This window comes from Lycium ferocissimum, chromosome 7, assembly GCF_029784015.1.
Source record: "Lycium ferocissimum isolate CSIRO_LF1 chromosome 7, AGI_CSIRO_Lferr_CH_V1, whole genome shotgun sequence".
Taxonomy (NCBI): Eukaryota; Viridiplantae; Streptophyta; class Magnoliopsida; order Solanales; family Solanaceae; genus Lycium; species Lycium ferocissimum.
This window is the reverse complement of record NC_081348.1, coordinates 38,473,781-38,545,723: the sequence shown is the minus strand read 5'-3', so window position 1 is coordinate 38,545,723 and position 71,943 is coordinate 38,473,781. Positions and strand designations below refer to the sequence as shown.

Genomic DNA, 71,943 nt, shown 5'->3' with positions numbered 1-71,943 from the left:
AACAAAAAAAAATTCAATTTTTTTTTTTTTTCAAAACAAAATTAGTTTTTTGGCAGGGTGGGTGGGGTGGGCTGGGGGAAGGGGTGGATGGAGTGGGAGTGGGGTGAGGTGGTGCAAAAAACAAAACAAAAAAAATTCAAAACCTTTTTTTTTCAAAACAAAATTAATTTTTTGGGAGGGGGTGGGGCGGGGGTGGGTGGTGGGGTGGTGCAAAAAACCAAAAAAAAAAAAAAAAAAAATTCAAAGCTTTTTTTTTTTTTCAAAAAAAAAATTGATTTTTGGGGGGGGGGGGGGGGTGGGGTGGGGGTGAAAAAAAAAAAATTCAAAACTTTTTTTTCAAAACAAAATTAATTTTTTTTTGGGAGGGGGGTAGGGTGGGTTGGCGCAGGGGTGGAGCAGGAGTGGGGTGGGGTGGTGCAAGAAACAAAAAAAAAATCAAAACTTTTTTTTCAAAACAAAATTAATATTTTTTTGGAGGGGGTTGGGGGTGGGGCGGGGATACGTGGGGTGAGGATGGGGTGGGGTGGGGTTTGATTGCGGGTGGGGGTGGGAGTGGTTGGGGGTGGGTTGGGTGGTTAGTGGAATGCACTTATAGACTTTTTTCCTCTTTTATTAGGAAGTCATTTTCTCATTTTTGAAGCTTGTTTTTTAAAGAAAATGTTTTTCAAAATATTTGACCAAACGAATATGGAAAAATTGGAAAATGTTTTCCTCCATACCGAACACACCCTTAATTTGATTTCTCTTGTATATAAATTTCATGAATGGTATCACTAAAGTCAACTTAATCATATTTTCTAACACAAAAATCACATAACAATCATTTTTTTCCCCAAAGTCACTTAATTATATTTTCTTACACAAAAGTCACATAACTATCACTTTTTTTCACCAAAATCACTTAATTATATTTTCTAATACAAAAGTCACACATACAAAAAAAAAAAAAAAAAAAAAAAAAAAATTCAACTTCCGATGGGTAATATATCTATATTCTTTTTTATTTTAAATCTAATAGATACAAACTCAATTTAAAAGAATCTACGTGGTCCAAAACTCATATGCAGATATTAAAATACCAAAAAGGTAAACAAATTTGAACAAGAAAAATTATCACAAGATTATTACTTCCGATGCAAATAGTAATAACTATTACTCCGTTTAATTCAATTTCATATCATCCAACAACATGTAACACTTTTCAATATACATTGGAAAAAAGGGCCAATAAAATTCATACATTTTTGACTTGAGAGCCTCTAGAGAGAAGGATCGTATATTTGGTGAAGGATTGATTTTGTTTATTTAATATTTTAATATTTGCATCAGGCCGATTCTTTTTGTTGAGTTTGTACTTATTAGATTAAAAATAAAAAAATATTACCCATCGAAAGTTGAATTTTTCTGCACGATTTTTGTGTTAGTAAGCTAAAAAATTTGTGACTTTTGTGTTAAAAAATATAGTCTAGTGACTTTGGTGAAAAAAAGTGATAGTTATGTGGCTTTTGTATTAGAAAACATAATTATGTGATTATAGTAAAAAAATATGATAGTTAAGTGACCATTCATAAAATTTATCCATTTCTCTTGCAACTTACTCTGATCTACTAAACAGAAACGCAGAAAATAAAACTAGTACTACTATATTAGATTTCAAGATCATCATTGACTAGTTCTAAACAATTTTCCGGTTTTCCCTTGCGGATACTAATCTTCTATTGAGTTTTGTTTCCCACTTTATTTGGTTTAAAAAGCTATTTTCTGGTGAACATTTAAAAGTTTCAGCTATTTCCAAAGAAACAACTCAACGGTCAAGATGTTACGATTTGAACTGCAATTTTCATGAATTCAAATCTCACTAATCTCATGAACGTATTTTTTTGATTTCGGTTAATAGAAAATCTTAGAATTTCTGCATCTATTCTGACTTGTTCATCTTGAATTCACCTCTAATTTGATCAGCTTAATAAGTCTGTGCAACAAGTCAACTATACATGTGGTTGAAGCTAGTCCAAAGTTAATTAGTAAACAATTCAAATCCATCACTCTCTCTAACCGCGGCCAGACAGAAAGAAGAAAACACTGGTCTCTAGTTGCACATGAAGACTAGAAAAATAAGCCAAGATCAATCTCATCTAGACATAAAAAAATCTTATAAACTAGAGAAATTTTACTTTTCTTGCACATCACTCATATTCCATCGTCCAAAAAGGTCAGCAATGACAACCCACATACCTTTGATAAGTAAATGCTACATATAGGCATTAATTAATCAGAAATCAGAATCAGATTTGTTAAATCTTGAAGCTTTACAAGTCCTTGTTTGACTATAAAAAACGGATGAACAAAGGCCAGAAATACAACAACTTCTATTTTCTTTCAACTGCTGTTCTTTTTTAGCTAATCAGCTAATAAATCATTCTTTTTAAATCTATCATACTACCATGCTTGAAAAAACTGATCAACTTCATGTATACTTTTTGCCAATGATGGCTCCAGGCCACATGATACCATTAGTAGACATGGCCAGGCAATTTGCTAGGCATGGCGTGAAGGCAACAATTATCACGACTCCTCTCAACGCGTCTAAATTCTCCAAAACAATCCAAAGAGACAGAGAGCTGGGCAGTGATATTAGCATCCGTACGACCGAGTTCCCTTGCAAAGAAGTTGGATTGCCAGAAGGCTGTGAAAACTTAGCTTCTACAACTAGTTCAGAAATGACTCTGAAATTCATCAAAGCCCTTTACTTGTTTCAACAGCCACTTGAACAGTTCCTGGAAGAAGATCATCCAGATTGTCTAATAGCAGGCACTCTCTTCCCATGGGCTGTTGATGTTGCAACCAAGCTGGGCATTCCAAGACTAGTTTTCAATGGCACTGGTTTACTCCCTCTTTGTGCTTATCACAGTGTGATGGAACACAAACCTCATTTGAAGGTTGAATCTGAGACAGAAGAGTTCATCATCCCTGGCCTTCCTGACACAATAAAGATGTCAAGGCAACAGCTTTCAGACCATTTAAAGGATGAAACAGAAACCCCAATGACTGAAGTAGTTAAAGATATTATGAGAGCAGAAATGAGTAGTTATGGAGCTATTGTTAACAGCTTTTATGAGCTGGAACCAAATTATGTAAAGCACTATAGGGAAGTGGTAGGGAGAAAAGCATGGCACATCGGTCCAGTTTCACTCTGCAACAAAGACAATGAAGAGAAAGCACAAAGAGGACAAGACAGCTCCGTTTGTGAGCAACAATGTTTGGATTGGCTCAATTCCAAGGAACCAGAATCGGTCATTTATATATGTTTCGGCAGCATGTCAATTTTTTCGTCACCTCAGTTGCTTGAGATAGCAATGGCTCTTGAAGCATCAGACCAGCAATTTATCTGGGTGGTGAAGCAAAATACAACAAATGAAGAGCAGGATAAGTGGATGCCAGAAGGATTCGAGGAAAAACTGGAAGGACGAGGTCTGATAATAAAAGGATGGGCACCTCAGTTGTTGATCCTTGATCATGCAGCCATTGGAGGTTTTGTGACTCACTGTGGATGGAACTCATTGCTCGAAGGAGTAACTGCTGGAGTGCCAATGGTTACATGGCCACTGTCAGCGGAGCAATTTTTTAATGAAAAGCTGCTGGTGGAGATATTAAAGATTGGAGTTCCAGTAGGTGCTGAGGCCTGGTCTCAAAGAACAGATAGCAGAGTCGCAATAAACAGAGAAAACATACAGAGAGCAGTGACCAAACTGATGGTTGGTCAGGAAGCTGCGGAGATGCGAACCCGTGCAGCTGCCTTAGGAAATTTGGCTAAAATGGCTGTGGAGAAAGGCGGATCCTCTGACAATAGCTTGGTTTCCTTACTAGAAGAATTGAGGAAAAGGAAGAGCAGCTCCAACTGATGGGTATTTGCTTAAATGTAATAAAACTAGACCACTATAAAAATGAGTAGGTGTATCTACCATACATCTTTGTATTTGTGGAAACACAGTTCAGCAGAGTTCACCTTATGAACAGGAAGGAAAGATAAACATCTGAGAAATATTAGCTTTAAAAATCAGTTCTATGATTATATTCTTTCTATAAACTAAATTTTGTGGATCATGCTACTCATTATGCATTTTTTTTCATCTTTATTCATATGGTTGTGTCTTCCATGCGATTGAAACCTGTGAATATTGTAAGAGAAATAGTACTGTTTGACACATTTACAAGAGAGGGGGTAGATTCTATGGTTCTTTTTGTCCATCTTCAAACATATTAAATCTCATTAGAGCCTTGGAAAAAGTATTGTCACATCAATATATGTGTCAAGACAATTTGGACTTTCATCCTACACTTGATATAACTTTGTATTTGTTAGGCTGGACATGGTCCAGCGGCCACATAATATATAGTTTGATTTCCCTTGACAAACAAAAAAGCAGAAAAATAAAACAAGTATGAGATCACAGATTAGTTCTAAACCATTTATTTTGCTCCCTGCGAAGCTGATCTTTAGTTGAGTTCTGTTTCCTACTTTACTCGGTTTTACATTTAAAGCAATGTTCCTGCAAGACAATAAGTCCAGATTTCCAGAAAGAAAATCAATAGAAAAGAGATTACATTTTGAACTGCGATACCAAGTTCAAATAAATTTGAAGTTCAACTCCAATCGATATTTCGTGAACATGTTTTATGTTTTCTCGGGCTAATTAAATTCTTTTGCTTTTCTGGGTTCCATAATAAGAACTTTGAGAACAATGAACTAGGGGTGGGCGTTCGGTTCTTCGGTTCGGTTTTATCAAACTTCGGTTTGGCTATTTCGGTTTCGGTTTTTTGAAGGTGGACACCAAACGCCTTTGATTTCGGTTTTTTAAAGTTTGGTTCGGTTCGGTTTCGGGTTTTTCAATTCGGTTTTTTTTATATGATTTTAGAAGCGATTCCATTTACACTAATTCATATTTTCAAAAGCAATAAAACATAAAACTGATAAATTGAAATCAAAATCAAACAAACAGGATACACAAGAATATAAAACCATAACCATAATATAGGATTACTAGGTGTTATATACATATAGTAAGAATAATTAAGAAAACACATAAAGGACATATATTAATCCTAAAGACACATCCCAGTCACCTTTCTTTGTTAAGATATTTGATTTTCTCAACTGAAGTGGAAAATTAGGGATACAAAAGCAAAAGAGGGCTTGTCACAAATGGGTTTTTTTGGGCTTAAACTTAATGGGCCTGGACTATTTTAATTTTTTTGGGTAATGTATTAAATTTCGGTTCTTCGATTTGATTTCATCAAAGTTCGGTTTCGGTTTTTTGAAGGTGGACACCGAACACCGAATCAAACTAGTTCGGTTCGGTTCTTTCGATTTCGGTTTCTTGAAATTCGGTTTGATTCGGTCCGATTTTTCGATTTTCGCTATTTATGCCCAGCCCTACAATGAACAAAGAAGAAGTGCCAATGATGAACTATTTTCAAAGGTCCTATTATGGCTCATCCTAAACCCGTCGTTCCCAAACAAAGTTTTGTCATGTGATTTGGCTAATAGAAAATGAAACTTTAAGTAATAGAGTTTAAGTTATATGCAGTATGTAAGAAATATTATTCACACTGTGAATTCTCTTATTAGTTAATTACAGCTAAATCTCTTGATAAGCATTAACAGGTAATCTAATAAAATTGATAACTAACCTTCTGTTATAGGCTAAGATTCACCGAATAGTATAAAGAAATCAGTTTATGTAACTCCAATCCTAACTTTTATGTTACTCGGACTCTCCTAAAATATCATCGAGTGCGTGTCGAATCCTTCAAAAGTAGCGTACTTTAGGAGGATCTGACACGGATGCGGCATCACTTTTGAAGAGTCCGAGTAACTTACATCCTAAGTAAATAACCATTTCTTAATTTTATTGAATACCTTGTCAACGCCGTGCTTAATTGTTCTCACTTCTCAGATTTTATTAATTTATAGAAAAGGAAAGTAAGAAGAAACATAAGGAAGCCATACAGAAACTTCATGGCACGAGTCAACATATTTAAAAGATTTCAAAGACTTGCAGAGCAGGTGAAAGAAAGAAAGAAAGATCCACCAATGTATGTGCAGCAAGTCAGCAAATCATGTGGTTAAAAATATGACAATTCAAATCCTAGACATAAATATGATAACCACAGGTCTAATTTTCTTTTCTTGCATCCAATCAAAATTTCCAAAGTACAAAAGGTCAACAACGGCAACTTACATGTGGTTAAAAATATGACAATTCAAATCCTAGACATAAATATGATAACCACAGGTCTAATTTTCTTTTCTTGCATCCAATCAAAATTTCCAAAGTACAAAAGGTCAACAACGGCAACTTACATACCTTTGACGCGTAATGCTCCCGTGCAGAGATCAGCCAAGAGAGCCAAAAATCATCTTTTCTCTATAAAAACATTGACGAGCAAAGCCGACAGATACACACCACCTCTTCAGCTGCTGTTCTTTTTAAGTTCTTCAGCTGATAAAGCCTTTTGTTTTCCTTATCTTTTTCCTTGGCTACCATGGATAGAAAAACTGATAAACTTCACATATACTTTCTGCCTATGATGGCTCCTGGCCACATGATACCACTAGTAGACATAGCTAGACAATTTGCTAGGCATGGGGTGAAGGTAACCGTTATCACGACTCCTCTAAACGCATCTAAATTCTCCAAAACAATCCAAAGAGACAGAGAGCTTGGCAGTGATATTAGCATCCGTACAACAGAGTTCCCTTGCAAAGAAGCTGGATTGCCAGAGGGATGTGAAAACATAGCTTCTACTACTAGCACACTAATGTATCTGAATTTCATCAAGGGCTTATCACTGTTTCAAAAACCAATTGAACAGTTCCTGGAGGAAGACCATCCAGATTGTCTAATAGCAGCCCCTCAATTTTCATGGGCTGTTGATGTTGCAGCCAAGCTGGGGATTCCAAGGCTATTTTTCAACGGCACTGGTTTTTTCCCTCTTTGTGCTTTACACAGTTTGATGGAGCACAAACCTCATTTGAAGGTTGAATCTGAGACGGAAGAGTTCATCATCCCTGGCCTTCCTGACACAATAAAGATGTCAAGACAACAAATTCCAGACCATTTAAAGGATGAAACAGAAAGCGTAATAACTGAAATGGTTAAAGATATTATGGGAGCAGAAATGACTAGTTATGGAGCTATTGTAAACAGCTTTTATGAGCTGGAGCCAAATTATGTAAAACAATACAGGGAAGCAGAAGGGAGAAAAGCATGGCACGTCGGTCCAGTTTCACTCTGCGACAAAGACAATGAAGATAAAGCCCAAAGAGGCCGAGACACCTCCCTTTGTGAGCAACAGTGTTTGGATTGGCTCAATACCAAGGAACCAAAATCAGTCATTTATATATGTTTCGGCAGTATGGCAGTCTTTTCGTCAGCTCAATTGCTTGAGATAGCAATGGCTCTTGAAGCTTCAGACCAGAAGTTTATCTGGGCGGTGACGCAAACTACAATCAATGATGAACAGAATGAGTGGATGCCAGAAGGATTTGAGGAAAAGCTGAAGGGACGAGGTTTGATGATAAAAGGATGGGCACCCCAGGTGTTGATCCTTGATCATGAAGCCATTGGTGGTTTTGTGACTCACTGCGGATGGAACTCATTGCTAGAGGGAGTAACTGCTGGAGTTCCAATGGTTACATGGCCACTGTCAGCGGAGCAATTTTTTAATGAAAAGCTCCCCGCACAGATTCTGAAGATTGGAGTCCCAGTAGGTGCTCAGGCCTGGTCTCACAGAACAGATAGCACTGTCCCAATAAAAAGGGAACAAATCCAGATAGCAGTGACCAAAATGATGGTTGGTCAGGAAGCTGAGGAGATGAGAAGCCGTGCAGCTGCCTTAGGAAAATTTGCTAAAAGGGCTGTGGAGAAAGGTGGATCGTCTGACAACAGTTTGATTTCCTTACTAGAAGAATTGAGGAAGAGGAAAAGCAGCTCCAACTGATGGGAATTTGTATATATGTTACTGAAATAGAGTACTACAGCATTATAAAAATGTTGTCTTATCGCATTTACATCATTCCAATAATAACAAGGGTTTGTTGCTTTTCAATTATATATATCATACTATCATTTTTAAGTATGCAAAAAACGCTTATGCATATATCAGCCTTATGGTTGTTGCAAAATATCATAACAAATGCTAATTGGTGGCATCAAAATATGGAACTGATCTAGAAACAAAAATAAAAATTCAAGACATGCTCAAAAGTCTGATTCTCTTGTATGAGAACACCTTTGGCCTATATTTGATTGAAAGAGCGCAAGTAATCAAGTAACAAGCCACCATCACAACAATACTGTTAAATCTCTTATGGGGCTACTGTCTCATGATATAGCAATTCAATAATATGAGAATATCCTATCTAATAAGTGTTAGTCAAGGCCAGGGGGTGGAAACCTAATGTTTCTGGTTTTACACAGGGAACTTCCATGATGGAAAGGACAATAAACTTAAACTTTATTTAATTTATCTGTGCTGACCAATAAGAGCCCACATTTTAACTCAACTTAGCACATACATTTCCAATTACTTTCATATATGATATTCTCTGGCTTATGATCTGCTGTGAATGGAGACACAAACGATCAGAGTATTCAGATATTTATATGCTAGAGGTGACTTAACAATCAGACCATAACCTGGGATCAGAAGCAAATGCTTGAACTTACTCTATAGGAAGAGAATTAAATGGGATTAAATGGTCTGATTGTTAAATCACCTTGATCATAATATTAAAATGTCTGAGAATTCTGGTCATTCCTATATGCTGTTTACAGCATATACAATTAACCCAACAAGGCCGATTACAAAAGTTTTTTCAAAAAATCAACTACCGATTCAGTCAAGTGAAATAGCACTGGCTATCAAAGACTCAAGACTACAATCTGCATGTGTGGTGACAAATGAGAACATGAGTGGGACAGGAAACGAAGAGTGGTTGCCGGAAGTCTTAGAACGAGAAGTAAATGCAGGGTCTCTATATAGATTGAAGGTTGGCATGAAAGGAATTCCTTTTCCTAAGATTTAAAGTTATTAAGGCAAGAGGAACTTCTGTTACCATAATTTAAAGTTATTAAATTATGCATCAAATGGAAATTGGAAGAGTAAATTAAGATTGGCAATTCAGTAGAGATCATGAAATAAGTCAGCAAAAAGTTGGACCTGAGGATAGCTTAGATAAGAATTGAAAGCAGATTCATTGATAAAACCATACTCTGTTACTCTTTCCAATAGTGAACTAGAATACAAAGCTCAATAGCCCATAGGGTTACCAGGTTTGGACTTAAATTCTTTATGCTCCTAAATTTCATTGAAAGAATTAGAGCAACTTGGGCATACCGTTGTTGTAGGAAAGATCTCAGTTTTCATAACTATCCATCATGAAGCGTCATCTGTAACAAAGGGGAATTGTATTGATACGGAGAAGTGTAATCACATACATTCTAATACGAGTTCATCATAGAAATAAAAGTAAAAATACCAGAATTAGTCTAGAAAGCAACTAAGAAATAGAGAGACAACTTCATAGCATAAGTCCTAATAGATTATTTCCCTCTTCTATATATAGGCATCTTTCCCAGGTGGCCGGTTCCCAAATGTAATTTGGCATCTTCCCACATGGATCCTCCATCTTGGTTACGTTCATAACATCATCACTCTATATTTGCAAACAGTGGTTTTCCTCTGGCACTAGCAATACAGCTCAAGGAATCACAGCTCCCACACCTGCATTCGAACTCCTTCTTAAACAACATCGAATTATGTTCATTGGGGGCTTAGGAAACTTCATCCACAGAGGAATTTCAGTTAAAAATTCCTCTTTAGAGTTGAACTCAGTTGTCCAAGGTCTTAGAATAATGAGTCTATAGCTGATCGTAAAGGGTCCACCAGAATATAGAATTTCATGCATTTCATCAACATGTTGAAACCTGATTACAAAATACCCTTCATCATGTAAGAATATATCAGGAGATGCCACAGTTATCCAGGTTTCTTGAATGTATTTCTTCATCAGCTAATACCCTGGATTCCACCCAACAACACAAGCTATTAAGGCTTTTCTCCATTTCTCTGTCTCCCTTTCAATATCATCCTTATCAAGTTGAACCACAGGTTTTCCATTCACAATCTCAGGTGGAATGTAAGATAGAGCCATACCATTCTTCGCGATTCTATTCCCTGCGAAGACGTTGACCCTTGAGCTACTAGGGTTAGCTTGCTCATTGAAGAGCGTCTGGTCTTGTTTCGTGGCGCTCATTGATGCACCAGTTTTACTAACGTGCTCCGAGAGCAATGGAACAGTATAGACGGAGAAAGCCTTGATATATTAAATTCGCTTACTAGTATATGGTATTAGTAATACAAAAAAGGGAAAACAGTCAAAAATATCCCTCCTTCGTTACAAGTTGGGTTATTTATACCCCTACCGTTACCAAAGTTAAACAAAATTATTCTTTAATTTTATGGAATTCCCAAATCAATCTCAATTTTTCAATTTCACGTAAAATTACCCGATTTCCCCCTTTTAACCCGATCTGACCCACATAATTAAAATAACCCAGGAAATAGTCCCCACAAAAAAGATTCTTTATCTTTTTTTTTGCCATGGCGGCTAATCTGATCAGTGGATTTAAACTCTAATTTGGTATGCTTTTTTCTTAAGAGATGAATTGGAGCTTAAAGGCTGAATCTTTAATTTAGTTTGATTCCTTATTATGTACAGTTTTTAGTAGGGCTTTGGTTAATATTGTTTTTCTTGTTTTATGCCTGCAGGGAAAATAGAGACCTAAGTCAGAAGTTCTGGAGGTAAGCTTTCGTGGATCCATCTTTTTTTTTTTTTTTCTTTTTAAAGTTTGATGCATGGTTTTGTAGTACATGTTTGCTGAATTTGTATGTGTAACAGCACTAAGGATCGAGGCCAGCTACCGTTCTCATTCCAGATTGGCCAAGGCAAAGTTATCAAAGGGTCCTGATTCCTGTGTATCTTTATTTATAATGCTATTTTTCTGATTTTTTCATTAGAAAATGTTGCCTTTTTTATAAGTTAATACCTGAGGATAAGCCTGTCGAAGGAAACAGGACGGGACGGGACGAGAGACAAATAAAAGGGGGACCAAGGGGGTTCCGGTACTAGGGGGCCGAGCCTTGCCGGGATTTTTGTGGGGGCCCGACCCATCCCGAGATATAGGGGTCCGGGTCGGGCCGGGTCAGACAGTTTAAGGTTTTTTTTTTTTTAAATAAATTACAAACTTAATAATTCATTCGAGACTTTTAGTGTTTATATTTTTTAATAACTTATTTAGTTATAACTTAATATTAGAATTTATTTTTTATAACTTATAACTTTAAAGTCTTTAAGTTTATTTATCAACGACTAGTTTTTTGAATTTATAAAGGTTATTTTTTTTAACTTATAACGGCTAGTCTTTAAGTTTATTTATCAACGACTAGCTTTTTGAATTTATAAAGGTTATTTTTTTAAACTTATAACGGCTAGTTGTTTAAACTTATAACGGCTAGTTTTCTGAACTTATTAGTTAACATTAAATATAATTTTTAAGTCTTCATAAATTTATAAATTATATGCCCACTGGGGATAAAGGGTAGTGATAATCTCCTTCTTTTCGAGAAGAGTATGGTTTGATGGCTGAACTCCTAGGGGCGGCTCAATGAAATTGACAGCTTAAAGTCAAATCTTAATAAGAAATCTCAAGTATATTCAATAAAACTAGCTTCTGAGTGTGTCACACGTGCATCTCATATGCCGCACGTGCATCCCGTGCGCTTCACGTGCATCCCGTGCGCTGCACCTTATAAAAAATAAAATAAAAATAAAAGCTACAATTATAAGTATATATACTCTACATTATAAAAAATAAAATAAAAATATACTTACTTTAAAATACTTAATTTTTTCAAAAGTTAATTTATAAACCTATAATAGTGAAAAGATTTTGAGGCCTAAGGCCTTTGCTTTATTAGCTTCACCCTAAAGCCGACACTGTGAACTCCACCATCAACCAAATGCTCAATCAGATTCTTCTTTAGCAACCCCGTATATCGTCGCTTAGAAGTAATTTGTTCATTGGATCGCTTGCTTGATAACATATCCGTGATTTCGCCATTCATCTGTCCTGAAGCCTTCGGTGCCTCTGTCACGGCTAGTTATCAAGTTTTGCCAAACGATTTCGAGATTATGTTTTAAGCCTGGGTTCTGTTCCAACTATATGCAAAGCACAAAAAGAAAATACAATTATATATAAGGAATATAGTACAATAGGTACTTCTCATTACTTTTAAAAAAAAAAAACACACACACACACAGAGCACCTTAGTACCACTTTTTGTACGTGTATTTTTTTGCCGGCAATGGCTGACGGAAAAGGCTTAATTTGTCATGATTTTTTCAGCCCAAGATCCATGACAAATTAAGCTTTTTCCGTCAGCCATTGCCGGCCAAAGGCCTTGGATGTACAATTTTTGCTGAACATCGGTTTTGCACCTGTTTGCAGTGCATAAAAAAAGGTGGATTCTATTTCTATGATATTGTTTCATTTTATCAGTCTCAACTATGTGGTCGAATTTACACGGTAAAACAGGAAAGGAAAAACCAGGAGCTCTTTGATTTAATTTGTCATATTAATGGATGGTTGCGGGTGTGCAATTGTATATAACCTATATGCAATGTACAACTTTTACCTCGGGGCAATGAATATATAGTTTAAATTTGTCCGGTTGCAAAAAAAAACTTATCTTTCCTTCAAATTTAAATTTACTAGACCATTTTTTACCTACTCCAATTTTCAGTTCTTTTTATATTTTACCTTTGTCGGTACTTTGCTTCTTTTTCTCTAGAATAATTTGTAAATTCTAGTTGTATGGATTTTAAAGACATAGAGAGATAAAAATACTTAATCGCGAAGGAAAAAAACCAATGAAGAAACGCAAATCGTTAGAAGGAATTCATTGAGTAAATTACTGCTCATTTCCTCTTTAACGTATTCCCCATTTTATTAGACTTTAATTGTTTTCTATAATTACTACTCTACTATCTGATTTTGGGGTGTCAAATATGGCCCAAAAGTTGATGATCTACCCAACCCGTCTAAAATTTTATGGTTTGGGCTCAAAATAATTTTGTATTTGGCTGATTTTAGCCCAATCCAACATAATCTATTTTAAAGCGATCTCTAATTTAGCTCAGTACTAACAAATTTTTAAAAGTTACTTTATTTTAGGTTTATTGCTTGAGATTTACTTTTTGTTTTCTATATATTCACTTTTATTGTATGATGTATCTTATAAGTTTGGGGTGTGTTTGATATGAAGGAAAATATTCTCCCCGAAAAGTACTGTTGTAATTTGCATGTGGTGAATGTGATCAGATATCTTGTTCTAGCTAGCTATTTATAAGGGATTTCATGCCTACTGTTGCTGAAGGAGAAAAAGATGTTGTTGACAGAGTATTTTCTGTTTCGATACTATATTGTAGAGTATTATTTGTTTATCTCATCTAATAACTTAAACTACTAGAAAGTGTATATTTTCAACAAATTATACTATATTTTGAATAGCTTGTACATTTGAGTTCTGTAAACAACATAAAATAATACTTCAAACGGGCAGACACCCCTTTATTGGAGAAACTAATTTGAGTACTGAATTAATTGTACTCTTGAGTGATGGTACGAAAGAGAGCCACTTTTAACAATCTCATATCTGTTCATCAGCATTCTATTGATTGGAAAACCAAGATGATTACTCAGACTGCCAAAAAGTGCGGTTGTTCTAGTTGTTAGCAGTCTAACTTAAACATCTTCAATATAGGTGTGAATATTGACTGATTACTCTTCAATATAGGTGTGAATATTGACTGTTACGATCCACTTTTAAGCTCGCTAAAATGCATCCTTGGGCTATTTGTGAAAACGGATTTACCACCTAATTATTTTGGAAATTAGAAAATCCTTTTTTTTGGAAATTAGAAAATCTTATTTTTCAAAAATTAGGGAAAAGGTGGGGGTTCTGATGATTTCCGGAGAAAGTTTCTCTGCAATTTTGTTAAGAGAGACGTGGGAAACAAAAAACATAGTCTTATTGATCACATTAACCGTCACTAAAAAGTGAATTCAATTCGTTGGGAATTTACTTCCATCAATACTTTCAAGAATGAACGATCGAGACTAGGAAACAAAACACGGGCTTTGACACCAATGAAGGTAAATAATCAATCAAGATCACAAAGGATTATTCCAAAACCTATTCTATTTGTTTTACTAGTCAATGATGTAATCACATGCAATAATCACGAACTACACCATAACAAACAATGTAAAGGAATCTTTCATTGAAATTCTTCACTAGAAAATAAGAGTCTTTCTACTTAAAAAGAGAGATGTCTTTCTTCTTCGTTTTTGTTTTAGAACAAGAGAACTTACTTCTTTCAAGTTGAGAGTTCCTAACAATATTAGGACTCTTTATATTTCTGAAGTTTTATAAGGGCCTGTTTGGAAAGCCACCCAGGTAATTGGAATTGGGTGTAATTGGGTGTAATTACACAGTTTGTCCTGTTTGTTTGACCAAGTAATTACACAGTTAGGTGGGAATTGGATGTAATTGACAGGGTGTAATTACACTCTCTAATTCTCAAGGGGGGGCTGAGAATTGGGTGTAATTACACCCTGTAATTACAAGGTTACTTTTTAGTTTGTTTATTTTTTTACTTTAATTTATTTTTATTTTTAATTTATTTTATTTATATTATTATTATTATTATTATTTTAATATTTTTTTATTTCTATTATTTTAATTTCTTTTTTATTTTTACTTTTTTATTATTTTTATTTTTTAAAATGTATTTTTCTTTTTATATTATTTATTTTTCATTTTCTTTCTTTTCATTCCCAACCTTTACTTCTTGTGATTACATGTAATTGCTCATATTTTTTATTTTATTCATTTAGCATAAACGTGTTATTATTCTAATATTTGAAACTACACCTCTTAATATTGGAAAGAATGAGTTATTAACAAACTTGACATATAACGGGTGACGTTATTAAAGTAGAATTTCATTGTGAATAGGGTTATAGACTTATATTTTTTCTTTCTTTTGAATTATTTACTTAAGTTACGTTGGAACTTACTTATGTAATGTTGGAATTTGACATAAGAGTATTATGTTGAACTTTTTCTTTTGGATTTTGAATTTAGGTTATATTTTCAATTTTAAGTTATTTGCTTTCACATTGCATGTTGTTTATTTTTCACTTACATTTGATGGATTTTTTGTGTCAAACATTTGAATAATGTTATGGCATTATATTTATTAATATTTTTTTTTTGTCAAACATCCAATCCATGACGTTCTCACAAAAAAGTCTTCTTTTAAGTTTTATAATTAATTAAAATTAAATATTAATTTGAAAAATATATATCAATTATTTTTGTTACAATATTAGTTACAAATATATGATTATTAATTAATATATTTTCAAGAAACAATGTGTTATTAAATAACTAACTTAATATCATTTATAAAGGCAATATTTTTTAAATATTAATTTTAAATTTTTTATAATTAAATTTTATTTTTAAATTAAACTGATCGTGTAATTACACTTGTGCAACCAAACAAGCACGCTTGTAATTCACCGTAATTACGTTATGACAAACAAACAAGTCGTTGTAATTACACTCTTTGTGTAATTACTAGGCTGTGTTATTACTACCCTAGTAATTACACCAATTCCAATTACCAGGTGGCCTTCCAAACAGGCCCTAAATGTCATTCTCCCTTGTATATATACTAGGGATTCCATCCGCGCTTCACTCAACTAATAAGATTTTCTAATGTTGAAATGTTTAAAAAAAAATTGAATTTTCAAGTTTATCGGTTTTGGCCCTGATTTAATAGTGGATGCATACCGAGTATGTATACAAGGCGTCTACAAAGTCGGAATACATAGCCTTAGTGTATCCTCAGGCTCCCATCTTATGGTGTGTAAAACCGCTTTTTGTCGTTAATCCTATTTTCACCTAGATGGGAAGCATGCTGACATATGGTAGTTTTGCCTTGGAACACATACCTCCCTTGTAGTTTGAGATATTACATTTACCTCCTTCTTTTGATATTTCTGTAACGAAAGTTGATTTAAGTGAATTATTTTTATAATATTCCAAAACTACCCTCTTCTCACATACTCTTTGTGCTAGACGTATAAGCAACAGGCAATTTCTTTACATTATAATAAACTTGTAAATATAATCCGCGTTCTTATATTTGATATGGTATTACAAATTTACAATTGTATCAAAGCATACGTTTTTTTTTTTAATTGCCATCGTTTTTTTATCATTTGAAAACTCAAAATATTTCCATTTTGCAGCAGAGCAAAATTTACCATTTGAATCAACTTTCGTTACAAAAAAAAAAAAAAAAAAAAAATCAAAAGAGGGAGGTAAACGTAATATCTCAAACCACAAGGGATGTATGTGTTAAGACGTCAAATGTGGAGGGAGGTCTCTGAGATTATCCCAAACTAATATTAGTATATCCTTAATTAAACTGATCAAGCAAATGTTAAGTTCTACAAGCCCGCTTCTTTTAGCATAATTCCTAGACTTTCTGTTCAAATTAATTGCATATCTATCAATGAAATGTGAAACTTCATCTATTAGGAAAACTAATTTTAGTATATCATTTAATTAAACTGATCAAGCAAATTTTAAGTTCTACAAGCTTCGGTCACTCAAGAAAGTAGAGAAATGGCAACAGCTCTTTTGGCAATAAAAATAATATAATTGGCAAAATTCAATATTTGACAACAACTTAGTTTATTGTTGACATATATGATGAATTAATTTTATTGTTGACATATATGATGAATCTTTTAAAAATGAACTTTTTTTGTTACCAAACAATTTAATTTTGTTGCTATAGTATTTACCGTTGTTGCAAAAAGTATTTTTGGCAACAACAAAAAAATTGTTGCACGTCGTTGCAATAACAGCCGATGGAAAAAGTTTATGCAACAACAAAAAAAAAATTGTTACCAAAAGTACTTTTTGCAACAATAGTAAAATATTTTTGTTGGCAAATGTCTTCTTTCTTGTAGTAGCTTCTTTTAGCATAATTTTCTAGTTTCCAAATAAATGGCAAAAGTTCGTAATTCCACGCCAAACATTCATAATTTCCTAGTTTCCAAGTTGGTAACACTGCTTTGGTAAGAATTCGGCAAATAGTTTCAGCAAAGAGATATCATCACCAGTGGCGGAGTCAGGATTTGCGATAAGGGAGTTTAAAATATGAAGAAGTAAACACACGAAGAAGTCCAAAGGAATTCGACATATACTATCTATACATAAAAAGTAATTTTAACCATGTATAATAAGTGTAATTTTCCGCCGAAAGGGATGAACCCCTTAGCCGTATGTGGCTCCGCCCCCAGTCATCACCGTGATCACTAATGAAGAAGTTGATCCAATATCATACCTATATGATTAGGCGTGTGCGTTATTCACATTAAACCGTAAAATTAAATCGAACTAGACGTTTCTTGTTATATGATTTTGTTTTTCAGTCTTTTTTGGTTTCGGATTTTAAGATTAAGAAATTTTGGGTTCTTGATTTGTTTTGGATTTAAAAAATAAAAACCAAAAAAATCAGGAAAAAAAACAACAAATTATTAAATCTCTCTCTGTGTGTATATATAACACACTTCATTCTTTTTTATTTCATTCCTATTCTCCTTTCTCAGAAAAAGGGCCTTTAACCAAAGTAAAAGATTACTTCGTTCTTGATAGTTATTTACTTACTCAGTGAATAGAAACATACTCTGGATCAGAATCATGGGGAGTACTTCTTGATCATTTCTACGAAAGTAAAGCCCCAATTCGAACCAGTAAATAAATCAACTAGCATTAAATAATTATAATACCTATATTTTGTTTTGATTATGATATCAGGCGCGTGCAAGTTTATTATTGTTGAATTGTTCCATTGGAGTACTTTTATAGGAGAACGTTTGTCTATCTCATCAAATATCTTGTTATCTTATCGATCAGCAGAGCGTCCATCACTTCAATCATGTCAATTGAAATCCGAACTAGAGCAAATTTATTTTGATTGGGATTGAATGTCATTTCTTTAAAAACTAAAAATTGAAAAACCAAATACAACATGACACACATTAATCACTAGAAACAGTCAACCAAGCATAACAGGAAGAAAAAATGATTGTATATGACTTGGAGGGACGCCAGCGAAATAATTAATATGTATATATATATATATATATATATATATATATATATATATATATATATTTTAATACTTACTATTTTAAATCTAACATTAACATATAATATGTATAAGGGATAAGGCACCATTACCCCCCCGAACTATTATCGAATTTCTTACGACACACCTTACCTTTCGGGCCCTATTACCCCCTAAACTTATTTAAAACAGAATAATTACCCCCTAAACGCTGATGTGGCAAAGAGAGTGTGTTTCCACTCTCTTTGAGAGAGTGAGAAAGGGGAAAAGGGGAAAACTTAATTTTTTTTTTCTTAAAAATCTGCATTTTCTTAAAAATTTGAAAATAAATCTAGTCTTCCACATTTAGTTTTAAAAAACGGGTTTTCCACATGTTAAGAAAATAATTAATTTTTTCAAAATTTTATAAAAATTCAGTTTTTTTCACATTTTGGCAAGAAAAACATTTTTCCGGATTTTATTTGAAAAATAAAAGTGTCCTAAGAAAATGAAATCAAAATTTTTTAAGACATTTTAAAAAAATAATCAAGTTTTCCATATTTTTAACAAATCCATTTTTCCATATTTAAAAAAAAAAATCATTTTTCAATTTTTTTTTTCTTTTTCAAAAACGGGTTTTAAAAAAAAAACAAATTTTTCGATTTTTTTTTATTTTTAAAAAGGGTTTTAAAAATCCTTTTTTTTTTAAATTCAGTTTTTTAATCCATGTTTTTAGTTTTTTTTTTTTTTTAAATGGGTTTAAAAAAAATCAAATTTTCAAATTAAAAAAAAAGACGGGTTTTAAAACTCATTTTTTTTTAATGAAAATTCAGTTTTTTATTTTTATTTTTAAAAAAAATTAACACGTAAGTTTAAAAAAATTAAAAAAAAAAAAAAGAAAACAAATAAATACACATGTGGCAAGGAGAGTGTATGTCACTCTCCCATATGAGTGGGCGTCGGCGTTTAGGGGGTAATTATTCCGTTTTAAATAAGTTTAGGGGGTAATAGGACCCAGGAAAGGTAAGGTGTGTCGTATAAAATTCGGGTATAGTTCAGGGGGGTAACGGTGTCTTATCCCTATGTATAACCTAATTATTCAGTACGGTTATAGTTTCATATCAAAACCTAGGTTCAGTTAAAAAAAACCTAAAAATCAATTCGGTACGATTTGATTTGGTCGGTTCGATCGATTTTTAAAATTGTTGACACCCCTAGATAAAAATAAGGATACAAAAACTTAAAAACTAAATAAAGATTAAAAAAAAAATGGAGCTGCCTTGCGAGTTACAGCTCAACCTCTGAATTTTCGATTACACAGTTAAAACAAAACTGAATTTTCGAATTGTCGGAGAAAGTTTAAAATTTTGTTTGTGTTTCTCTGATTTCGTTGGTGAAATTGCTTTTTCGACTCCCGTCGCCTCAGTTCGTTGCTCCACAACAGGTAAACTTTTCTTCTCTGTTTTTGTTATTTCATTATGGTTTAAATCTTAATTTCCGGTTAGCATAGATTAGTTGTTTTTCCCTTATATTTTTCAGTCCCTTTGATGTGTGCTCGTTGAGTTTTAGTTTCCCGTAATATAGATGAATTGTTTGTGCTTTTCTTCTTAAGTTAGTTCTTTGTATGTTCATACATAAGCATGACTATTTACCATTTCGTTTTCCATTTTTTTTGTCGTATGTAGTTCATGTTGCGTGTTTAACTTCCATCTGTTTTCATTCCTATTATTAAGTTAAGTTTGTGCTCTTACGAGTGAGATTTAGATTCCTTTGCGTGTTCATGTTGAGCTAATTGGCCTAAGAATAGTAGTAATGTTGGTTGTTAGTATGTTCTTCTTTTCCCCTGGTTCATTAACATCTTTATACGAAATAGGTGGCATTAGATGTGCCTGTTTAATACTGTTTTGAGAGATAATATGTGTATTCTTTCACAGTTAACACCCTCCCTTTTAACTTTAGATTTTTTGCTATTCCCTCAGTTATGTTCTTGTCCAAAGTTGATATGAATACGTGAGGTTCAAATTAGTAATCTAGGCATAAAATGACTTAAGAGCCTGTTTGCATGGGGTTAAAAAAAGCAGCTTATAGCCTGTTTGGCCAAGCTTATTTTTCCTCCAAAAGTACTTATTTTTTCAATAAGTGCTTATTTGAAAAAAAGTGAGGTGTTTTAGCTTTTGGGAGAAAATAAGTCTTACAGGGAGTAAGAAGCAGTTTTCAGAAGCTAAAAAAATTAGTTTTTACCCAAAAGTACTTTTTTGAAAAGTATTTTTGAGAAAAATACAAATAGAAGCACTTTTTAAAAGCTTTCCAAACACTAATTGTTGCTCAAAAGTGATTTTTTAATTAATTGGCCAAAAACAAACTGCTTTTCACCAAAAGTGCTTTTTTGAAAAGTACTTTTAAAAAAAAATACTTTTTAAAATAAGCTAATTTTAGAAGTTTGGCCAAACAGGCTATTATAAGCTGAAAACAGCTTATAAGCTACTTTAGATAAGCTAATCCAAACAGACCCAATTATTTTTTTGAGCTTATTTTAAGCACAAAATGACTTTAAGCTGGCCAGTCAAACATTCAAAAAAGCTGAAAACAGCAAAACAACTTATAAGCCAATCCAAAAGGGCTCAGTCTCACTCTCACTCTCAGTTCTCTTCTTCTGTTTTTTTAAACAACTTGATTTTGAAATTTAGTTAAAACATCTCTCTGATAAGTACTAGCTTAGCAACTGTGAATGAATTAGCTTAAGTTCCATTATATGTGATAAATTTCCAGTCTAGTCTTTCATTTTCATGTTTACATTTCATCTTTTTCCAGCATGGTCATCTCTCTTATTTTCTTCTGTTGGTATTAAATTGAATGGGTTAATTGGCTTCCTTGTGTGCTTAATCCTATTCTCTTTTTTCTGTTGATGTGTGGTAGTATTTGTTATCTAAGTTAATAACTGCAGATTTTTACAAACTTGTTAATGTCCAATTTTATTCATGTAATGCGATCGCCTTAAGTGTTATGGAATTCTGGAAGGAGCATGAATGGTTTAAGTTTCCTTTTAGTAGATAGAAGTGTGTTTCCTGGTGTATGGTATGCAGCTGTGCTGATGTAGGTGTCGATTTGGTTTCTCTTTGAAGTAGCTTAAAGTAAATTTTGTTCGAGTATGGGTTAAAGCGTCCAAGCATCCCTTTCTGTTTCGTATTGTGTAGCTACCTCTCTTTAGGCCTTCAAGCATGTTTAGTTACTTTGAATCCTTCTATGTTGAAGGAGTCTATAGCTTAATGTCCTTTTCTTGAAATTTGTTAAAGTATTTTTTAGATTTGATTTTGCTTGCTTAAAAGGAGAAACCTGAAAACAGTTTCCACCCATTAATATGTTGAAAGAGATAATTTTGAACTTATAGACAAGGCATGTTGAAGTTGCTATTGTTGAATTTGAGAATGAAGCCCAGTAAAGAATTTCCCGAATGTTTAGAGTAGTCAGGTTTAGTTGAAGTATTTCAAAATCTGAGTTGAAATTTGTGTGACCATAAACTTGTCGAGTTAGCGAAATCTGATTCGAATCTCCCTGTTCAAATACAAACCTATTTTGAAGCTAGGTGAGGCATGCATGACAAGTTTGATCCTTCTAGATTTATGTTAAAGATGAGAACAAGTTTTAAATCTTACCATTAGACAGAGGCTTAATGTTTCAATGGTTTGCCCACTATGTGATTTACTTTGAAAAATAATAAGATGATGTGGTTTCTTTAATCCAAAGTATAACTCTTGAATTTCATCTGCGTGTTTTAGTTTGCGTTTCAATATAGATACTAATTTTTTCTTTCTCTGCTTCGGGGGCATGAACGCGTCTACTGGACTCTCCATTCCCTGCATTGTGTGTTGAACCAAGCCCAACATAACATTCTCTATCGAGTCAACCTCATCAGTCCAGCGGAAGATGCATAGCAGCAGCGGAAATGGGCTAAGACCAATCAGTTATCTCTCATGATTTACCTCATTTTGTTGTGCATTCGTGTTGTAAAATTGACTAACATTTTACCTTTGTTTTAATTTCTTAACCAGATGAGACCCCAATAGAGTGAATGATTATGAGTCGTTTAAGTTGTTGTTAATAAAGGATTCAATTTTAGAAATAGCAAAGGTTGATCTTTTTAAAAAGAAAAACAACACTTTTTTTCATTTTCAATCCTTTTCTTGATCAAAAGCAAAAAAACTCGGAAATTGATTTTAAAAGTATTGAAGAATGGCAAGAGTTATATGTTGTAATTTTTACTTGGCATAGCTTACTATGTTACTTATTTATGGAACATAACTATACTTTTTAATAATTAAGTTTAGTAGCTATAATATTATATTTTTACCACTTATAGCTACCCACTTTTCTACCAATTAACTTACCACTCCCCACACCCCTATTTTTTAGCTTCACACTCTCTCTCTCCCCTTTTCCTAAATATACACGTTTCTAACTCCCCATCTCCCCTAATTTAGTGCTTTTCAAATCAGTTTCTGATTTCTTTCACTTCCTTTTTTTACTCTATATTAACTTCTCATTAATTTCAACATTTTACCCCCAAAATTCAACTCTATTTCCTAAAATATGTAAGATTCTCTGTTATTTTTGCGTTTTAAACGACAAATATATATTTGAATTCATCTGTTGAAATATCAAATTCAAGTTGAGTTCATAATTGAGGTAAATTATACTACAACTTTTTTATTTTTTTTATTTTTCTGAAATTTTGAAAAATATAGTCAAAATATATGAAAAATGTATCTGAAATATAGTCAACAGAAACCATAATAAGTAATATTGAACATATTAATCAAAATATAATTAAAAAAATATAGCCAAAATATAGTCATAATTGAGATAGCAACGTTTTCACCACAACTTTTTTTTTCTGAAATTTTTCTAAATATAGTCAAAATATATGAAAAATATATCTTAAATATAGTCAACAGAAACCATAATAAGTAATATTGAATATAATAATCGAAATACAATTAAAAATATAGCCAAAATATTTATGAAAAACAACTAAAAAGTTCAGAAAAATATAAAAGTTGCAATTACATGGTAAAACGTGTAATTCAGTTGATGAACAAATCAAGCTTTGCATGATTTATGGAACATTAAAAAGAGATTTTTTTAGTTATATTTTGGGAAAAAATATGAAGAGAGTTTTGAATTCAAATTTTATGTGAATGATTAGATGTTGAATGAGATATGTGATTAGATATGGAAGAGAATAAGATTTGCGTGATTTATGGAACATTTGTATTTCTATTTAGTTTGAAAAAGATTTTTTCTCTCCCTTAAATAGAGGCATTATTTGCTCAACAATTCCGTGTATTTAGTCTATATTTTAGCTATATTTATGTGACGCGTCCAGGACCTAAATATAGAAAAAACCAGCTACGAATTGTAAATAATAAACTTATTGTTATAACTTGTTAGAAGTAGGCTTGTTTGTGAAAATTTTACTTATATGTTCGTGTTCAAGTTTTACATGAAATAAGCTGACATTTCAATATCAAAGCCCAATTCAGGTGCAAAAGGTTCACTGGAAATTAATTGAGGCCCAATGCCTCAAGTTTGCTTTAAGTAACTTAAAAAGATAATTCATGTCTTTATAGTTATCAAAGTGAATTCATAGACCTACAAGTTTAAGAAATTGGATTAAATATTTAATTGGAGGTCTGAAACTTAAGTACATTTTTTTTAAAAGAATTAACAAATCATTTTGCAAATTAAAGTGCTAAACAAATGACTTCAAATCAAAATCTTAAACACATTTTCTACAAACAAGTTATACTCTTTTAGACATAAAATGTTAGATCTGTAGGTTAACCGCATTGTGCGGATACTTAATACCGAGGGGCCTAACACCCTCCTTGGGGAATCACCTGAACCCTTAACCGAATTCTGGCACTAAAAAGGCTTTTTTTCCTTCAAAAATACCTTTTAAATTGGTTTCCTAATTTTCATACAATTAATTAGGTGACGACTCTGTTTGTTCACGGGAAAGAGTCAAAGTTATGTGAAGTTTTTACGGGCGAGCGTAAAAGCTGACCGTAACAAGGACCAATTACTATTTGAGGGGGTAAAACACAATAACAAGGGATAATTAGGACCAAGTATAATTTACGGGGATCTAAATAAAACGCACCAAATTTAGGGGATCTTTATGCATTCTGCCTAGGGATGGGCATAGTTTGGGCCAACCCAAAATCCAAACCAAACTCCGAATGCTTTGGATATTTTATTTGGATTTTTGGATTATAGTTGGACTTCGGATTTTAATTTTTTAAATTTTTGGATTGGATTCAGTACTTCGGATTTACGGATATCCGAAAATTCAAAAAAATTTATACCTTATATTTAGCCTTACCCATTATATATGTGCGCAATACTAATTAGTACAGCGTCCAATAGATTAGTACCATACGACCCTACCTTTTATAATTATAAGTCCAATATAGAATTTTCTACCAAATTAAATATAATATAGCTTGCAAAGCTGTAATTTACTTCACTACTTTAAGAATAAGGCAACTTCGAATGAAACAGAAGGAATAATGTAGAACTAAACTATGTGACTTGATACCTTTTGGTTTAGTGGTAACAACTCTTTGCATAATCTACATATTTGATTTCACATTATGGTAAGACATGTAACTTGATAATTGGGGCACATGAATTTCTTTCCTAATAAGCTTTTGCCGTAAAGGCTCAAAAGTCAAAACCGAAAATCCAAAATATCCGAACCGATTAGCCCGCACCCGAACTTCAAATATCCAATCCGATCCAAGCTTATTTGAATTGGATTTGGATTGCAATTCCTTCAATCTGAAAACCGAAAATTCAAACCGAAAATTTCATATCCAATCCGACGGCCCGAATGTCCACCCTTAATTCTGCCTGTTTTTATTGTCATTTGAAAAGTTGTGACACTAGATCCTCAAGAAAACATATTAAATGAGAATTTATAAGGATTGAGTAGTGGTTGACTTGCGTATAAAATTTTAGTAATATGATATATCTAACATGATTTTACTTTATTTTTCCCAGACTCCATCTAGTGGGATTATATTAGATATGTGTTGTTGTTGTTGTTGATTTTACTTTATTAGATTAAGAATTTCATTGATAATGATTTTCATTGCTTGAATCAACATTTTCTCTTGGATGATTGTGGTGGGGATGAGAAAATATTAACACAACTTGATATGAATATTTTATTAGAGTGTTCAATTTTTTAAGAAGAGGAAACTCAACTTAAAGGCTCAAAACCAAAAATCTGAAATAACCAAACCGATTAATTCGAAATCGAACTTAAGAAAAATCGATATAATCCGAAGTTATTTGAATTTTAATTTCTTGAATTCTAAAATAGAAAATCAAAATTGAAATTTTCATATTCAATTCGAATTGCCCGAACGCCTACCCCTAGTTAGAATCCAGCGTCTCTGGTCATAGAATGGATCAAATACACAGCTACCAAAAGAAAAGAAAGATTGAAAAATGATATTCATTTTTTCCCCTTTTCTATTGCTATATAATCTTCTCCAAATCATCCTTTCCAGAGTAACAAATATTTTAAAAATATTAAGGCAACAAAGCAATTAAAGAAACAAAATCTTATGTTGAAAGCAAAATAAGTACTCCCTCCGTCCCAATATAAGTGTTACTTTAGCAAAAAACACTATTCCAAAACATGTGTTGCTATAAAAATTCAAGACAAAAAATAGTAGTAATTATTTCCAACAAAATCTTTATATTAAGGAATTATTTATTCTTAATAGTGCTCAATCCTCAAAAAACATTTAATAAATATGAGTAAGTTAGTAATTAGACCTTGTATTTAGGGTCTGTTTGGAAAGCCACCTGGTAATTGGAATTGGTGTAATTACTAAGATTAGCACTAGTAATTACAAGTAGTATAACTGTGTAATTACACGACCTGTTTGTTTGTTATAACGTAATTACAATGTAATTACGAGTGTCTGTTGTTGCACAAGTGTAATTACACAGTTAGTTTAATTTAAAAATAAAATTTAATTATAAAAAATTTAAAATTAATGTTTAAAAAGTATTTACCTTTATAAATGATGTATTAAATTAGTTATTAATAACACGTTATTTCTTGAAATTATATTAATTAATAATCATATATTTGTAACTAATATTGTAAAAAATAATTGACATATATTTTTCAAATTAATAATATTTAATTTTAAATAATTATAAAAACTTTTTTTGTGAGAAATGGATTGAATGTTTAAAAATAATATTTACAAATATAATGCCATAACATTATTCAAATGTTTGACACAGAAAATCCATCAAATGTAAGTGAAAAAAATAAACAACATGCAATGTGAAAGCAAATAATTTAAAATTGAAAATATAATAAATTAAAATCAAAAGTTTAACATAATATTGTCAAATTCCAAATTACATAAGTAAGATTGTAACAGTAAATAATTTAAAAGAAAGGAAAATATTTCTATAACTTCATTAATAAATTTAATTCACTCGTTATAATAAGTTTATTAAACTCATTATTTTCAATATTAAGAGGTGTAGTTTCAAAAATTAGAATAATAACACGGTTATGCTAAATGAATAAAATAAAAAAGATAAAAAAAATATGAGCAATTATATGGAACCACAAGAAGTAAAGGTTGGGAATGAAAAGCAAGAAAATAAAAAATAAATAATATAAAAAGAAAAATACATTTAAAATAATACAACAACAACAACAACCCAGTGAAATCCCACAACGTGAGGTCTGGGGAGGGTAGAGTGTACGCAGATCGACTCCTACCAAGGTAGGACGGCTGTTTGAAAGACCCCTGCTCAATAGAAAGCATAAAAGCATAAAAATAAAGGTCGATAAGACAAGAGATTCAAAGCAATATGGAAATGCAAACAACTAAAGCGACTAAGCCATGATAATTTTAAAAATATTGATAAAATAAGATAATCAAAGTACAAATAACAAATAGTAGCGAGTTAAACCAAAGCACAAATGTGACTACTAATATGAAAGGATAAACGTTACTATCTACTAGTCTTCTACCCTAATCCGAGTCCTCCATACCCTCCTATCTAAGGTCATGTTAGCTGAATCGCGCTATATCCTGTCTAATCACCTCTCAATACTCTTCGGCCTACCCCTACCTTTCGAAACCATCCATGGCCAACCTCTCACACCTCCGCTTCGGGGGCATCTGTGTCTCTCCTCTTCACATGTCCAAACCAAGTCTCGTTTAATCTTGTCTTCGAAAAGAATTCACTCTTGGTGTGCCCACAAATCCATCAACATTCTCATCTCGGCAACTTTCATCTTTTGAACGGAGAGATCTTAACTGGCCAACACTCCGCCCCATACAACATGGTCTCCTAACCACCACTTTGTAGAACTTCAAGTTGTGGTGGCACTTTCTTATCACATAGCACTCCCGAGCCTCCATTTCATCCACCGCCCCTAATACGATGTGTGACATCATCGTCAATCTCCCACTGTCTTGTATAATAGACCCAAGATACTTGAAACTACTTGTTTTCTGAATGACACAGGTACCAAGCCTACTTCCAAGAGGTTTTAACTTTCAAAGCTTGAATTAGACTCATTTCCGACGCCAACCCTCCAGCTTAGCGTTGACCCGCTAAAGTCTCGTCGATTAAGACTATGTCAAATAAAAAAGCATACAATGGCACCTCGCCTTAAATATGCCGCGTCAATTCATCCATCGCCAAGCAATAAAAATGGACTAAGAGTTGATCCTTGATGCAACCCCATCACAACCGGGTAGGTTCGAGCCTCCTCCTACCGTCTGTACCCCCGGTCTTGCCCCTCATACATGTCCTTGATCACCCTAATGTACGCCACGGGTACACCTTTAGCCTCCAAGCATCTCCAATCTCCCTTGGAACTTTGTAATTTAAAAAAGAAAAATACATGAATAAACCGGTTCTCTTCGAAATAGCTACACCTCTCCTCACCCTCATAACACTTTTAGCTTGAAAAACCTCCATTCTTCGGGCATCATTGCCGTCTTAAAGATGACATTAAACAATATATCCAAAAGAGTCAAACTTCCAAAATACATTTTAAAAGCACCCTTAACCTCCTCAATAAATTACCCAAAATCGCGAGTAAAAATCTCCCAACACAAAAAAGTTTGTGGAAATATGATAATGTGAGCCTCTTCTACCAATACTTTGCCATGCTCGTCCTCGATGCACTTCACTTGATCCAAATCAAACTGAACAATTTCTTAAAGTTCGCATAAAGGCGTTCAAAAGCTCTCGTTTTTGCCAAACCGCCAACTTCGCCAAACCTTCCTTGCCATCTTATAAAATTCTCCACCTCATCCTCGGTTTTCTATAAACTTCGCATACGCCACCTTCTTTGCTTCCACCTTCCTTTCGCACTTCTCCATTCCACCACCAATCCCCTCGATGCCCACCCCGACTACCGTCGAGACCCCCAAAGACTCCCCCCTAGCTACTACTACCCTAATGCAACTAGCCGTTCTATCCCACATACCGGTCGCATCCCCACTATATCCCACGTGCTCAATTTCTCTCCCATCTCCGGGCACTAGTCATGGTCAAACTCCCCCATCCGATCTTAGGCCGAACACCCACGACCCTCTTCTTTTCGTCATCTTGATCCCTAAATCCATCACCAAGAGCTTATGTCGGGTTGTAAATTTGTCGCTCGGGATGACCTTAAGCCTTTTACGTACCTTTGTCAAAGGAGTAGAAAGTCTATCGAGTCTTAGCCACCGAACTAAGGAAGGTTACCAAGTGCTCCTCCTTCTTTGGGAAACTCGAATTGGCTAACACCAACCCAAAAGCTCTTGCGAAATCCAAAAGTGCGACTCCTCCTCCATTCCTGTCCCCGAAGCCAAAACCTCCATGCACATCATCATAATAATTAAAAAGTAAAAATTAAAAAATTAAAATGATAGAAATCAAAAATAAATTAAAAATCAAAAGAAATTAAAATAATATAAATATTAAATAAATTAAAAATAAAAAGAAATTAAAATAAAAAAAAGAAACAAACTAAAAAGTAACCCTGTAATTTCCGATCTGTTAGAGAATTGGAGAGTGTAATTACACCCTCTCAATTACACTCAATTTTCACCTAACTGTGTAATTACTTGATCAAACAAACAGGTCAAATTGTGTAATTACACCCAATTCCAATTACTGGGGTGGCTTTCCAAACAGGCCCTTATTGTTTTTATTAATGAGCGTCAAATGAACTAAAGTGACACTTATTTTGGAACGGAGGGAGTGATACAAGGAGAAATATACTAATAGTATTAACTTGGATAATTACAATTCAACAACAACGTGAACGGTCAAGATTTTCATAATCCCATTTTTGGGAGGATCAGTAGCTCATCTAAAACTTCACCCAATTCACTAATGTACATAGACAACCCCATGTATCCTTTTTCATGTATTTTCTCTTTTATCATTTACCATTCCACCATCTTTTTTCTTTTTATAAAGCAATTTTACCCATTAATTACATTCTTGTTTCAGTTGTTTTCTACTGGTCAACCCAATAAATTTAGTACTATGTTTGATTGTAAATTTAAATCTGATACAACAAATCCATCTGTGTAGCATAGTTGAAAGGGGACTGGTAGCATAGTTGAAAGGGGACTGGATATAAAATTTGGTTATTTTATTTGAAGTTTACTTCCTTATTAGAACACAAATAAAGAGCTCGTCCAAGCCTCCAAATTTCCATCAAATTCAATGGAAGATTCGAACTTGGAAATCCCTATTCTGCCAGCAGAAATCATTACTGAAATCATGTCAAGGCTTCCAGTGAAATCCCTCTTGAAATTCAGGTCTGTTTCAAAATCTTGGCTTTCTTTAATCTCTAGCCCTGAATTTATCAAGACCCATCTCAGCTTATCAGTTAAGAACAAGGAAGACACCCAGCATGTGCTTATTGTGGATGTTTGTGCAGACATGTCGAATTATAAAGAATGTCCTCTTAGATCTTTATTTGTTGACTCTGTTACCGAGGCTCTTGAATTGGATTATCCCTCTGAAAACCCCATTAAACGTTTCTCTTTTTGGGGTTCTTGCAATGGATTGGTGTTTCTTGGCCTTGATGATTCAGTATATTCCCTTCTATGGAATCCAACAACTAGAAAGCACAAGAATTTGCCTGAGTTTACACCTAGATGGAAGAAAAACTGTCCCGTATATGGTTTTGGATATGATGAGTTCCTTGATGATTATAAGGTTGTGTCTTTTATATAATTTTATTATTTCCGGTTCAGATGATGTTGACGTCAAAGTATATAGTCTAAAGAGGGATTATTGGACTAGTATTGATAATTGTGGGGAGACAATCATTACCAAAAGTGATGGTTATTGCGAGACGTTGGACCATGTAGGCTTGTTTGTGGATGGGAAGCTTCATTGGGATACTTTAAATACCGATCCTAATGCGGGTAAAAACAGGAACATTTTTTCTTTTGATTTAGCTAAAGAGAAATGGGGAAAGGTGGAGAAGCCCTCCTATGGAGAAGGAGAGATTGAATGGGTTGTGGGAAAGTTAGGAAGTCTTTCTGTCTATTGTGATTATAAGAGAACTCATTTAGTAAGCGTTTGGCCATAAGAATTATTCACTTTATTTCGGAATTTTTTTTCACTTTTTTCATTTTTCAGCGTTTGGCCATAAGAATTCCGAATACAACTTAAAGTTGTATTCCGGAATTTCAAAAACTTCAAAAACTTGTTTTCAAAAAATTTCACTTTTTTTACAACTACATTTTACCAAAAATTATAATTTAAAACTATGCTAAACATAACTCCAACTCCAACTCCAAAATTCCAATTTTTTTTTTTTTTTTTTTTTGGTTTCTATGGACAAACGCGGCCTTAGTTGCTTGGGTTTTAAAGGAGTATGGGATTAAAGAATCTTGGAAAAAATGTTTACCATCAGGTATCCAAGTAATCTAGACTGGTATGCATCCTTTTTCATGTCAAATAAAGGTGAAGTATTGTCGGTGTACGGACCAACTTTCACGATATACAATGCAAAAGATGACTCATTCAGATATCCAAATGTTACTAACTGTGATGAACTTCAACACACCGAATTGTACATTGAAAGCCTAGTTTGTCCTCTTTCAACCGAAGGGACAGAGAATGCAGCAAAAGAAAGGCAGAAAAAGCTTAGATCAAAACAATCGAGTAACGAATAACTTGTAAGAGTACTTTCTTCTCAAATCTTTCAAATTCTATTTGTTATTTCAAATATAGAACAAGACGTGTATGTGAAAGTTTAACCATATTGCTTGGACTAGTTTTGGGGTTCTCCTTGCTGCTAATAGCTAGATGTATATTTTCTTCAGGACTAAGTCTCTCATTCTCTTACTTTTTGATCATTTCTTTCATTTTGACAGTAACACTGAGATAAGGATGATTGCATTGCAAGGATAAAGAATTTAGCAAGCTAATGTTAGCTGCTTTGATCATGAGGGTGCGTTGGGGATACAAAAGAACAAGAACATAAGAGAAACAGAGTTTGGCATGAACTTCGTTTAAGAGGGTCCTATATATTATAAGTTAGTGTAGATTGAAGTGCTAGCTTTTGTCACCTTTGTTTTTTGATCGGTAAGCTTTTGTCACCTTTGTTATTGTTAAGATCAACAATGATCTGAATTTGCGGAAGAAAACAACTAGGGTTCATCAACCATGTTACAACGAAGAGAGAGAGAGAAGAGGTTCTGGAAAATTCCTTTTCATTTTTCATTAACTGAAAAAGATCAATGTACAATATGCCACTTATATATTTGGGCCAGAATTTACACTACTCAGTACATAAAATTGGGCCTAAACTAAAACTGATACACATAAATAAAAGAAACAACTGGGCTCGGGCCCAATACCGAATTCATGTAATCCCAACATCCCCCCTCAAGTTGGAGGGTGATAGCACATCCAACTTGCCAAGTAAGAAACGATGCTGTCCACCTGTTAAACACTTGGTAAACACATCAGCCAATTGAGAACTAGTGGAAATATGGTGAAGAGAGATAAGACCATCAGCCAATTTTGTGCGGATAAAATGACAGTCAACCTCAATATGCTTTGTTCGCTCATGAAATACTGGATTTTTGGCAATATGGAGAGCAGCCAAATTGTCACAAAATACAGGGACAGGGGAGGACAAACAAAGCCCAAAATCTGCTAACAAACGAATTAACCAAACTAATTCAGCCACCACTTTACTCATAGCACGATATTCTGCTTCGGCCGAAGATAAGGATACAACCGACTGCTTTTTGGACTTCCAACTAATGAGGCTACCCCCCAAAGAAATGCAGAAACCAGAAACAGATCGACGAGAGTCGGGACAGGAGGCCCAATCACTGTCGCAGTAACTCCGGATAGAAAAATCAGGAGTATTATTCAGGAAAATACCAACATGTAAGTACCACGTAAATATCTCAAGATATGCAATGCAGCATCTATGTGGGGAACCCGAGGACATTTAAGGAATAAACAAGGTGTTGAACAGCAAAACACAAATCAGGCTGGGTGTGAGTAAGAAAGTTCATTTACCAACTAAGCTCCGATAAGATTCAGGATTAGGCAACAAGTCTCCATGGTCTGATTTGAGCTTAACACACAACTCAAGAGGGGAGACCACGGGTGACACATCAGAGCACCCAAATTCAACTAGTAAATCTGAAATAAACTTCTTTTGATGTAACAAAACACCATGTGAAACATACAGGATCTCAATGCCCAGAAAATAATTAAGCAATCCTAAATCCTTGATCTTGAATTGGTCATCTAAAAACAGCTTAAGGGCATTAATTTCAGCAGGATCATTACCAGTGAGTATAATATCGTCCACATAGACCGCAAGGAACACAACAGATGATTCAGATTTCTTAATAAAGAGGGAATAATCATTCAATGAGTGAGTGTAACCCCTAAAGCAAAGAGCATGAGAAAGTTTGGCATACCATTGCCTTGAAGCTTGTCGAAGCCCATAAAGAGACTTTTGGAGTTTACACACAAGGGGAGAAGTGGACTGTGAGGAAGTAGAAACCGAGAGCCCTTGAGGGAGTTTCATGTAAACTTCCTCATCCAAATCGCCATGGAGAAAAGCGTTATTAACATCTAGTTGGAATAAAGACCACCCCTGTTTTACAGCAAAGGCGACTAAACACCTAACAGTGCACATCTTAACAACAGGGGAGAAGGTCTCATGGAAATCAATGCCCTCAACTTGTGTATCACCCCTAACAAACAACCTAGCCTTATACCTTTCTACACTACCATCGGCTTTGTATTTAATTTTATAAACCCACTTACATCCAATAGGCTTTTTGCCTTTAGGTAATTCAACAATAGTCCAAGTCCGATTTAATTCTAATGCCTCAAATTCCTTCCTCATAGCCTCTTGCCAGGCAATGCGGGCAGCAGCCTGAGTATAAGAATGAGGCTCAGTTGCAGCTGAATGGGCAGCAGTCAGGGAAGTAGTAGTGGAGCTGGAAAGGGAAGGAGGAAGTTGGACAATAAAATCAGAGAGATGGGAAGGAAGATAGTGTTGTCTATTGCTTCTCCTAGTATCTGGAATAGGTGGAACAGCAGAGGAAGGAGGGACAGAGGAAGAAGAACCCCCAGATGAAGAGGTAGCAGGAGGAGAGGGTGCAGAGACATGGTCAACAGGAAGGGAAAAAGAAGAGTTATCACTAAAAACATGAGTGGGTGAAGAAGATGGTGTGTTGGAGAATTCAGGAAGATGAAAAGGAAATATTGACTCGTGAAATGTGACATCTCTGGAAGTAAAAACAGATTTAGCAGACAGATTATAAAGCTTGTAACCCTTCTTGCCAAAAGGGTAACCAATGAAAACACATGGAACAGATTTCGGATCAAACTTTGTTCTATCACATTTAGGGACAGTGGCATAGCATAGACATCCAAAAGGTTTTAAGTGAGAATAAGAGGGTAATGTGCCATATAGGACCTGGAAAGGAGTTTTATTTTGTAGAACAGTGGAAGGGAACCTATTTATTAAGTAAGTGGCAGTCAAAATGCAATCCCCCCAAAACTTAGTAGGTAATTTAGACTGAAAAAGTAAAGATCTGGCAGTTTCAAGAAGGTGCTTGTGCTTTCTTTCAACAACACCATTTTGTTGTGGTGTGTATGAACAAGTAGTTTGGTGTACAATGCCATTATCTGAGAAAAATTGTAAGGCAGTGGTGGAAAGACCAATTTCTAATGCATTGTCACTCCTAATAGTTTTTACAGGGAGGTTAAAATGGTTCTTGATCATAGAAATGAAAGCTTTTAGTAAAGGAAAAGCATTACTTTTGGAGTGCATCAAATGTGTCCAGGTTGCCCTACTATGATCATCTACAATGGTAAGAAAATATTTTGCCCCAGAATATGTTTGAGTGTGGTAAGGTCCCCAGGTATCTACATGAATGAGTTCAAATAAAGACGTAGAAATTGTGGTGTATGAGCAAAGGCAATCGCCTTGCTTCAGCGGTAAGCAAATGACACACAAGGATCGTTTAGAAGATGATCAGACAGATATAGAAGAAATTGTTTTCATTTTGGTAAAAGGAATGTGGCCTAGTCTATGGTGCCAAAGTACATCATTCTTATTAATGTGGTGCCCATCTTTACAAGGAAGTAAGGGAACAGAATGGAAAGCAGATTTGTGTTGATCACTACCATGCATAGGAGCTACAGTCTTATTAAAAACAGTAGTAGGAACAATGGGTTGGGGAGTGCATGATGGTTGTACAGCCTTTTGAAAAACAGAAACAGGAAAAACAGACTTGGAGGAGCATTGTTGTTCATGAAGGAGTTTGTATAGCCCTTGGTCAAGTCTACCAAGATCCAGAAGCTTCCTCATGGAAAGGTCCTGTATCAGAAGACATGAACAAGAAGTAAACAAAACCATGCAATGATATTGCTGTATCAACTTGTGCACAGAAATCAAGTTGTACTGAAAAGAAGGAATGTATAAGACATGATGGAGAGTCAAGGAGGAATGCACAGAAACAGACCCAATGGATGTGACTTTGGCTTTATAACCATTAGGCAAGGTTACCAAATAAGGGGTAGAGAGAGGGGTAAGGTCGAATAAAATATCCTTATTAGAGGTCATATGGTCAGTAGCTCCACTATCTATAATCCACATAACTCTACTAGTACCAGACAACATACAAGCATGAGAATCATTATTAATATAAACAGGTAAAGACAATACACTTTTTAGTTGGGCCGAGAGCCCATCTCTCTGATTCATAGAAGATGGGAACTAGCCGTAGATCGCACGAGGCAACCAACCCCATCTCTGAAGAGGATCTGGAGACTCAACATCACCACTCACATTTGCAGCCACCTTTCTCCCTTTAAAAAACTTATGGTTTTGTGGATAACCATGGAGTTTATAGCACCTATCAATTGTATGACCAGGTTTTTTGCAATACCGACAAGTGAGGTTAAAGTCGACCTTCTGATTATATTGCCTAGGTGGAATAGGCGGTTGATAGGGAGGCTGTGATGATCTAGTGTTGAAGTTTGGTTTAGTATGGAGATTTGCATTAAAGGAGGCAGAATCAGGATTCAGCATAGGAGTGAAATGCACTTGTCTTTGGTTCTCATCTTGGAGAAGAATATTATAAGCATCATCAAGAGAAGGGAGAGGATGCATCATAAGCAGATTACTTCTAACACCCACGTATACGTCATTCAAACCCATGAGAAATTGGTAAAGTTTATCCTCCTCATCATCTTTTTCAATCCCAGATTTAGCAGCACAAGTGCATTCCTTTCCATGACTCTTACGCATTGCCCCCAGTTCATCCCAAGACTTTTTAAGTTTGTTAAAATAGGAAGCAATGTCAAGAGAACCCTGCTGTATAGAAGCCAATTCCTTTTTTATTTCAAAGATTTTAGTTCCATTTACAGTTCCATATCGACGCTCCAATTGTTTCCATATACTCTCAGCAGTCTCTGAGTACTGGACACTCTCAGCAATGGTTGGTGAGATAGAACTTGTCAACCATGATATTACCATATTGTTAACTCTATCCCATTGACGAATCTTAGCCGGATTATCATCAGAAGATGGTTTAGGACATGAACCGTCCACAAGTCCAATCTTATTTTTAGCAGAGAGAGACACCGTCATACCTCTCTTCCAACCGCCATAACCCGACCCAGAAAATGGAGTACCAACAAGGCATGTACCAGGAATATCAGAAGAATGGATGAAAAGAGGACTTGTAGACTCAGGGACGTAAGTCGTAGCATTATTACCATCATTACTAGTGTGCACCATTTTTGTTCAATGATAATGAAACAAATATACATAAACAATTACAAATCACTCAAAGCAATACGGAAATGGAGCTTATATGTGAAACCACGATTACCGCACCTCTGGAGTCACAAAAATCACCAAAATCAACACATAAAGTTAGGGAAATTAGAGTTACCGCACTTCTTCTCTTACTCGAAGAAGAAAAAGCCTTGAAACAATGGAAAAATCTACGAATTGCACCTCAAAAATACGAACAGGAATGCTTCGTCAACAAGGATCCATGTCGCGAATGAAGAACAACAACAAAATCTCCTAAAATCTGCGAATCGCACCTCAAAATACGAGCAAAAATGCTTCGTCAACAAAAATCCATATTGCGAAAGAAGAACAACAACCAAATCTTCAAACTAAAACACGAGGGTAACATCGATCGAAAGGTCTTGCCCAGATCTATCAGATCCCTCGCTCTGATACCATGTTAAGATCAACAATGATCTGAATTTGCGGAAGAAAACAACTAGGGTTCATCAACCACATTACAACGAAGAGAGAGAGAGAAGAGGTTCTGGAAAGTTCCTCTTTCATTTTTCATTGCGAAAAAGATCAATGTACAATATGCCTTTATATATTTGCTAGCGAATTTACACTACTCGGTACATAAATTTGGGCCTAAACTAAACTGATACACATAAATAAAAGAAACAACTGGGCTCGGGCCCAATACCGAATTCATGTAATCCCAACAGTTATTTGAATTTTGAACAAGAATTATTCCTACTATAAATTCAAATCTCTTGTTTCTACACAGAGTGGCAAATTTTATCTTTAGTTTGAACTACCAATCAATAAAAGAAATAATGTATATGTATTTTGACCCTTTTTGAGAATTTGTATATATTCTGTTCCATTTTCAAAATGGTAAATGTTAAAATATTTAGGTGCAATGGCTGTGTTTCCCCCCGTGAGGGATCAAAACCGCTTGTTTATTGATTTCATGAGCAGAGGCGGAGACCACTTTGTCGGAAAATTTTACTAAATAAACATATAAATAGTATGGAGAAAATAAATCATAAAAAAAAATGACACCACCTGACTAAGGTAGCTTCCTGTACCGCTGATGAAGCATGTCATTTCTCTCCTTAGGTTAGGGGTTCGAACCTCACGCTAAGGGGCTATCTTCTTTTGCTAAAATATTAGCTGAATAGAATCAAACCTTTGACCTCCTCTAATATAAAAAAAAAAAATCAGACTAAACCAATGATCCAAGGCCAAGAGTGATAATAAATTATATAAATTTACATCTATAAATGTCGACACCGCTTATCTCTATTTGTTATGCTATCAACTATGTAATCTGATATTTTGGAATTTGACATCTCGCTAGCTGTATCTATTGGAGCCAGAGAAGGTCATGGTTTGTTGCTAAACGAATCACCAAATTACTCCTTTTCGGCAGCATAATATGATCATGTGATTTCATGAGTACTGCCTGCAATTTTTCTCAACTATAGTTCTTTTGATATTTATGTATAATAGACAACACATATCACTTGTAGTTGCACTGGTCTAGACATCAGATAAGTTAACTATGGCATATTTGTTTGTAAGTTAACTATGGTATATTTGTTTGTTCATTGCTTAAGTTGAACGGAAGCACTTCTGTCATGTCCCAAATGTAGCTGGTATTGATATTGAGCTCAGGTTTTTTTTTTTTCCCTTAAACAAGGCGAACAGTTTCTAATGCTAGTTTTGTTTGCCACATGTTGAACACAGACCGTGCACGAGGACAACCCTGCATTTGGTGCTTCTATATCTCCGGTGTTTCTACTTGTCATTTGAGTTGTGATGTATCAGTGAGGTGCTTCGTTAATTTCTACTGTGACAAACAGCTATTCCAATCACTTGATGTTTATCTGCTCAAGTTATATGTATTTTGTCAACTGGAAGTTATATTCCATCTGCACTTATACTAATGATCCTATTCCTTGAGCTCGAGTACAAGCGAGCATTCTGTTAATTCAATTGATTTTGGGATAATAAGTGTTACTATTCAATTATGCATACCATATTACCATTTTTAAGTATGCAAAATTCTTATGCATGGATCAGTACTATGGTTGTTGAAAATATCATAGCAAATGCTAATTGGTGGCATCAAATATGGAATTTAGGGACGGAAGTAAAAATTGAAGACATGCTCAAAAGACTGATTCTCTTTGTATGAAGAGCACCTTTGCCTTATACTTGATTAGAAGAGCGCAAGGAATCAAATAACAAAGCCACCATCACAAGAAGACTTAAATCTCTTTTGGGGCTAATGTCTCATGATATAACAGTTGTATGAGAAAATAATCTCAAGTGTTAGTAATGGCCAGGGGGTAGAAGCCTAATGTTGCTGGTTTAAATATGGAAAGAACAACGAACTTTATTTGTCTGTGCGGAACAATAAAGCCCACATTTTAAACTCAGTTAGCACATGCATTTCCAATTATCTTGACACATGATATTGTTATCATCAGCTGCGTAATTGAGACACTGAAATTATCAGAATTTTCAGACATTTTATTAATTAATATGATAGAGGTGATTTAACAATCAGGCCATATCCGGGATCAGAAGCAACCGTTGGAACTTACTCTGAAGAAAGAGGATTAAATGGGATTAGGGATTATACAAGTTCTACAAACCGCATATACAATTAACCCAACAAGGCCGATTACAAAAATTTTATCATGATTAAAGGTTGGGCATGAGTGGAATTCTTGTTTCTAAGATTTATAAAGTCACTTAAACTATGCTTCAAATGGAAATTGGAAGAATAAATTAAGATTGGGAATTAAGTAGAGATCATGAAATAAGGCCTCATTTGTTTTCTTTAAGATTAAGACGTCTGAATCTGAATGCGCATCTGAATGATTAAGATGTTATATCTAAATCTGAACACTGAATGATTAAGACTGTTCGTTTTTCAACATCTGAATGTGCATAATGTATTTATTTAAACATAATAAATATACAATTCAAATAAGAAAGTAACTAAATATTAGAAAACAAATACAAATTTAATAACATAATAATTTTATTTGATAAAAAAATGAAACATTTATGTTCGCTAGTAATGATGATATGCTTTGTAGGGGTGGTGGGTGGTGGGTATGAGTTTTTTTTTGGGAGGGGGTGTTGGTAGGTGGGGGTAGAGGTGGCGGTGGGAGGGTTGTGGGGGTGGTAGTGGGTGGTGGTGAGGGGTGGTGGTGAGGGTAAGGTAGGTGGGTGGTGGGGTTTAGGGTAGGGGGGGTGCGGGGTGGGGTAATGGAGGGTTAGGGAGGTTTTGGTGGTTGTGGGGGTGGGGGGTTGGGATACGTGGTGGGAGTGAGGATAGGGTGGAGCCGGTGGTAAAAATTATCCATATAAAATACTACTTAATGATATTAAGAATTTGATCAAGATCTTAATGATTAAGACCTATTCAGACCAAATAAGTTATTAGATCTTAATGTAAATAAATGCACTTAATGACCTAAGGTCTGAACCATTCAGATTCAGATTTCCATTAAATGCAAACAAATGAGGCCTAAATCTGCAAAAGGTTGGATCTCAGGATAGCTTATAGATAAGAATTGAAAGCAGATTCAATGATAAAACTATACTCTGTGACTCTTTGCAACATTAAACTAGAATTACAAAAGTCCCTACGGTTACTAGGTTTGGACTTAAATTCTTTGAGCTCCTAAATTTCATCGAAAGAATTAGAGCAACTTGGGCATACACTGATAATATAAAAAGGGAAATAAATTTCTATAAAAGGTGGAAATACACTGATAATATAAAAAATATTTATACTGTCAATATATATAACTTAAATCATTAATTATTTTGATCAAAATAAAAATAGTAAACAAACAAGCAAAATTATCAAGCATAAAAGTCTTGTACATAAACAGTTTACTCACACAGTCACACTCGATTTTTTTATTAAAATACATAATATGCGTCTTTGCATGCACTATTATCACTAAACCATAGTTAATCAATATGCGTTTTGACCTCAATCTATCATAATCACCGGGTGCGAATACGTGAATACACTTTTTGATAATTGGTTTTGTGCACCACTAATGAGGGGCGATCATAATGATTAAAGTTTACAAGCTATTTTGTCATGTGATTAAGTTAAAGAGGGAAGTTGCATGTGACTCTGCTTGCTGAACGAGTCGAACAAGTTGATTGCTAGATGAAACAGAAATAGATTAGATCATTTTCTTGATAATTTGTAATTCGTGGTCTAATTGGGTAACATCTTGCTTCCAACATAGGAGTCGATAAGAGTAAAATATGTCGTCGCAATAATTTTTGAGCAGCTTGACAAAACATGAGATTTAGAATATAAAAAATTGAGAAAATACTGAAACAATATTACAGATTACAAATTCAATGATACGGAAGCACAATTAATATTATAATTATTAAATGAAAATTTTGAAATTGTGATGTACTTAGGATACTATCATTTATAAAGTTGTGTCAAACCAGACAATCTCAATAATGTAATAATTGAACTTTAGTAGTTAAAATTAAGGTAAAAATACATATTATTTATAACCTATTTGGCCAAGCTTCTAAAAGCAGCTTATCTTAAAAAGTATTTTTTTAAGAAGTACTTTTAGCTAAAAGCAGTTGTATTTGGCCAAAAAATTTAAAAAGTACTTTTGAGCAGCAATTAATGTTTGACCAAGCTTTTAAAAAGTGTTTTTATATGTATTTTTCTCAAAAATACTTTCCCAAAAAAGTCAAGAAAAATTTATTTTTTTTAAAACTAAAAAACTCATCGCTACTCCCAAAAAACACTTATTTTTTCCCAAAAACTTGGCCAAACACCTCACTATTTTTTAAATAAGCACTTATTGAAAAAATAAGTACTTTTGGGGGAAAGATAAGCTTGGCCAAACAGGCTATTAATCATGATTAGTCGATAAATATGTGCAAAATTTTATATCAATTTGGTGTAACTACCTTGCGTGTCAGTTTACATCGATTAAATGCGCTACAAATTTCTGGAGTATGGAAGATTTATCTTTACCAATTTCATCCGTGAGACACTAGTCAATTGCCTACTCCTAAAAGTGGAAATTCTATGAATGAAGATTTGAACTTTTCTGGAGAACTCTTTGAATAAGAGGAGATAAGAACTTACTAAGAATGCATGTGAACTGAAAAAAAAAAAAAAAAAAAAAAAAAATCAAACATTTTTCTTCTTCTTATATGATTCTTATGTATATGAATGTGAATCCACTTTCGTTTTTTGACGGAACCAATCTTCTCATTTATGATCAACATCTTTTAGAGCCCTTCTTGAACGAATATATTTTTATGAAAAAATAGAACGTCTTGTAGAAGTCTTTGTTAAAGATTTTCAGTATATAACTATACAAGGGGAAAAAGAGTGAGTTAAAAAAAAAAAAAAAAAAAAAAAGCAAAAAAGAGTGAGTCAGTTCAGCTATGAAAAGGAATACGCGGGCTAGAAGAAAAGGGAATAGCGGTAAAGTCATTACCTCAATATTCTCCGTTTATTTCATCTTCATATTCTATTGTCCAATTTCGAAGGGAGTCTTGACGTAACTGGTAAAGTTATTGTCATGTGACCAGGTGGTCACGAGTTCGAGCCGCAGAAACAATCTTTTGCAGAAATGCAGGTAACACTGCGTCCAATAGACTCTTGTGGTCCGATCCTTCCCTGAACTCGGCGCGTAACGAGAGCTTAGTCCACCAAACTGCCCTTTATTCTATTGTCCAATTTTATATGCATGTAATTGCTTGTCCAATTTTTCTAAATTTCTTATATTAATAATTGCTCACTGCAAGTACGTACCTTTAATCAAATAGTATGCTTATAAATTATTAATAGCATAGGATCATTGCGGATTTAGCATTAACTCATGGGTTCATCTGAAATCTATGAATTTTGGCTCGAATATTGTATATGTGCTAAAAAGATCCGCCAAATAACTATAAAAAATATATATCTCGAATCCAGTAACCAAATGCATTGCGTAAAAATCTGTACCCAAACCAATATTCAAATCCTCAATCCTGGATAGGATGAGTAAAATACACCACTTAGAAACGAAAAAGTAAAATATCTATATTCGCCCCTTTTTTTTTTTTTCTGTTTCAATATAGACTTCTCGAAAATCATCCTTTTCAATATAAACAAATATTTTAAGAAAAAACAAAGGCAATAAAACAATTAAAGAAATAAAATCTCGGGTAAAGTTGATTGGAATTTGAAAGCAAAACAAGTACTAATAAAAGGAAAAATATCCTATTGTAATACTTATAGCTTGTCTGGCCAAGCTTCTAAAAATAACTTATAAAAAATACTTTTCAAAAAAGTACTTTTGGTTAAAAACAGTTTGTGTTTGGCCAATTAATTTAAAAAGTACTTTTGAGCAACAATTAGTGTTTGGCCAAGCTTTTAAAAAGTGCTTCTATGTGTATTTTTCTCAAAAGCACTTTTTAAAAAAGTCTTTTGGGCAAAAGCTATTTTTTAGGCTTACGAAAAACGATTCGCTACTTTCCAAAAGACTTATTTTCTAAAAGTTTTAAACACCTACTTTTTTAAAATAAGTACTTATTAAAAAAATAAGTACTTTTGGGAGAAAAATAAGCTTGGCCAATCAGCAACAATGTGAACGGTCAAGATTTTCATAATCCTATTAATGGAAGGATTAGTATCACATTTAAAACTTCACACAATTCGCGAATGGCACGAAACTTGTGAAAATTCCCTATTTCAACGGGAGTGGGGTGGTGGGGTCTAATGTATATAGACAACCCCATATCCTCATTCATATATTTTCTCTTTATCATTTACCATTCCACCATGTTTTTTTTCTTTTTAATTAAAACCAATTACCCATAAATCACATTCTTGTTTGAGTTGTTTTCTACCTCCCTTCCTCCTCCAATACAAACTCTGTTTCCCTCTATATATATAGAGAGAACTCAACATTCTCAATAACCCAAAAAAAGATTAAGACAAAGCAAAAAATGGCTTTTTCCATCAGGACGTGTTTGATTTTTCTTCTTACATTCGTTGTTCTTTCATCTGCACTTGACATGTCCATTATCAGTTACGACGAAAAGCATGGAGATTTAGGAACAACACATGATCGTACAGATGATGAAGTCAAAGGATTATACGAATCTTGGCTTGTTAAACACGGAAAGAATTACAATGCCATTGGTGAGAAAGAAAAAAGATTTGAGATTTTTAAGGATAATTTAAGATTCATCGATGAACATAACAACGCTGAAACACAACCATATAAACTTGGTTTGAATAGATTTTCTGATCTTACCAATGAAGAATACCGTGCCATGTACGTGGGTGGTAGGTTAGATAGAAAAACAAGGTTGTTGAAGAAACCTAAAAGCGACCGTTATGGTTTTAGGGAAGGTGAAGAGTTACCGGAAAACGTTGATTGGAGAGAAAAAGGTGCTGTTAACCCTGTTAAAGATCAAGGCCAATGCGGTGAGTTATTTTTCTTCTTTCAAAAGCTTCGTGTTTGTAGATTCAAACAAGTTTTTCTTTTGATTGTAGTAATTTTTTCATATATCCTTTAAATGTTTCGAATTATCAATCATTTTGACTTTGACTTATAGTACTTTTTACTAGTTTCTAAATATTCAAATTTTATTTCAAGAAATATGAAGATATCATGCCTGAATTCACGATGTTTGACTGTTGAAATTCAAACCGTTCCACGTAAATTGGAATAGAGGGATTTATAGTTTTGTTGCTGTTTTCTCTGTTTTTGGGATGGAACCGTTAGGAAGAGTACTTTCAACGGAGGAGTCTAATTTAGGTCAAATGTTTTGATTTTTGTTTTGTGTTTGATTTGACCTATGTTGTCGTCTTTTTCGGTCAATGACTGTTATTGGGTATCTATGATTCGCTTTTCATGGTTATTTCAGTCAACAAATTGGAAAAATAAATTGCTGCTGTGTCTGGTAGCTAATCTTCATGAAAATATACAGCCAAAGCTGAGATCTGGAATTGGTATTTGGTGCTTGGTTCTTTTCTTTACACGATGAAATGAAGTGCCACTTGGAATGTTTTATTGGCTTGGATGCTAATAATAGGGGCGGATCCAGATCAGTGTTTTAAAAGGCGTTTTCCGGGCGAGCTTCGGGGCAAGCCTCGGGGCGGGGCGTATCAAAAATTCCCCGGGGCGATGGTTCGAAGCGAAAGTCTCAAGGCGTACGCCTAAAGAATTCGGGGCGTACGTACGGGCGTTTGGGGCGAGTTTTTTTTTTTGTTGGGGGCATGTTGGGGCGTAAGCCCAGAAAACTTCTTCAAATTAAAACAAAATTTGTTAAATAAGTCCTCAATATAATGCCCAAATTCTCAAAAGTCAACTAGTAATTACTCAAATATTTTAAAAAAGAACCGAAACATTAAATTTAAAAGTCACGACCTTTTTTTATTCTAGTAGAATGCCTAATATATATTCTTTTCCAATTATTTATCTTGTCTTCTACTATCTCAAAAAAGTAACGAGTAGTCACTTGTGCTTGTAAGTAACGTATAATAGATTGTTCTAATTAGTTTTTTTGTGGGGATGGAGCATATATTTATAGTTTTCTTCAAATTTTTACGCTATTTTGCCTATTTAAAAGTATTTATTATAATTATATCCTTTTATGAAATACTAAAAATTAAAGTCCATGAGGTTTACGCCCCGTGCCTCGGGGCTTGCGCCTCGCTGAGGCAGACGTAAAACGCCTCGCCTTACGCCCCCGACTTTTAAAACACTGATCCAGACTAAAGAATGGGGGTGGCATGACCCCCTAGATTAATAATTTTTTTATATACTTATATTGTAATTTGCTTAAATTAGGTTAAATATTTGATTCTGCCACTCCCAGTCTTAAATTAGATAAAAGTGTCATGGCAGGTAGGCACAAATTTGAATCTATGTTGAACATTTTCGACTTCCGTTTTTCTTTGTGCTTTTTTACTTCCTTTGTTCCAGTAATTCCCTTTTCGGCTCTCCCAATTTTTTATTTATTTATTTATTATTTATATTGTCTTTCCTCTTTTTTATTATTTTATCTGTGATCTCTAGCTAGAAAACACAAATAGAAACTTCAAAATCCCTTAAATTAAGCATTTCCCTTAATCTCAAATATGTGAGTATGTGAATCGAAAAATTTGGGTCTCAATGGGAATTTTGGATTGAGATCAAAATTCATTTTTTCTTAATAATTTCTTTTGTTTATTACTCCCTCCGTCCATGTTTACTTGTCTATATTTGACTTGGGACACTCTTAATAAGTAACAAAAAAAAAAAAATGAGAAATGAATTGGAGCACTTAATAATAAGGGCAAAATAGGTATAAAATGGTAAATTATGTCTTGATTTTTCAAACTAAATAACTTACAAGTAAAAGTGGACATATATTTTTAGTATAATGGACAAATAAAAATGGATGGAGGGAATGTATTATAAAAATTTATGCTATTCTATAATTGTTAAATTCAATTTAAATTACTTTACTAGTTACATTGTGATGGAAATTTCGTAAGCACCGCTTAGAAAAAACATGAAATTTATGATTTATTTTTGAGAACTTGTAGTTTATCTAATTCTACTTACTTATGGGGTGTATTTACCTATTAAAGAGTTTTTCTATTATTTTTCTTATTTTGATTGTTGTAATTCCCTTATTGAAGATGTTATTTTACTTGTCCAAATTCATTTTTTAATATACATAAGAGATGCAAGTCCCTTGGTGAAAATGTTGATTTTACTTCTGTTGTTAATGGGTGTGATTCCTTGTTTAAGATGCTAATTATGTTCGTTTCTTGATTTTTGAGATGTAATTTCATAGCTGCAAATTAAAAAAGCCTATTAAGTTGACCCGAATAAACTAAAAAGAGATGGACCTGACCCAAATACACGTTCCTAACAAGATATATATTGAAGAAAATTATGGCACCCGCTACCTTCAAATCCTAGATCCGCCTTGAATTGCTAGTGTTATCTCTCCATCACCATAGCCGGTAAATACAAAGAAGTTACAGTATAAAATTTAGAGGTGGTAGGTGCATATCTTAATATATTCCATATACAGTACATACTATAACATAATATACTTGCTAATTTGTTTTAAAGGCTAGACTATGATAGAGGTGTAAACAGAAAGCATGAAGATTTGATTGAAAGGCCATAGTATATATTTTGCTTTTGCAAGTTGATCAGCTTCTTTCTTTATTTTATATCTGAGTTGATCCTAACTTTACGCTTTATAAATTAAGCTTAAGCCACGAAGACTTATTTGGTGTAAGTTTTAACCAAGGTCTCCTGGTTGCTGTTTAATCTTCCTTTAATTATGATGAAACCAATATGTCGATTAAGCCTGTGAGATGTTAGTATATCTGTGTTAAGAATAGAATCCTCGTTTGAACTTTGAACTGAACTTGCATATTTTCTAATGAAGGGAGTTGCTGGGCATTCTCAACGGTTGGTGCTGTTGAAGGAATAAATCAAATTGTAACCGGTGAATTAATTTCCCTATCAGAGCAAGAGCTTGTTGATTGTGACAAGAGTTATAACCAGGGATGTAACGGCGGTCTCATGGACTACGCCTTTGAATTCATTAAAAACAACGGTGGCATTGACACTGAAGATGACTATCCTTACCATGCTCAAGATGGTACTTGTGATTCAAACAGGGTAAGCTAACCATACTTTTTATATATAACATCCAAACTATTAGTATGTCTTTCATAATGTAAGTTCTATAGCAAGAAATTAATGGTGGACTGACAAAAATTTACTCGTTCAGAAAAATGCCCGGGTTGTCTCCATTGATGGATACGAAGATGTTCCAGAAAACGATGAGAAGTCGTTGATGAAGGCTGTGGCAAATCAACCAGTTAGTGTTGCTATTGAAGCTGGTGGCAGAGCTTTCCAGCACTACTCTTCGGTATGACAATAACTGTCATAATGTATTCTTAGCACGTATATAAAGAACTGAACCCACTATCTCTAAATTCGTCACTGCGTTTGTTTTAGTACGCATATGTGTACTACTTTACTCATCTACACTTTTTTTGTTTCAAATCATGCAGGGTGTTTTCACTGGATATTGTGGAACACAACTAGACCACGGTGTAGTTGTAGTTGGCTACGGAACAGAAAATGGTTCAGATTACTGGATTGTGAGGAATTCGTGGGGTCCTAACTGGGGAGAAAGCGGATACATTAGGCTCGAGCGCAATTTTGCTAATAGCACTAGTGGAAAGTGTGGAATTGCAATGGAGCCCTCTTACCCTCTTAAAAATGGCGCGAATCCTCCTAATCCTGGTCCATCTCCTCCTAGTCCTGTAACACCACCAACTGTTTGTGACGAGTACTATAGCTGCCCCGAGGGCACTACTTGCTGCTGCATTTATCGGTATGGCGAATACTGTTTTGGCTGGGGATGCTGTCCTTATGAGTCTGCTACCTGCTGTGATGACAATTACAGCTGCTGTCCGCAGGATTATCCTGTCTGTGATGTTGATGCAGGCACTTGCCTAATGGTAAGATTTTCCTCCCTCCCATTAGGCCTTTAAATTTTATTACTACCATGCTATTCAGGTCAACTTGCACACACAAATACAGCTACACAGGTATTGAGTAACTTTCTCTATCATAACTTAAGCAGATGGAAAGAAATTACTTCGTAGTATTATTTCTTTTTGTCTCCGTTGGAATCTGAATCTTTGTCCTCCATGATTTTCACCCACTTAATTAATTGTTAGGCCATCCTTGAGTGCAAATTCATAGTCTATTTGGCAAAATTTTCAAAATCTGCTTAATTTGAAAATTGATTTTTGTCAGAAGTGCTTTTCCAAAAAGTATTTTTGGAGAACAACAATTTTTATTTGGCTAATCAATTCGGAAAACGCTTTTTCCAATATTAGTGTATCATTTGTGCTTGACCTTATCTTACAAAAGGTGCTCATGGAGAGAAGCTGCCATTTTCAGCTAATGCAAAATAGTTTCACACTACTGTTCGAAAGCATTATTTCTTCTTGAAAGTTTGGCCCAACATCTCAACTCTCTAAAATAAGCATTCTTTTCTATTAAACTTTTTTCTTTATGTTGGTCTTGTATAAAGAAGGGTTAATGATCAACTCAAGATTACTTATCATAATTTTGTTTTTCATGTGACAGAGCAAGGATAATCCATTGAAGGTAAAAGCAATGAAGCGAGGTCCTGCTAGAGTGAACTGGTCAGGAGTGAAATCTAACAGGAAAGTGAGTTATGCTTGAGTAATTTAGGATCTGGAGGTGAAGCAGGCAAGGGCTTATGTTTAGAAGAGCTGCTCAATATGTGGTCTGAGGCAGAGGGGCTGTTGCTAGCATATGTTGATTGGTTTAGATGGTAGGCGTTGTTTTTTATTGGACAAATTTTACTAATGTGTAAATATTCATCATCTTTGAATTTCTGAATGAAAATTTGAGTACTGATTGATAGATATTGGATTGTTTTCTTTATAAGCTTGAAAATCCTATCAATTGGATAAATTGTGGTGCAAAATACTTTTGAATCACAAAATCAAGGTAAGTAATTTGTGTAGACACACCTAATCTTTATTCTCCCCATTTCAAATTATATCTTTTTATATTTATTTTCCTTTCACTCTCTTCCTGAAAGAATGAAAAAAGTATATATGTTTTTCTTTTAAGTTCTGATGTTCTCTTGAATAAAAAAAAAATAATCAAAAAAGGTATTTTGAAAGAGAATACGAAAATATCCCAAGGTTATTTTGAATATGCTTTTATTAAAATAAAAAAAAAAGTTTTCCTGTTTACAAGAAAAGAAAATAGGTATAGACTCCTTTTTGAGCAAATGTTTGCTTTAATATTTTCTTATCTTGATAAGTTATTTTTACCATCAGTTACAAAAGAAATGCATCTAAAATATGAGCTGTGAGCAATTCAAAATTATTTCAACACTTCTCACTCATCCTCGTTGAAACCCAATTAAACCCTATGAAAGCATTAGTCAAGTTGAGGTATTTGTTAAGAATTCTTAAATTATCTTTCATTTCTTAAATAAAAATATCTGTCGCAAAGAATCTATTTTATTAGTTAATCAGGTTTATCGTGTTAAGTAGATATACTCGTTTTTCTTTTCTAAAATTGTTCTCCACACGGATAGTTTGATAAAGTTTTAATGAGTCATGTTATATTGTTATTTAATAATAATGAATATCCATGGGCCAATTGTTTCATATATTAGGAATAAGAATCACTATAAGTTTTTTTTTTATTAAATATTTCTTCATTTTTTATTAGAGAACATTAGTAAAGGCCTCTTGTAGATTATTTTCAAATTCTTTATGTGATAAAGATAAAGACAAAGAGCTTCATTAAATATCTGAATTCCACTTTTCTTTCTCTATAAACGGACATATTATTATCCGTAGTGAAGAGTAAGGAAGGAGCTTTTGGGGAAAAAAGAAATTAAGATACTGAACGTCGCAAAATAACTGAAAGTGTAAGGATGTGTGGATAAATATGTCAAAGTTAATTTGATTTGTTTGGATCTGTTACAAGTCTCATTTTTCTTCACGACAGAGACGTGACTAAGACGAAGAAAGAAGCACACAAGTCGGAGATGCAATACGACGCCGTCTAAAACCTAAACGACCGTCGTTGAAAGCCTCTCCAGTTACCTACTGCCGTTACCTACCGTCGCTGATTCCAAGTTATTCCACGTCACATGTTTTGAGTTAAGCATCTATATGTGCCTTGATTTTATGTTTAATTTTTAATTACTCAGCACTTTCCAATTCGCAGAAGATTGTGGATCGGTGGATGAAAATTAGTTTTTGATTTTTTGCTAGTTGACTTAATAGTACCCCCTCTATCCCAATTTATGTGATATTTTTTGCTTTTCGAAAGTCAATTTGACTAAATTGGATTGGATTAACTCAGTATTTTAGGATTAGAATTTATATAGTTGAAAACTACACGAAAAGTACTATAAGTTGCAACTTTTCTCGTATCAATTTGGTGAAAAAATGCATCTTAAAATGTTGGTCAAAGTTCATGCAGTTTGAATCTCAGGAAGCGAAAATTATCACATTAATTGGGACAGAAGGAGTAGTTATTAGATCACTTTTTGTTTTTCTATGTGGCAGTGAAGTATATTCGAGCTTTTAGTGTATAGTTCTGGTATAAATTGTATCGATAATTCTCATTTACTAAATGTAATACCAATCAGATAGAAGGATTTGTTTGTATTATTGTCCTTATTTATATGCCTTTGAACTGAGAAAGTGTCTTCTTGAATGGGCCGCTTTCAGATAGCCACTCTGTCATTGACCTAAACACTTATACAGTGAGGGGTTCGCGTTCATATGTGGTCGGGGAACTCTGTGTTTAACATGAGGTTGAGGTATATGATGGAAGGGGAATGGGTTTGGGTGTTAGAACTTGAGCGGTGATTTGTGGAATCATTGTCGACAAGAGAAGATTTTATTTGCTTGACAAAGATAGTATGTTTATAATATGTAAACAAATCAGGCTCAGATGGAATTATCCAGATTTTGAGAATGCAGGGATAAAGGATAGTTTGAATTGCTTTTTCATAACTGCTTTGAATTGCTTTGCTTGAGCTGAGGGTCTTTCTGGAACAACCTCTCTACCTCCACAAGGTAGGGGTAAAATCTGTGTACACTCTACCCTCCCGACCCCACATGTGGGGTTACACTGTATGTTGTTGTTGCGGCGTAGGGATAAAGGAATAGTTTGGCCCTCTGGGGAATCTCCATTAAAAAAAAAAATAAAAAAAAAAAGGAAAGAAAAGTAATAGTGTAAAAGTTATGACTTATGAGGGTCTATCAAGAAATATGCATCCAAAGTAGACTTCTGTGAAGATGAAGCATATGAAGGTAGAGTCATTTCGGAATTTGTTATTTTCCTGGAAACAGTTGAGTATTGCAATCTTACTTCTGAACATTAAAAAAAATGTTTAGTCCTTGCAAAGTTGTGGATTGTTCAAGTAATAAAATTTTCTGTTCAGTGAAAGAGGGTAGGTGGAGTGAAATTCTGAGTTATCCTTTCAGTTGACTTATTAATGTGTTAAGTGAATTTTAGATTGTTGATGAGATTAACTCATTTCCAATCTTAATAGTTATCATTGTAGATGTCCATCATGCTTGAGTATGCCGGGTCTATACCACCAATTCACTAGCACATTTGCAGATGAGCATGAGCACATATATATGTTCATAATGGTATAGAGAAAAATGCAGTATGTTGTGTTAGTCGACTTTATATTTTGAATGTTTAATGTATAATGTAATATATTTCTTATGAAAGTGTAACATCTTAAAGGTGTTCTAATAAATGGACATGACAACAATAACAACAACATATCCAGTATAATCCCACAAGTGGGGTCTAGGGAGGGTAGTGTGTACGCAGACCTTGCCTTGGGAAGGTTGAGAAGCTGTTTCAGGGAGACTCTCGGCTCATAGCAAGACAAAAAATAAGCAGTAGCAACAAGCAAAAACAATAGCAAGATAATAGGATAAACTGGAACTAAAGAAACAATAGATAGTAATATAAATTCAAAAATAAGAAAATACAAGAATAATGCTAAAACACTAGGAACGAAAAAGAAAAGCGCTTGATTTACCCACTATCATTCTACCCTCGTTCTCGACCTCCACACCCTCCAATCAAGGGTCATATCCTCAGTGAGCTGAAGTTGTGTCATGTCCATCTTAATCGTCTCACCCCAATACTTCTTCGGCCTACCTCTACCCTTCCTTAAGCCCGTAACGCTCACTTCTCACACCTCCTTACCGTGGCATATGCCTTTCTCCTCCTCACATGCCCAAATCATCTCTACCTCACTTCCCGCATCTTATCATCTACAAGGGCCACCCCAACCTTGTCCCGGATATCTACATTCTTAATCTTATCACTTTTGTTGTGCCCGCACATCCATCTCAACTTCCTTATCTCCGCTACTCTCATTTTCTAAACATGGTAGTTCATGACTGGCCAACACTTCACCTAATATAGCATAATCGGTCTACCCACCACTCTGTAGAACTTACCTTTAAGTTTTGGCAGCACATTCTTATCACACAAAACCCCAAACGTGAGCCTCGATTTCATTCACCCTGCCCCAATACGATGTGTAACATCCTCGTCAATCTCCCTATTACCTTGTATAACTGTCCCTAAGTACTTGAAACTTCCTCTCTTAGGGATGACCCGTGTGTCAAGTTTAACGTCCATGTCCGCTTTAAGAGTCACATCACTGAACTTACACTCCAAGTATTAGGTTTTAGCCCGGGTCAACTTGAAACCTTTCGACTCCAAACTCCAGTCTCGTCAATCAGTACTATGTCATCCGCAAATAATATGCACCAAGGCATCTCCCGTTGAATGTCTCGTCAGTACTCCATCGCCAAATCAAATTAAAACGGGCTAAAAGCAGATACCTAGTGCAGCAACATCACTACTGGAAAGTGATCTGAGTCTCCTTCCACAGTCCTAACCTAGGTCTTCGCACTATCATACATGTCCTTAATCACCCTAGTATAAGCTAGCGGAACACCTTTAGCCTTCAAATATCTCCATAGATCCTCCCTTGGGACCCTGTCGTTTGCTTTTTCTGGGTCTATGAACACCATATACAAGTCCTTCTTCGTTCTCCCTATACTGCTCCACCAACCTCCTTACAAGGTGAATAGCTTCTGTAGTCGATCGCTGCGGCATGAATCCGACTCGGAAATAGACACATACCTCCTCACCCTCGCTTCCACCACTCTCTCCCAAACTTTCATAGTGTGGTTAGCAACTTGATCCCTCTATAATTGTTGCAGTTCTGGATATCACCGTTGTTCTTGTACAAAGGAATCATCGTACTCCACCTCGATTCTTCAGGCATTTTCATCGTCATAAAAATGACATTAAACAGCTTAGCAAGCCACCCAAGCCTGCCTTAACCGCATTCTTCCAAAATTCCACTAGGATTTCATTTGGCCCGGTCTCTCTTTCCTTGTTCATGTTACGCATTGCCCCCTCCTCCTCCTCAACCTTCACGTGCCTACAATACCCAAAATCACAGAGTGCTCCAACTCCCCAAGCACAATATTCCTGTCCCGCTCTTCGTTCAAGAGTTTATGGAAATAAATGGATATTGATAATTTTTAAAATATGCACATGCATAAATCTCTGTATCATTTAATACTTATCAACATGGGCATTTTTTCTATGCAGTTTCCTGAAGAATTCCGCCTAAGCTGTGAGGTATTCTGGTCCCTGTTTGCTGATATTCTGTCATTGCACTGAAGAAATTTGGCCCGGTGTAATGGATCCAGGATCTGCTGATGTATCAAATTCACAACCTGTTACGACATCAAATGTAGAAAGGTCTCCTGCAGTTGAGTCTGCACCAGTTCAGACAACAGAGGAGGTGCCTTCAAAGCTCTCCACTTCAGGCATCTCCTCATGGGCCAAGAATTTAAAAATTCCACAACCGTTCACTGGATCCCAAGATGAACAATCATCCGGAAATGCTGCCAAATCACCCTTTGCTCGTTTCACTGGTGGGCTTGGAGTGCGTCTGTCCCCTAAGTCTCCTACTGATGAACATCCTGATGGAACATCAACATCACCATCCGGTTTTTTTGGAACATTCACCAAAGGATTAGTTGACTCTTCAAAGAATGCAGTGAAGGCTGTGCAGGTTAAAGCGAGACATGTTGTATCCCAGAATAAGAGAAGATACCAGGTAAGCTTTTAACTTTGTTAATACTTCAAGTGTTCTTTTATCATTCTTATTAATTTATTCATTTTGAGGAACATCAACTACTTTAACACTTTAATACTCTGTGTGTGTGGTTTTTTTTTTTTTTTTTTTTTTTTGAAAATGTAACATTTTAACACTTTAATACTGTTGTTAGCATCTCTTCCTACTATTAAGACCATTGTGGTTTGTATTCTTAAGTTGATTTGTTTAATTCTACCTCACTGGTTTAAATGATTACTTTCTTGTATGTTAATCCTCCATCTCGATCAACTTGCATCTGTATCACAGAATTTGAACAAAATGTTGGTATAAACACTTAGTTCCTACCCCAGAATGTGAGAGTTGATTCACTGCTCTTTTTGTTGGGAGTTCGATGCGGCCTGCATTGGCATGGACATGGTTTGCTTCTAAAGTTCCTACCCCAGTATGTGAGAGTTGATTCACTGCTCTTTTTTTGGGAGTTCGATGCGGCCTGCATTGGCATGGACATGGTTTGCTTCTAAAAGAAAGAGTGCGATGTCATTGTAGACAATCTAACTAAATAAATAAAAGTTGTGAAGACCTATATAACTAAATAAATAAAAGTTGTCCTCTTTGTATGCGTTAAGCTTTTAATTGAGGTAGTCACACATTTTTTATGAAAAGCATTTCTATCTAAATATATTAACGTGGCAGTATCCTTCACAGGAAGGAGGATTTGATTTAGACTTGACCTACATAACAGAGAATATAATTGCCATGGGGTTCCCTGCTGGTGACATGAGTTCTGGCCTTTTTGGCTATGTTGAGGTCAGGAAGCTTTATTCTGCACTGCTTGAAGTCAAATAATTATCATGTTATGTCATTATTCCTAATTTGATTACATGAAATGTGATATCCAGGGTTTCTACCGAAACCATATGGAAGAAGTAATTAAGTTCTTTGAAACTCATCATAAGGTAATAACTTTGAGATCTCGTGTGGAGTCTATTTCAATTTCATTTGGGCCAGTCTCTGGAAATCCACTTGTCCTTTTATTTTGTTGCTATATTTTGAAATACTCTGTATATTTTATCACTTTGGTTCTGCAGGATAAATACAAAGTATACAATCTTTGTTCTGAAAGATTGTATGATGCTTCTCTATTTGAGGGAAAGGTGTGTTTCCATCTTTTCATCAAGTTTTCTTACTTTTTCCTGTTTACTTTCCTTACTTTCATTTGTATGTGATAGATTCACAAAATTAAATGGAACTGTATTACATCCTTTTAATTTTAGGCAATTCTTGAAAGTTATCTACAGATAGATGAAGAGTTGAGCCCCTTATTGTTAGTCTGAGCTTGATGCAAGTTGGTAAACGAATCTTTATGCCATTTTATGTTCTTTTTAATGAGGTATAATGAATAAAAGATGTATAGCTTCTGTGGAAGTGCTTACCATTGTTTGCGACAAACTGGGTAAACTGTCAAAGTAGGCCCACCAAACTAAGCCAGATTGAAATAGTAAGCTTGGTTTCCAGTTTTTTCTTTTCAGGACTTAAGAAATTGGTGACCTATTTGAGCAAACCACAGCTGATTAAACCAACCAAAAATCCCACTCTCATTTCTATGTGCTGACTTTGAAGTTTCTTGATTTATTTTCTTTTCATGTTCAGGTTGCGTGTTTCCCATTTGATGATCACAACTGCCCTCCTATTCAACTCATTATATCATTTTGTCAAAGTGCATACTCATGGTTGAAGGAGGATATCGAAAATGTTGTGGTTGTGCATTGTAAGGCAGGAATGGCAAGAACTGGTTTGATGATCTCTAGTCTTCTTCTATACTTGAAGGTAGGGCCTCTCTTTTTTGGTGATTTGATTCATAAGTTATCTAATTGTTATGGGGTCTTGTGTTCAGTTTTATGAAAGTTAAGTTATTTTCTTCTTGCAGTTCTTTCCTACAGCGGAGGAGTCTATGGATTACTACAATCAAAAGAGATGCGTAGACGGAAAAGGACTGGTCCTGCCGAGCCAGATTGTATGTTAAAATAACAATTTTTCAAATCTCTGTGCTCCTCCAATAGTGTACTGACAAGTGTAGTGCCTTTTTGCTATTAGAGATATGTCAAGTATTTCGAACGCATCATAACGTACTTTAATGGAGAAGACCAGCCTGGACGCAGGTACATCCCTTGATCCTTCTTGCTTCAATTGCGCTTTTGGATTTTCAATCTGATATAATTGCAAGACAGAAGTGTGGTCAACGAGAAAGGATCTAAGTTTAGTCCTAATCAACTGCATTCTTACAGGTGCATGCTCAGAGGATTTCGCCTCCATAGGTGCCCTTATTGGATAAGACCTTCTATCACAGTATCTGATCATAATGGTAACTTGCATCCTTTTTCTAGAGTATGATGTTAAATTAAATTATACTCCTAGAAAGAGACAGTCACGTCCAATGTCAATTCAGTAGATGGTCTATCTTCTATCGTCGACCTGACGTAATTGGAATGGGTTACTTTGGCATCGTATTACCGATATCCATATTGGACTCTGAAAAGGCTGGCTGAACAAGTTATGAGATGCCTGCGTGTTACGAATTTGTGCCTTGCATGATTTCCTAATACTGTGCTAACAGTTATGGAGTTTTAATAGCAATTCCTTATTACATTATAATCTCTGCTGTGTGTTTCCTTCATTATGGTTTCTCATTGGTGGATCATTTATCTGCAGGTGTGCTCTTTTCTTCGAAAAAACATCCAAGAACCAAGGATCTATCGGTAGGTTTAATTAATGTGGCATATCATGCTATGACATATTTTTCATAAGCTGCTACGGCATTGATATCCATACTAGTATTGGATTCTTAATGGGGGTTGAACCTGCAGTATTAAATTGTGACATCTGTTTGTTGTTGTTTAGCTGGGCCCTATAATTGTTCAAGCTCATACTCTTTGTTTCTCTCATTATTATTTTACTTATGTTTCTCTCCGCAGCCCGAGGATTTTTGGTTCAATGCACCAAAGAAAGGGGTAGTGGTTTTTGCTCTTCCAGGCGAGCCTGGCCTTGCAGAATTAGCTGGAGACTTCAAAATCCATTTTCATGACCGTCAAGGAGACTTTTACTGGTAAAATTACTAATATGAAGAGTTTGTGAAGGAAAATTGCCTACTTCGATACCCTACTTTTGTGCTTCATGGACCATTAAGTCCATAGTATCTCCTGGCAACTCCTGATTCTTGTAAAAGGATATGATATTACCAGATTTCCCTTTCTAGTCTAGAAATTTTATTTTATTAGGTATGTGCTGAATATTGACAGTAAAATAATAGTTTTATTGCTGAATTACATCCTTTATGCCTCTTGACACGATATTATAGAAATCATTCTGTACAATTTTACTGTGTGTTATCTTTTGCCTATTAGTCCAAGTTATCTACTATAGTGTCATTAATTTTCTTCTACTAGTACACCCATAAAGGGATGGAAGTACTTATCTGTTAGAAGAGTGGTCATGAATATAACAAGTATTCAAGAAAAACACTTTCAACATCTAGATGGATAAGTCAAGTGTATATTATTTATGTTAACAAATTAGAGCTGTGGAATTAAGTTAAAAAAATTTGAGTTATACATTTGTGACCCTGACAACAGTCCATGTTAGTTGGGAGAGCCAAATTGTCTAGCTTATCTGTATTGGTGCTTTTATGCAGCTTTAAGCATTAAAATTAACTTAAAGTTCTAAGTAGGAAAAAAAAAAAAAAAACACTGAAATAAGGACTTGGAGATAATTTGCTTTTATTAGAGTAAGTACTCATTGGCATAAGGTTTAGGGAAAAACTTCGGCATAACTCATCAACAAAAACTTATTGTACTTAACAGTAGAGGAAAATGAAGAACTGGGATTTGTCGGTACATTTATGTGAAACCTCTCTGTTTGATTTACTGGATTAAATCCCCACTGCTTAGCAAAACACAGGAGGTAGCTCCTAATTTGGACTCAAATCCCTCTTTTGATCTTTCAGTTGGCTGAATACAACAATGATAGAGAATAGGAAAGTCCTCCTCACAAGTGATCTTGATGGTTTTGACAAGGTAAGTTCTTGTCGATTAAGTAGATTTTGCCAATATTAATGGTCGCAACAGGTGCTATTGGCGTGCCCTATAAGAGAACTTTAAACACAGTTTATATCACTCCTTTTATCTCTCTAATACATGGTGTCTCCATTTCATGACTCTGTTATATGCTGGCCTTATTGTGCAGAGAAAATTACCATCACCTGGTTTCCAAGTGGAAGTAGTCCTTGTGGACTATGATTCTGCCTTTCCTGCTCGACCGCAATCAGAAACTGCTGCCAGAGAATCAGCTGATAGTCCAAGCGCTAATCCTGCCCCTATGTCTAATCCTACCTCAGGCGGTGAACCTGCTGCCAGAGGTAACATGAACGAACACTCTGAGAACAACGACAAGGACGATGTGTTCTCGGACAATGAAACTGAGGAAACTGGAATGTCAAAAACTGGACAGAAGAAGGCTGCTTCTGAAGCTAGTGCCCCAGCAGATGCAAAACCCCCTGGGTCCAAGAACAGTACTGATTCAGATAAATTATCAAGCTTGACACATAAGACAGAGCAAGTCTCATTGGGAGACACAAGTTCCGTACACAGCGAGCCCAAAAAAGATGCCTCAGTTGGAGCTACATCTAATGTTGACGTGTCCAATCCCGTTGGAGGAGTGAGTGATTTCAAGGTAATGGCAGCTGATGCATCTGTTTTCTCATTTGGTGATGAAGAGGATTATGAGAGTGACTAATAAGGTCGGATGTGCATATTCATCAAGATGTACATAATAGCTTGCTGTGCTAGGGTCTAGCTTGTTGGATTCTGTTCATTTGATTATGCTATCATTTTATTTGTTCATGGTTTAGCACTTGATTATCAGTTTGATGAAGCTACGCTGGATGTGGCGTCTATAACGGATTACCTTCGGTTGAAGTTGTGTTAAATTTGCAACAGCGTTCTGAAAGTTGTTATAGAATATATCAAATGTACTTTATTCTGTTTTCCATGACTAAGAAGAATCTGGCCCCAGTATTTGGAGTGTTGTCAAAAGGAACTGATTTAAGTGCCAAAAATAATGTTGGCTGAGCTGGCAAAGATGGTGCTTTAATTAGTGTATTCTCATATCAAAGAAAAAGTAAGCCCAAATAAGCGCATGATGACATGACATACAGCTCAGAAATATGATAAGCAGCAACATAATCCGTTCAGTATTTTGGCTCATTTCCTACCAGGACCAAAAAGCAATTATTATTATTTCTCGAATAAAAAGCAAGTATTTTGTGTCATGTAGACCGTAGTTACGGCCTTATACTTTTCCGAAAGGAAGAGGCCCTGAGAAAAATCAAGACATTTTGTTCAAGAAGACGAAGTAAAGCGAATGGTTAAGTCAATTTCCTTGAAACTGAGAGACAATTACGAATTGGCGAGCTCACACTGTGGTGAGAATATGGGAGAAGATCAATCTACATTACTCCATCAAGGGACATTAGATAAAATTGAAAATATGCAGATTGGATTCAGTCATCGAGGAATACTAAGGCTTAGAGAGTGGTCCCTTTCTCAGCGATCAGAATTCTAACACGTGTTTTACTAGGAAGGATCGAACACACAAGTCAAGAAATGGTTTAAATTTATTTAAAAAAGTGTAACATAAAATTTGTTGGCCTTTCTTTTCTTTTAGTTTGTTTTTCTTATGGTATTACATCATACAATGGATGACCAGACATGAAATTTATAAAATAAAGAAGAATTTTGAATTTTGTGATCTTAAATAAGCCGTATAAGTTATTGAATTTACAAAATGATTAAATATAAAAAGAGGCATTTTTTTTTTTAAACAGATTAAAAAGAATACAACACCCAAATTGAAAGGAGGGGAGAATACTTTATGTTTCCAATTGCATTTTTGGTTCAAAGTTGCTAGCTAGGAGAGTATGAAATACTTAAGAAAAACAAAAAGTAGTATGAAAATTACCAAAACAATAGACTCAAGAAACAAGTAATTTCCTTGTTAATTATAAGAAGCGCATCACGTATGTCTCAAATTGAGTCACGCGGATGGACAAACAAACAGACTTGTTACACTGTACACGCTGTCAATCCACGACGAAACCCCCCGCCGCCTTGATTCTTCTAAATACACTAAAATAATTAATTCATAAATAAATAGGGATTAGATTGTAATACACTTCTATCAAAATAGGTACTCCATCTGTATCAATTTATGTGATATACTTTTTTTTTATAATTTATTCTAAGAAGAAAAATATATTTTTTGATAATAATTTTACTTTTTATGATTAATCAGATGATCTATAACCATACAAATATTTTAAATTATAAAATTTAAAAATTTTCTTTTTATTTTTTAAAATTTATGTCCAATCAAACTATATCACGATCGGAACGGAGGGAGTAGTAAAGAATCTGAAGATCAAACCCTTTTTGGTATTCCCATTATTTATTCAGTTTCTTGTCCTTCTCAACCTTCTTCACAAGCTTTTATTTTCTCGTCAACCGTCACCTTGCATTCTCTTTTCAATACTAGATGTCCTAGGTCCGTGCGCACTTTAAATTACAGTGCATCTATGTGTATGTAATTGTCTTTGAATAGTGATTATATATATATAGACTATATATTATGTTCAAAACACGATTAATATAACATTGTAATTTGTGCTCCGTATCTAAAATTTTATTATATTAATGTTTGCTTACTTAATACAAAATCGGCAAATTTATTAATATTTTTAAAAGAAGACTTGTTTAAAAGGAAACTATTTTCCTTCCTCTCTTTGAAATAAAACAATAAGCAATATTTAAGCATCAAGTTGATATTTTCAATTTTAATTCGATTAATTTAAAGGTGTAAAATACTTATTATTTTTTATCAAATTTTGATTTGGATAATTCTAATTCAAATTATTAAATTAATTTTACATGTTTAAAACGAAACAAAATAGAAATTGATTTTCTATTTAAATGATGAAATACTATTTTTTAATTTTTGATAAATATTCTATTAAGTTTCTATTTTACTTGTCATGTTATCTTTTGCATGGTTTTTTAAGAAAACGCCGATTTAATTATAATTTGACTAATTTACTTTATTCATTATTTGATGTCTATTTGATTTTTTTTTTACGACATTAATCTCTTTTCACATTATTATATCTTATTTTAAAATATAAATATTTTAAGTATATTTATTTTAGTGAACATAACAAATAAATGACATGGCGGAATAATTAAATACAATGAGCTTTTAATATTTAGATTAGATCTCAGTTAATATAAAAAAAAAAAAAGCTGTATGGTTTGGTGCTTAACTTTTTGAAGAAAAGCGGTTTCATTTCTCCCACTAATGGATTGATACGCATGTGGCAATGAATCCATCATTATTGACTTAATGAGATACTTTGGAAATTAGTGTTTACTACGAAAACAAAGTCCTTTTTTTTTTACATTATTTTTTTTTTTTTTAATATGGGGTTCACTTTTTTTTTTTTTGATATTGCTTGATTTTGTTAATATGGGGTCCATTTTTTATATTGCTTGGTGTTGTTTAGTATAGGTCCCACCCTTTTGGACATTATTAGTTTGCACTATATATATATATATACACACACACGCTATGTTCAAAACACGATTAATATAACATTGTAATTTGTGCTCCGTATCTAAAACTTTATTATATTAGTGTTTGCTACGAATACAAAGTCTGCACGTTTTTTTTTGACATTGTTTATTTTTTTAATATGGGATTCACTTATTTTTTTTTATATTGCTTGATTTTATTAATATGGGATCTACTTTTTTTTTTTCCCCGTGAGTTTGGAGATAGTGAGTTCCACCTTTTTTACTTTATTTTTTTTAATGTTCAAAACACGATTAATATAACATTGTAGTTTGTGATCCGTATATAAAACTTTATTATATTAGTGTTTGTTACGAATACAAAATTTGCACCTTTTTTTTTACATTGTTTGTTTTTTAATATGGGATTCACTTTTTTTTTATGTTGCTTGATTTTGTTAATATGGGATCCACTTTTTTTTTGCCCGTGAGTTTGGAGACGGTGGGTTGCACTTTTTTTACCTTTTTTTTTTTTTTTTTAATATTGGTTGGTTTGTGTTTAATATGTGGGCCCACAACTAAATTGTAGTTTATGTTCCGTATCTAAAACTTTATTATATTAAGATTTCTACTTAATACAAAATCTGCACGTTTTTTTTGACATTGTTTATTTTTTTAATATTGGTTGGTTTGTGTTTAATATGGGGACCTAATTTTTTTTTTTTTTTTTTTAAATATTAGTTGATTTGTGTTTAATAATATGTGGGCCCACAATTTTTTTTTTGGGGCCCACAGACGGACGACCAAAAAGTGCACCAAAGTGGTGCTTCTATATAGTAGTAATTTTTAACTCCTTTCTGGGGTTTTCTAAAAACAAAAAAGAAACTGCTTATTGGCAGAACATATTCCTTCTAACCTTCTAAATAAATTCCTGTTTATCCCTATAAATTCATCAGCTTAGCAAATTCAAGAAAGTAAAAATTAAACCCAATTTCTTGCTATTCTGCTAACTTCCATGTCGATGATATCTGGCATCCAAGGCCAACTTCTTGAAGTCACAGGTATTTGAGAGTTTCATTACTTTCTCCTTTTCTTTATTATAAAAATTAATTACCCTTTGAAGAATTCTCTTTTAAATGAAATACCCTTTATTATTCTTGCAGTGGTTTCTTGCAATAAATTGAAGGACACTGAATGGATTGCAAGGCAAGATCCTTATGTTTGTCTTGAATATGCTAGCTCCAAATTTCGTACTCGTACCTGTACAGGTGATTTTTTATTTTTTTATTTTTTAATTATGTTTGTTCTTTTGTATTGTAATTTGGGAAAAAGTTGACGCTTTTTGTTATTGAGTTGTCCTGGAATTATATGTAGATGGTGGTAAAACCCCCATATTTCAAGAGAAATTCGAGTTTTATTATCTCTTGTAATTTTTTGTTCTTTTGTATTGTAATCTGGGAAAGTTGACGCCTTTGTTATTGGTTTGTCCTGGAATTATATGTAGATGGTGGCAAGAACCCTACATTTCAAGAGAAATTCGTGTTTACGCTCATTGAAGGGTTGAGAGAGATTAATGTTGTGGTCTGGAATAGCAATACCGTTACGTATGATGATTTCATAGGGAGCGGAAAGTAATTTATCTCCATTTGTTTTCTTCTTTGTAATTTTTGTTGTGTTTTTTTTAATTGAGAGTGCTGATATTTGTAGAATTTGCTGATTTTAGGATTCAACTACAGAAAGTTCTTTCAATGGGATATGATGATACTGCTTGGCCAATCCAGACCAAGACTGGCAGGTAAATTTATCAGTTATGTGTTTTTTTTTTTTTGGGTTAAGGTTAGTGGCAATTTGTATATTAGTGCTCTTTTTGTTGACAAACTCAAGTTTTTGTTACCTTAGGACCCTGTTTACCCTTTCGTTCAGTCACCTAAACTAGATTGAATAACTACTTTGATTTCTTCCGACTGCTTTGCCATTCATAAATACTTGAACCCAAAGTTGCCTCTTTTTTCTTTATTACTAGCTTGAATAGCGATGGGATGCTTAGTAATTCCAGAACATCCTGCTTTGACAAAGTTTAGTATTATCTCCTATGCTTATTTCCTTGAACTCTCTTAAATGATTTTTTCTTAAAAGATTTTTGTACTTTTTAAGATTAAATGTAATAAGAGGAATACATAGAGCTGAACATAGTAAAATAACAATTTGAAAGATTTAGTTGAAATTGTGTTTCCAGAAATTTCTCGAAAAGCTAATCATAGGTTTGTTTTTACTTTTAGGCTTAAAAACTCACTGTGGTAGTGGTTGAGGTCACTTGTTGTTTGAGAAACCGCGGAGAGCTTAGTATCTAGATATTTTTTATGATAAAATGTGGTCACGTACAAACCTTATAAGAGTCGTTTCATAAGAGATGCTTAAGATTGGTTTTCCCTAACACAACAATAATGAGTCTGTTGTTAGCTGTTAGCAGCACCTACACTGAAGGACCTGCATAATCTAAAGCAGAGAAGAGAGAAACCCAGTACACCTACATTCTTAGTTATGGGTAAATAAAAGAGATTTGATTAAACAGTGGAACATTAGTACAAACCACTATATTTTACAGTGATCAAGGACAAGTATCCTTAAGCCATTGAGAAACCTGAAGGATCTAGGACCATCCGTGTAATTACATTTAAACAGATATGAGAATCACTTATTGGTAATGCCAAGAAAACAATACGTAACTAAAGACTTACAAAAATAATCCCATCAGCCTTGCTAGATCACTAACTTCCTGTTAATAATAAACATCGTCACTTGTGTCAAGTTCAAAGGATACAAGGGGCAATTAACATACTGTCTTCCAGCAAGATGGGAGGAGTCCGGAACCAAAATGCCCCCCAAAAAAAACATTTTGAACCAAAATACCCCAATTAAAAAAAAAAAAAAAAATGTTACCAAACTACCTTTAGCGCAGTAATTTACTGCGCTATAGTATTCCTCTTTTTTTTTTTTTTTTTCGGCCCTTTTGGTTAACCCTTCTTCGATTACACTTTTTAACGTACTTTGACCATAGATTAATCATGTTTCGGGACCCCGAAACTTCAATATTTTATATAAAACCCTACTTATTTTTGTGCGATTAATAAGGTAGGATCAATACATCAAGGATACACAAAAGTTCGGATAGCCGTTTTAGTGGTTGAAAAGTGCTCGAACGCCATTTTCGTTTGAAGGCTCGGTGACATTAGCTTGAAGTTCTTTACGAATACTTAAACTTGTTCATTAATAATTAATCAAAAGTTAGTCAAAATGGCAGCATTCATACAAAAAAAAAAACTTAATTAAATTGCATCATTCATAACCTTGAGTAGATGAAAATACTTAAACTTGTTCATTAATAAGAAACCCAAACTTTTAAAAATACAATCATCAAAGTAAGAAAAAAAACTTAAAAAACATTCATTAATTAATGCCCTTGAGTTGATCTTACGCCACCACCGCGAGATAATACCACCACTAGAGGTACTTCCGCACGAAAAGTTTCCTCCGCACCGAGAGGTACTTTTCACCGCGAGATGTAGTTTGACCACCATGCCGTAAGGGAACGATTTGCGCTTATCATGACCAACATAATTGCAAAATGAGCATTTTCGAGTGTATCTCCCGGTGAAACATCCGTTTCATTATGAATACGCGAGTATGCATTCTTTCGAATTTACGGATAAATGCTTTATTTGGAACCATTGAAAATGGATCCGTGTGATAACTCTTACGAAGTGGGTAGAACGCTTCCCAATAATACGTTCTTGCATAATTTTCAATGTATATTCCTCGGCCCGTATACGGGGAGGCGTTCTTTCCGATTGTGATAAAACACTTGAAGGTAGCGTGAGAACATGGCATGTGATATGATTGCCAACTTGTCGCATGTGCATGTTCTTGGAATCTCACAAAGTGTGTGGACGTTACCTTTTACCTTGGTGCCTTAATAATTTGTGAGTTCAAATATGCGCTCTGCGGGGTTGTACTCCATCCGGCCATGTTTCGAGCCTTATATTTGTGGTACTCGAAACGTTTTGACGGTTTTGGCATTCGTCTTAGACCTTTCTTGTTACATGTGCTTTGGCCTCTTTTGATCATCGACGAACCGCTCCACAACCTGCTTAAATGTCATTCTCATACATTGCGGACCGGTAGTCCCGTGCATATTTCAACAAGCCATTGAATGACTCGGAGTACGTTTGTTGTCGGCGATACCCATCGCTCACCTTCATCCCGGTGTAATGTCCATTTGTCTTTATCGGTGCATTCAACCGGTGAAGGCTTCCTCGATCGCCGCCTAATAATGTCCATCTCTGGCAGTTAAACTTCTTCTCGATGCTGTTCCGTTGCCGCCACATCCAATTGCAAAGTCTTGGATTCGATATGCCTTTTGGAAGTTTGCCTTCAAAAGCCTTAAACAATAACAATGGTACGCGAGGGTGGCCGCCACCGCAAATTGAACATATTGTGCGATATGCCAACATGTCTGTCTGATATCACACATATTCCCATGCGATCCTTAATGACGTGTTGCCTTAAGTAGTCCAAAAACATACGCCACGTACTAATGCTCTCATAAGCTGCAATTGCAAAAGCTAGAGGGAATATAGCTCCATTTGCATCATTCAGCTTCTTTATTAGCGCCTTTATGTCATACTTCCCGTACACATGTGTTCCCGTATTGATATTACAAAGCCGACAATGAGCAAAACCATCGATGCATGGTTTGAAGGCTAAAACACAAAATTAAAAATATTCTGGCACGCCGGGCTTCGATTTGAGCTTCCATTCAACAACGGTACCATGATTGAAGTGTTGTGAGCCGCCATGTATCTCGGCAACGTCTTGAAAGAGCCTCTCCCTAATTGCCGAAGACTATCTCGTGTGCACGCCTACGCCCAAGATACGCCTTCCTCCTAGTAACAGTTTTGCTATATACTTTCAGGACGACTCTAATACAATCTTTAATAGGAAACCTAAAAAAGTTGAAATATCAGCATATAACAATGAGGAACATTATATTAACACTAAAAATAAAATAAACTTAGGCGAAGGGGATACCTTAGGTTTTCTCTAATGTCGCCAATTAATAAACGCGCAATCAAATTAGTATCTAGATTGCAATGATCATCTGGGACGTCACCCATATCACAAGTGTGCTTTGTGTAGAACTTTGAAATAGTCCACATCTTTTCAACGGTTCCTTACCACGGAGCATCCGTTCGCGCCTTGATATTTTCGCTTGCGGACGATCGCAAAGTTTTCGTGTGGAATCGTCAACTTTAAACTCCCTCGTCCCCCGGATGCAATAAATCTTAACGACCTTGCGTAATGATTTTTTCGAGCCGAAAATCATCCCCTTTTTCAATATGAGCCTTTTGTTTTACCGGATCAAGCTCTTCCACAAACTTCGCCGAATATGATCATCCTCCCTATTAAAGACAAAGGCATACGGGCGATCTTGAAGATGATCAAGATGGGGATCTCGTCGGAATGCCACCGAATCGGGGTCGACTCTTCTTTGTTGAAATTGACTTTGCGGGCGAACCGGAGTCGACTCATTTCTTTGTTCAAATGGTTGATGTGAATTCGGTTCCTCCTGCGTGTCTGACCGTTCATCATGTCTTCTGTGATTCTACTTAATGTTGAGGATTAGTTCCAACCTCAATCTCATCGTCACTTTGCTCATCGTCACTTTCCTCCGCATTAGGTATTCCTCACTATCGCTCATTTGGATGATGTCACTATATAATTCGGATAATGGGACCATCCATGTTGTGCCTTTGCCTATAATTTGGTGCAACCACCAGTCCACCACATTCTTCCTACATAAGAAATTAGGGTGTTTTAACTACTACACATCAAATAACACTATTGATGTTAAAAAAAATAGACGTACCGATAGTAATCAACTGCACCGAAACTTGAGGAAGGACCGTCGCTTTGAGTTGTTGGATAGGCTGAGGATGTTCCAACCTGATTCATCCATCCCGATTGAGGAGACCGTCCGATATGATCCATATCGGTGTATAACCCACCAAATAATATAATCGACATCATTAGTAGCATTCAAGTGCCACTACACATAATAATAATAATAATAATAATAATAATAATAATAATAATAATAATAATAATAATAATATTGTAAAAAATGAATATTTACCATTGCCGTCAAATTCCGACTTAAACTATTCGAGGCATTTGGCTAGTCAAAATGCTTTCATAGGTACTCGTATCGGGGTAATTGTGTTGATAAGTAGGTCCGCTTGAGTGATTTCGGCCGAATTATAGACGGAGCTTCCCGACGAGGTCTATTTCGCTTCCCAGGAGCCCAGCCATGAATTCAAGTCGACTAATGGGGACCTTCTCTATATACATTTGGACGTTTAAAGTTATTGCCTATAATCATAAGGCGCCTTCAAATAATCGATCAAAGAATCATCGTCTTGAATGTACCCTTTGTCCATAACTAGTTACACCTTGCGCGTAAATGACATTGGATATTTTCCAATTATTTTTAGATCAAAATCACTTCTACTAACTTGTAGTCTATTATACAAGGCTTGGAGTAGTTTTGAGAATTTTAAGTCAAGTGGAAACTTAACATGGTATTTTGGGGAAGAATCATAGCGCTAAATTATTTTCCTCAAATATAATTTGTCGTCCGAATAAAGAAACTCTAATTCTTGGAACATCTCGCCATATTTTGAATAATTTGGGAGGAATACAAAATGCAAAAAAACTAGATGAAACTTCGAATTTTTTGCTTTTTTTGCCTTTTTGCACGATACGAACTCGGTATTAATAGGATTTGAAGTTTGAATATAGAACCACGCGTTGTACGCAATTACGATTGTCTTGCAAAGTATTACGTCAAATCAAATTAAGTGCGGAGTGTTGCATAATGCATGAAATAAGCTGCGTTATGGCGGGTTCCCGAGAATAGCGCGAAGAAAATTGCTCGCGTTATTCGTCATTCCAACGCAAAGATAAAAAATCTTACATGACCGTATAACGCGATGTAATTTAATGCGTTATCCGGTATAACGCAAGATTTTATCTTGCGCTTATACCCGCAAAGATATTGTCACCTCAATCATCAAACGAAAAAACGTCATGATTCGAATCAAACTTTATATAACGTAATTTGACGAATAGTTGTTACAAACCACACAACATTCAGCACAAAATTTGAGTTACTATGTTATTTTTTGACCAATTTAGAGATATTAGTCGTGTTATATCGTTCACTCAAAGAAACATATTTGAAGCGATAGGTAGGACACTGGGAATTAGATGATGATGATTTTCATTACTCAAATAACCCTAACGATAGATTCAATCGAGAATACAATAATAAAATGAGAGGAGTGTGATTGGCGTGTTAGGGAGGCTGGAGCACAAGTTAGCGTCAGTAGGGCTTAAAATGCCCAAAAAAACGTGCTATGTCAATGCCTCGCGGAACTCCACAAGAGTTTAATTTGGCTCTTAATCGTTTTCGCGAAGAGAACAATCGGATGCAAATACGTTACCATAGGGTAGAATATGGTATACATGGTAGCACAAGATTTAGATCCAGTAGGATTCGGACTTGTGAAATGTCCGATGAAGATTAATATTTTTCTTACAATAAGGTAAGTAGGTAGGGTCATAAAGACCCTCCCCCCCCCCCCCCCCCCGAGGGTACTTGGGGGTTTGCAACTATATAAGTCCTTGGTCAATGTCGAGTAGTAGAAACTCAGTTTAGTCTTTACTCCTTCCAAAAGAACCAAATAGCAGTGATGATGAGAGTTGAATCATAGGTTTTCGAGCGATACCAGTGATTTCAAACTAGATGAGCTAAATCCCCAACTATATAAGTCCTTGGTCAATGTCGAGTAGTAGAAACTCAGTTTGGTCTTTACTCCTTCCAAAAGAACCAAATAACAGTGATGATGAGAGTTCAAATCATAGCAGTTTTTCGAGCGATACCAGTGATTTCAAACTAGATGAGCTAAATCCCCAACTATATAAGTCCTTGGTCAATGTCGAGTAGTAGAAACTCAGTTTGGTCTTTACTCCTTCCAAAAGAACCAAATAGCGATGATGATGAGAGTTCAAATCATAGCGGTTTTCGAGCGATACCGGTGATTTCAAACTAGATGAGCTAAATCCCCTTCTTATAGAGCGTAATGATGATTTACTGCGGTGTGAAATATTCGTATCCGCGGGAATATTATTGCGGTTTACGCGAGAATGGTCACGTTGGCTTGCCGAATCGAACGTCTTGTTCGTGACTTGAAAAATCTCAACGCTCAATCCCAACAAGGTGCATTTAACCATACCTCAAGTAGGTCCGAAACTTGCGAGCTTGTGCAAAGAGATTAGAAAAGAAAACAACAAACGAATGCTTGCAAGACGATGTAGATTTTACATGCTAAAGTTGGCGAAGAACAAAATCATCAACCGGTGAGAAAACTAGCACTCAAAAACGATGTGTCTTAAGAAACCGCCAATATTTTCTGAGGATGATATTGAGGAGTTAAGAATGTTGTGATTTTAGTTTTAAGTTTAATTTATCATTATCTTTGTTATTTTGAAGAATATTAGTATGTTAAGTATTTTCATCTACTCAAGGTTATGAATGATGCAATTTAATTAATTTTTTTTTTTTTTTTTTTTTTTTTTTGGTATGAATGCTGCCATTTTGACTAACTTTTGATTAATTATTAATGAACACGTTTAAGTATTCGTAAAGAACTTCAAGCTAATGTCACCGAGCCTTCAAACAAAAATGGCGTTCGAGCACTTTTCAATCACTAAAACGGCCATCCGAACTTTTGTGTATTCTTGATGTATTGATCCTACCTTATTAATCGCACAAAAATAAGTAGGGTTCTATATAAATATTGAAGTTTCGGGGTCCCGAAGCATGATTAATTTATGGTCAATGTACGTTAAAAAGTGTAACGGAAGAAGGGTTAACCAAAAGGGCCGAAAAAAAAGAGGCACACTATAGCGCAGTAAATTACTGCGCTATAGCACTTAGCGGAGCCGTCCCTGTTAAGTGCTTTAGTGCAGTAAATTACTGCGCTAAAGGTGGTTTGGAAATATATTTTTTTGTTGGGGTATTTTGGCTCAAAATGTTTTTTTTGGGGGCATTTTGGTTCCGGACTCCAAGATGGGATTGGGTTAAGTTAGTTGGTATTCCTGTGCCAATTTTGATAGTAGTTATCCTTCTCTATTTTCTTTTCTTTCTAGTTCTGAAACGACTTTATTGGTTGGTGGAAGATGTTATCAAACCTACTTAAAAGAATATTAGAGGTTGACTGTTCCGTGGTATTTAGTTCACTTTGTATTGTGCAAAGTATGACTCACTGTTCCATGCAGTTTATACCTTGCCTATTTTTATTTAATGATGAGCTTGTATAATTTATGTTGTTAACTACTTTGCATAAGGGCCTACAGCGTAAACATTTTCGTCTTTCTTTTTTTATTTGCATATTAAATTTAGCAAACTATAGTTCATATTAAATTTAGCAAACTATAGTTTGCCGGGTTCATCCCTTTTCTGAAAATTTATCAGAACGAGTGTCACTACAAGAACTTTTTCTCCCCGCCAGTTCATGGATCAGTCAATTTTCACAAGGAGCCAATCTATCCCTTTAGACATGCATTAAGTGTTGGCAAAAACCAATGGCAGATATAATAGTTTATCTTGGGGAATGGGGAAGGCCTCAAGTCGGGTGTAGAGTTGTAGCTTATAGTTGAGGTTTGATATTTCTAGATTGTTGGAAAGAAACTTTTTGTGGGCTGTTTGGCCTTGAGCCAAAGTCAAC

At 34.7% G+C, this 71,943-nt stretch overlaps 6 protein-coding genes and 1 pseudogene across 7 annotated transcripts in view; 6 read left to right on the top strand and 1 right to left on the bottom strand.

Annotated features, from left to right (window-relative positions):
* The first annotated feature begins 2,268 nt into the window (after window positions 1–2,268).
* On the top strand, window positions 2,269–4,230 carry LOC132064868 (scopoletin glucosyltransferase-like). The gene has a single exon (XM_059458018.1). The coding sequence runs from the start codon at window positions 2,445–2,447 to the stop codon at window positions 3,900–3,902; it is 1,458 nt and encodes a 485-aa protein (XP_059314001.1). The 5' UTR covers window positions 2,269–2,444; the 3' UTR covers window positions 3,903–4,230.
* A 2,207-nt stretch (window positions 4,231–6,437) lies between these two features.
* Window positions 6,438–8,112, top strand: LOC132064867 (scopoletin glucosyltransferase-like). The gene has a single exon (XM_059458017.1). The coding sequence runs from the start codon at window positions 6,547–6,549 to the stop codon at window positions 8,002–8,004; it is 1,458 nt and encodes a 485-aa protein (XP_059314000.1). The 5' UTR covers window positions 6,438–6,546; the 3' UTR covers window positions 8,005–8,112.
* A 21,600-nt stretch (window positions 8,113–29,712) lies between these two features.
* LOC132062197 (F-box/kelch-repeat protein At3g23880-like) lies at window positions 29,713–38,703 on the top strand (annotated as a pseudogene).
* On the bottom strand, window positions 35,658–36,683 carry LOC132062196 (uncharacterized). Its single transcript, XM_059454816.1, has one exon. The coding sequence runs from the start codon at window positions 36,681–36,683 to the stop codon at window positions 35,658–35,660; it is 1,026 nt and encodes a 341-aa protein (XP_059310799.1).
* Window positions 38,704–43,527: 4,824 nt separating the features above from the next.
* On the top strand, window positions 43,528–49,197 carry LOC132064866 (cysteine proteinase mucunain-like). Its single transcript, XM_059458016.1, has 5 exons — window positions 43,528–44,196; window positions 47,169–47,404; window positions 47,517–47,657; window positions 47,803–48,255; window positions 48,893–49,197. Exons 1-5 carry the CDS (start codon window positions 43,713–43,715, stop codon window positions 48,989–48,991), a joined length of 1,413 nt encoding a protein of 470 aa, XP_059313999.1. The 5' UTR covers window positions 43,528–43,712; the 3' UTR covers window positions 48,992–49,197.
* A 1,020-nt stretch (window positions 49,198–50,217) lies between these two features.
* On the top strand, window positions 50,218–59,520 carry LOC132064865 (phosphatidylinositol 3,4,5-trisphosphate 3-phosphatase and protein-tyrosine-phosphatase PTEN2A). Of its 2 annotated transcripts, XM_059458015.1 has the most exons (14): window positions 50,218–50,456; window positions 51,876–51,966; window positions 53,969–54,482; window positions 55,188–55,289; window positions 55,382–55,438; window positions 55,571–55,636; window positions 56,133–56,309; window positions 56,410–56,496; window positions 56,577–56,641; window positions 56,768–56,844; window positions 57,192–57,238; window positions 57,455–57,585; window positions 58,483–58,552; window positions 58,722–59,520. In XM_059458015.1, the coding sequence occupies exons 3-14, from the start codon at window positions 54,060–54,062 to the stop codon at window positions 59,268–59,270; spliced, it is 1,851 nt and encodes a 616-aa protein (XP_059313998.1). In that variant the 5' UTR covers window positions 50,218–50,456; window positions 51,876–51,966; window positions 53,969–54,059; the 3' UTR covers window positions 59,271–59,520. The 2 variants fall into 2 exon arrangements, with proteins under 2 accessions (XP_059313998.1, XP_059313997.1); XM_059458014.1 differs by lacking the exon at window positions 51,876–51,966.
* A 3,423-nt stretch (window positions 59,521–62,943) lies between these two features.
* The window catches only part of LOC132064864 (extensin), a 10,187-nt gene continuing 1,187 nt past the window's right edge, over window positions 62,944–71,943 (top strand). Inside the window, exons 1-4 of the mRNA XM_059458013.1 lie at window positions 62,944–63,156; window positions 63,259–63,363; window positions 63,600–63,726; window positions 63,819–63,890. Coding sequence (XP_059313996.1) covers window positions 63,111–63,156; window positions 63,259–63,363; window positions 63,600–63,726; window positions 63,819–63,890 — 350 coding nt within the window. The 5' untranslated portion in view covers window positions 62,944–63,110. The remainder of the gene's footprint in view (window positions 63,157–63,258; window positions 63,364–63,599; window positions 63,727–63,818; window positions 63,891–71,943) is intronic.

Bases quoted from the DNA above. Each gene is read 5' to 3' on its own strand.
- LOC132064865 (XM_059458014.1), top strand. From the start codon at position 54,060: ATGGATCCAGGATCTGCTGATGTATCAAATTCACAACCTGTTACGACA. The intron at 56,497-56,576 runs GTATGTTAAAAT...TTTTGCTATTAG, and splicing joins TGGTCCTGCCGAGCCAGATT to AGATATGTCAAGTATTTCGA. The intron at 58,553-58,721 runs GTAAGTTCTTGT...CTTATTGTGCAG, and splicing joins ATCTTGATGGTTTTGACAAG to AGAAAATTACCATCACCTGG.
- LOC132062196 (XM_059454816.1), bottom strand. From the start codon at position 36,683: ATGGTGCACACTAGTAATGATGGTAATAATGCTACGACTTACGTCCCT.
- LOC132064866 (XM_059458016.1), top strand. From the start codon at position 43,713: ATGGCTTTTTCCATCAGGACGTGTTTGATTTTTCTTCTTACATTCGTT. The intron at 47,405-47,516 runs GTAAGCTAACCA...TTACTCGTTCAG, and splicing joins GTACTTGTGATTCAAACAGG to AAAAATGCCCGGGTTGTCTC. The intron at 48,256-48,892 runs GTAAGATTTTCC...TTCATGTGACAG, and splicing joins ATGCAGGCACTTGCCTAATG to AGCAAGGATAATCCATTGAA.
- LOC132064867 (XM_059458017.1), top strand. From the start codon at position 6,547: ATGGATAGAAAAACTGATAAACTTCACATATACTTTCTGCCTATGATG.
- LOC132064868 (XM_059458018.1), top strand. From the start codon at position 2,445: ATGCTTGAAAAAACTGATCAACTTCATGTATACTTTTTGCCAATGATG.